This window comes from Chiloscyllium punctatum, chromosome 11 (assembly GCF_047496795.1).
Source record: "Chiloscyllium punctatum isolate Juve2018m chromosome 11, sChiPun1.3, whole genome shotgun sequence".
NCBI lineage: Eukaryota > Metazoa > Chordata > Chondrichthyes > Orectolobiformes > Hemiscylliidae > Chiloscyllium > Chiloscyllium punctatum.
The window spans coordinates 91,240,737-91,312,825 of record NC_092749.1 but is presented as its reverse complement, the minus strand read 5'-3'; positions in this window follow the sequence as shown (position 1 = coordinate 91,312,825).

Genomic DNA, 72,089 nt, shown 5'->3' with positions numbered 1-72,089 from the left:
ACCTCCTCCTACTGCCCCCTTGACCATGACCCCACCTCTCACCACCAAACCATCATCTCCCAGACCATCCATAACCTCATCACCTCAGGGGATCTCCCATCCACCGCCTCCAACCTCATAGTCCCACAACCCCGCACCGCCCGTTTCTACCTCCTGCCCAAAATCCACAAACCTGACTGCCCCGGCCGACCATTGTCTCAGCCTGCTCCTGCCCCACCGAACTCATCTCTGCATTCTTCGACACTGTCCTGTCCCCCTTAGTCCAAGAACTCCCCACCTACATTCGGGACACCACCCACGCCCTCCACCTCCTCCATGATCTTCATCATGGACATCCAGTCCCTATACACCTCCATCCCCCCATCACGAAGGACTCAAAGCCCTCTGCTTCTTTCTCTCCCGCCGACCCAACAAGTACCCTTCCACTGACACCCTCCTTCGATTGACTGAACTGGTCCTCACTCTGAACAACTTCTCCTTCCAATCCTCCCACTTCCTCCAAACCAAAGGAATAGCCATGGGCACCCGCATGGGCTCCAGCTATGCCTGCCTCTTCGTAGGATATGTGGAACAGTCCATCTTCCACAGCTACACTGGCACCACCCCCCACCTTTTCCTCTGCTACATCGATGATTGTATTGGTGCTACCTCATGCTCCCATGAGGAGGTTGAACAGTTCATCCACTTTACTAACACCTTCCACCCTGACCTCAAATTTACCTGGACCGTCTCAGACTCCTCCCTCCCCTTCCTAGACCTCTCCATGTCTATCTCGGGCGACCGACTCAACACAGACATTTACTACAAACTGACCGACTCCCACAGCTACCTAGATTACACCTCCTCCCACCCTGCCCCCTGTAAAAACGCCATCCCATATTCCCAATTCCTCCGCCTCCTCTGCATCTGCTCCCAGGAGGACCAATTCCACTACAGAACAGCCCAAATGGCCTCCTTCTTCAAAGACTGCAATTTCCCCTCCGAAATGGTCGATGACGCTCTCCACTGCATCTCCTCCACTTCCCACAGCTCCGCCCTTGAACCCCGCCCCTCCAATCGCCACCAGGACAGAACCCCACTGGTCCTCACCTACCACTCCAAATACATCGTATCATCCTCTCGTCATTTCCACCACCTCCAGACAGACCCCACCACCAGGGATATATTTCACTCTCCACCCCTATCAGCATTCAGGAGAGACCACTCCCTCCTTGACTCCCTCGTCAGGTCCACCAACCCCACCAACCCAACCACCACTCCCAGCACCTTCCCCTGCAACCGCAAGAAGTGCAAAACTTGCGCCCACACCTCCCCCCTCACCTCCCTCCAAGGCCCCAAGGGATCCTTCCATATCCGTCGCAAATTCACCTGCACCTCCTCACACATCATTTACTGTGTCCGCTGCACCCAATGTGGTCTCCTCTACATTGGGGAGACAGGCCTCCTACTTGCGGAATGTTTCAGGGAACACCTCTGGGACACCCGCACCAACCAACCCAACCGCCCCGTGGCTGAACACTTTAACTCCCCCTCCCACTCCGCCAAGGACATGCAGGTCCTTGGCCTCCTCCATCGCCAGACCCTGGCCACACGACGCCTGGAGGAAGAGAGCCTCATCTTCCACCTAGGAACCCTCCAACCACACCGGGATGAATGTAGATTTCTCCAGCTTCCTCATTTCCCCTTCCCCCACCTTATCTCAGTCCCAGCCCCAGATTAAGCACCTCCCTCTTGACCTGCAATCTTCTTCCTTACCTCTCCGCCCCCACCCCCTCTCCGGCCTATCACCCTCAACCTCACGTCCTTCCACCTATCATATTCCCAGCGCCCCTCCCCCAAATTCCCTCCCCCCTACCTTTTAGCTTAGCCTGCTTGGCACACCGTCCTCATTCCTGAAAAAGGGCTTATGCCCGAAACGTCGATTCTCCTGCTCCTCGGATGCTGCCTGGTCTGCTGTGTTTTTCCAGCACCACATTTTTCAACTCAATTATTATAACACAGACTGGACTGGTTTCCTATACTGTACAGACAAGAGACAATGTAGTATGGAGAAGATATGCTAATCACCTCTTGGCAACTAGAGTGGATGTGTCAGGGACTACATTAATTGAAGATCTATAAATCACTGAGCCAAATGAAGACCTGATATACCTCAGTTTAGTAACTGGAGCATCTTAGGGAGACTGTACCTTAGTTTATAATACCATGACATTGTGTGAATGTCTGAACATTTAATCGTCTCAGGAAAAGACAATGGCAGATAATGTTTCTGGATCAGAGTGGTGCTGGAAAAGCACAGCACGTCAGGCAGCATCCGAGGACCTCCTCTGATACTGCCTGACCTGCTGTGATTTTCCAGCACCACTCTGATCTAAACTCTGGTTTCCAGCATCTGCAGTCCTCACTTTTGCCTAGATAATGTTTCTTGTACACCGAAAACACCAACGAGAAAAATAAACAGACGTCTGCGGTGCACTCAGAGGTACACAGGAATGGACCTCCTCCAGACCTATTGTTGCACACATGATTGTAAACATCATGAATGTTTTCTTTGCAGGAAGGATGGTGTGTTTTTGTGTGTGTGGCGGGCTTTCACATTAAGTGTTCACATATGATGTAATAATGATGTCATTGCCCATTTTGGTACCACAAACAGGTCTCTGTTCTCTCTAATGGAAGGCAGTAGCAGAATATGTCAGGACAGTGGACTCTTCCAGCATTTAGAGAGTTACTGAAAGGGCTCCATTAACAGTGCGACTTTGTACTTAATCAATTTGAAGACATATTATTCACTGCAAGATTATTTCAAATTCAGAGTGCATCCTGTTGTCATCTCACTGCTTCATGCTTTCAGCAAGTGGGAACATCACTCTGAAAAAGGCTCGAGAACACAATGACCTTTTAGGGATTGTCTATAACAAAAGATTAGTGAAGTACATTATGGTCAATAATGCATGTATTCAGTGGTTCATTAACTTTCCCTTGATTGAAGACTGAGATTTATCTTTCTTTAGTTAAGGGGTTACTTTTCCACTTTGACTCAGCAGATATGAACTTTCTGACTTGCAATAAACATGTCGCTGAACTAATTATAGAATTCCAGTACTTACCAAAGGGCTGTAGGACTAACAAATGGTCCTTATTGTCAAAAATCAAAAGTACAATATCTGCAAATGAGTCAGAAACATCCTTTGTTAACCAGCATCTAATGGTTTCAAACAAAAGCACTCTGACAGTTGAAAAGAACGCTAACCATCCATTGAAAAAAGCAATTTAGGATTGCAAACAATGACAGCAGTGTTTTGAAATGTGTTGGCATCTGTTTATTGTGTGTTTGAGCTAACTGGTGCCCAAATCTGGTACTAGCCAGAATTCAAGGTGCAATTGCTGGGCCTTCTTTTGCAGCTTGGAGTCCAATCTGTTATAGAACCAGGCATCAAGACATTAGTCCATATTTTACAATTGCATTTCCTTATTACAAGGCCAAACACATGATTTCATCAAAATCACTTACAGGATTGTTACGCTGTGAGATTAGAAATAGAAGTAAACACCTTAAATAAGACGAGACATACAAACAAACTATTTATTGTTTTTAGAAAGGAAGGAGAGGGAAAAAAGGCTCCACCTGAAAGACCCTGCTCCGTGTGAGATTTTCAAGAGCCCTTCTTCCATTTACATTGTTATTAAACTGGAGAGGGTGCAGAAAAGATTTACTAGGTTGTTGCTGGGAATTGAAGGTTTGACTTATAAGGAGAGGTTGGCTGGGCTGGAACATTTTTCCACTGGACCACAGAAGGTTGAGATGCGACATTATAGAGGTTTATAAAATTGAGGCGTATAGATAAGATCTTTTCCTTCAGATGGGGGATTTTAAGACTAGATTATAAAACCTTATGGTCCAACTAGTCCATGCTGAGCATAGTCGCAAACATAACTGGTCCTCCCCTGCCTGCCCCTGGCTCATATCCCTCCGAACCTTTCCTATTCATGTACTTATCTAAGTGTCTTTTAATCACTGTGACTGTACCCACATTCACCACTCCCTCAGGCAGTTCATTCCACACACGAACGACTCTCTGTGTTAAAAAATTACCTTACTTTTTAAAAAATTTTTCTCCTCTTACCTTAAAAATAATACCCCCTAGTCTTGAAATCCCCCTTTCCAGAGAAACGACAGCTACCAATAATCTTACCTAACCCCTCATGATTTTATAAACCTCTACAAGGTCCCCGCTCAACCTCTTACACTCCAGTTAAAAAGGTCCCAGCCTATCCAGCCTTTATTTATTAATTCCTGGACAATTTTCATCATTTTCCCTGGCAGTCTGCTGTGTCCCTTGCACATGTTCTGCAACCGTGTTGTACTGGTGGACTCTGGGTGGTATCTTTGCGATCTGTGATATTACCAGCGGTTTGCGTTCAGTTCCAATCTTAAATGAAAGGCCTACGATGTTGTCAGGAATTTTCTCACATGCTTAAATTGCCACAATCACTTCCTTCTGTCTTATCACTGATCAGTTTCAGTAAGAATGTATAAAGCAAAACTGGTAAGTCCTCTTGACCCATCACATTCAATCTGGAATAGGACAATTTACCAATCCAGTGGGTGGTGCTACAATAATTACACGCAAGGAACTCTGAAAACATAAACGTTGTCTTAGTTCAGTTAAATGATGTCTGTGTATGCTTGGTCCTGCACTGCAACTGATCTTGTTTCCTTAGAGGTTCATTGACCTGGAGTAAGTGGAAAACTGTTTCCTCACCTGGCTCATGGTGACCATAAATAGATTGAGTTCTGTATTATTCCTGGATGGCAAGAATTCGTATCCTTTGTGGGTGGCTGCTGTGTAGCCTGGACAATGTTATCGTTGGTTTTGAAAATTTACACTTGTCACTAAAATGTCAACCCAGCATCATGTAACATTTTCAAAACTTTCCCTGATTCTGTTATGTTACTTTTTACCGGATCCATGGATCAGAATATCATTGGAATCCTTTCATTTGTTGGACATGGTCCATTCTGCGTGGATGTGATTCCAGTAGGTGGACAGTTGAGACAATAAGGTCTAAACAGTGTTCTCAAGCTTGTTAGAAGTTTGGATTCCTCATCCATGGGAAATTGCCAGGAGCCGGTTTTGGCTGTCTTTGTGTCGTAGGGGGAGGTGATGACCTAGTGGTATTATCACTAGACTATTAATCCAGAGACCCAGGTAATATTCTGAGCACCCAGGTTCAAATCCTTCCACTGCAGAATTTGAATTCAATAAAAATCTGAAATTAGGAGTTTAATGGTGACCGTGTTGATGTTTGGTAAAAACTCATCTGGTTTACTTATATCTTTCCAGATGGAAACTGCCATCCTCACTTGGTCTGGCCTACACGTGACTCCAGACCTACAGCAATGTGGTGGGTACTTAACTGCCCTCTGGGCAATTAGGCAATAAATGTTGGCCTTGCCAGTGACACCCACTTTCTGAGAAGGAACAAAATAAAGCTGCCTGAACTTGACCTTTGACTTTGAGGCTAATTCCAGCTGGGGGCCTTGCAGTTTGACAGCTGAATGCTACACTGCAGCCACATAAATCCATCAGCCAAAGCAATGACTCTTGGCCCAGCATCTAATTTTTAAATCTGTGTGATGTCCATTGACTTCAGTGTTTGCACTCGAATATTCATTTTCATTAGGCAAAAGTGAAGACTGCAGATATTGGAAACTAGAGTCAAGATTAGAGTTCCTGATTCCTGATGAAGGGCTCCTGCCTGAAACGGCAATTTTCCCGCTCCTCGGATGCTGCCTGACCTGCTGTGCTTTTTCAGCGCCACTCTAATCTTGACAATTAATTTTCAATATCTGTGACTTCTCCAAGAAAAGTGAGTTATAGTTCAGGGTTTCCTTTAAGGACAATTGTGCTTTATAAAAGCAGGCTGGTTTTGTTTTGAAGGTATCCACTGTTTTAAAATCTCCATCGTTATAGCAACCATGAGTTTTGGCAGGGTGGGTGTGGGAATGTCTTCCCACCTGTGGACTTCTTTTCTTCCATTAAAAGGACCTTGTAAAAAGACTGTTGTCGCCTTTCGCGTGTGCTTCTCCTGTTGCTGCTATGGTGCATTTTCAATCCTCCACCTTCCCAGGTGAATGGCACCAAAAGACCTACACAGAACCAATCCTTGCTAAGGGATCCTTGTATGGGATCTTTTACATTCTGAATAGGATAAGGCGGAATTCTTTTCTCAGTTGAAGGCTGCTGTCTTCCGAGGTGCTGTCTCTGCCGGACATTGCATGATCACTGATGGTTTTAGTCCTTTGTGCTCCATTTACTGGGTTAGTCATAGAGTCATTGAGTGATAGAATCATACAGCATGGAAACAGGCCTATGGGTCCAACCAGTCCATGCTGAACATAATCCTAAATTAAACTAGTCCCACCTGCTGTGCTCAGCTCATATCACTCCAAACATTTCTTATTCATGTACTTATCTACATATCTTTTCAAAGTTATAAATGCACCCACATCCACCACTTCATCTGCAAGTTCATTCTCCACATAAACCACTCACTGTTTACAAAAAATTGTCCCAATGTCTTTTTTAAAATCTTTCTCCTCTCACCTACTCTTGAAATCCGAGGGAAAAGATACCTAGGATCATTCACCTTCTAGAGGTTTATAAACCTCTATAAGGTCATCCTTCAACCGCCTACATTCCAATGAAAAATATCCCAGCTTATCCAGCCTCTCCTTATAACTCAAATCCTGCTTTCAAACAACATCCTGGCAAATCTTTTCTGAGCCCTCTCCAGCTTAATAATATCCTGCCTGTAACAGGGAGCCCAGACTGGACACAGTACTCTGGAAGCGGTCTCACCAATATCCTGTATAACCACAACATAGCATTCCAAGCTCTATACTCAAAGGTCTGAGCAATGAAGACAAGCATGCTAAATGACTTCTTAACTACCCAATCTAAATGTGATTTAAACTTTAAAGAATTATTTATCTGAACCCCTTGGTGTCTCTGTTCTACAACACTATCCATGGCCCTACTTTTAATTTCCTTTGTTTATAGAATCATAGAGTAAAGATACTACAGAAGAGGCCTCACCAACACCTTATACAATAAAAAAAATGGTTTTACCAAAATACCAATACCTTGCATTTATCCAAATTAAAATCCATTGGCCACTCCTCAACCCATTGACCCAACTGATGAAGATCTTTTTGTAATCTTAGATAATCATCTCCAATGTCCACTGTGTCCCCAGATTTGATATCCCTCAGTCATTGCTGTCTGCTGCTGCTGGGCTTCTCTTTTGGCTTTTTCTTGCCACTTACTGCCCTTTTTCTGGATCTGGTATCCTCTTCCTGCCATGTAGGAATATCATTTGGAGTTTGACACATATGAGGGCTGAACCCAAAGTGAGCATAAACCGTCAACATTCCTAGCTTATAAACTGTGCACAGAGGCATTACACAGCAGGACTTCAGAAAGGCTTTCTTCCATCAGGTTTAACATCATCATGAAATAGCTTCTTGTGTACATGCTGACTAACTATTGTTATAGTATTGCTATTGTTAACCCTTTACTCCACAAAATATGGAGATCAAAACAGGCCACAGGTGCAGCAAGACTTTTTTCTTGCACGCTACATCCTTTGCAATAAAGGCCAAAATGACCTTGGCCTTTTGCTTGCAATACCTGTATGCTAACACAAACAAAACCTGAAAGAACTGCAGATCCTGGAAATCAGAAACAAAAACAGGTCTGCTTCAGCAGGTTTGGTAGCATGTGTAAAGAGAAACCAGAGTTAATGTTTCAGGTCCAGTGGCCCTTTCTCAGAGCAGTTCTGAGAAAACGCTGATTTCTCTCCACACGTGCTGCCAGCTCTGCTGAACCTTACCAGCAATTTCTGTTTTTGTTACTGCCTGCTAACATTCTGTGTTCCATGTAAGAACACAGCCACATCTCTCTGAATATCCATATTTACAATTCTTACATATTTTAAAATTGGAAGCTCTGCTTTTCCTTTCTTATGACCAAAGTAAACAGATTTTCACACCCCACATTAGTAAGAACAGGAAGGGGTAAGAGTTTCTGTAGCAGATAGTGAGAGGCAGAGGTAATAAGGAACACAGTTATAATGTAGGCTTGCTTCTCTGTGTTAAGTTTCAAGGTGCCCTCCTATTTTATCAGTGTATTTTTTCCCTCCTGGATTCGACTATAATGCTCTAATATTTATTCTGTTTCTGAGTCCTTTGGGTGGATTTTACAGCCACCCACTTATACAAATACAAAATGCAGTATGATGAAACTGAGTTACCATTCAAACATCATCACTCCAGTAACCACTATTACAGAGCATGGACACAGAAATCAGAAAATGCATCACTGTTTTTAAATCACAATTAACAAGCAACTGAGTTTGTTTGGAAGTCAACTGGATGGAATCTTTCTTTGTCTACTGGATTTTAGATGGAAAATAAATTGGGAGTGTCTTATGGCAGGGATAATGAAGTGGAACAAGAGAAGGAAGTGAAAAGCCTTTCATCCAATGAAAGTAGCAGAGGCTTCTGTTGGGCATTGGTTGCACCCATGATAATCTTTGAGTTCATTTTGTTTTACTTTTTTGAGCTCTGAAAAAAAGCAATGGAGACAGATTCAGAGAGCAGGAGAACTTCAAAAGTGTAGCTGTGACTATCTTGCTATTGACAGCAGAACTCTGATGCTGTCTGACAGCCCAGTCTAGACTCCTGATTGGATGTGGATTCCACCTTTGTACCCTGAACTGGCTGCCCTCCCTCTAGACTGGCAATAAGCAGCTGATTAACTCAATGAGCTGAGTTGGTAGAGGCAGAATGACTGGATCACTCACTTTCTGTCCTACCTCCCTCACCCGCAGATATGGAAACAGACAACAAAAAAGAATATGTTTGTTTTAAATTTATCTGAGGCCGGGCGTCTGAGTCCATGCTGAGGCTGGAAGTCTGAACCCATGCTGTGATCAGGATTTGAGTCCATACTGAGGCCGGGGGTCTGAGTCCATACTGAGGCTGGGAGTCACAGTCCATACTGAGGTCGGGAGATTGAGTCCATACTGAGGCATGGAGTCTGAGACCATACTGAGGCTGGGGGTCTGAGTCCAGACCGAGGCCGGGAGTCTGAACCCATACTGTGATCGGGATTCGAGTCCACACTGAGGCCGGGAGTCTGAGTCCATACTGTGGCCGGGGGTCTGAGTCCATACTGAGGCCGAGAGTCTGAGTCCATACTGAGGCCCGGAATTTGAATCCATACTGAGGCTGGGTCTTCGGGGCCACACTGAGATCGGGGGTTCGAGTCCATACTGAGGCCGGGAGTCTGAGGCCATACTGTGATCGGGATTCGAATCCATACTGAGGCCGGGAGTCTGAGTCCACTCTGAGGCCAGGAGTCTGAGTCCATACTGAGGCCGGGAGTCTGTGTCCATAATGTGGCCGGGGGTCTGATTCCATACTGAGGCCCGGAATTTGAATCCATACTGAGGCTGGGTCTTCGGGGCTATGCTGATATCGGGGGTTCGAGTCCATACTGAGGCCGGGGGTCTGAGGCCATACTGAGGCCTGAAGTCTGAGTCCACATTGAGGCCGGGAGTCTGAACCCATACTGTGATCGGGATTTGAGGCCTCACTGAGGCCGGGAGTTTGAGTGCATACTGTGACCGGGGGTCTGAGTCCACACTGAGGCCGGGAGTCTGAGTTCATCCTGAGGCCGGGAGTCTGAGTCCATACTGAGGCCGGGAGTCTGTGTCCATACTGTGGCCGGCGGTCTGATTCCATACTGAGGCCTGGAATTTGAGTCCATACTGAGGCTGGGTGTTCGGGGCCATACTGAGATCGGGGGTTCGAGTCCATACTGAGGCCAGGAGTCTGAGGCCATACTGAGGCCTGAAGTCTGAGTCCACATTGAGGCCAGGAGTCTGAACCCATACTGTGATCGGGATTCGAGTCCATACTGAGGCCGGGAGTCTGAGTCCTCACTGAGGCCGGGGGTCTGAGTCCATACTGTGGCCGGGGGTCTGAGTCCATACTGAGGCCAGGAGTCTGAGTCCATACTGAGGCCAGGAGTCTGAGTCCATACTGAGGGCGGGGGTCTGAGTCCATACTGAGGCCGGGATTCTGAGTCCACACTGAGACCAGGAATTTGAGTCCATACTGAGGCCAGGAGTTCGAGTCCATTCTGAGGCCGGGAGTATGAATCCAGACTGAGGCCGGGAGTCTGAACCCAGACTGTGATCGGGATTCGAGTCCATATTGAGGCTGGGAGTCACAGTCCATACTGAGGTCGGGAGTTTGAGTCCATACTGAGGCATGGAGTCTGAGACCATACTGAGGGCGGGGGTCTGAGTCCATACTGAGGGCGGGGGTCTGAGTCCATACTGAGGCCGGGGGTCTGAGTCCATACTGAGGCCAGGAGTCTGAGTCCATACTGAGGGCGGGGGTCTGAGTCCATACTGAGGGCGGGGGTCTGAGTCCACACTGAGACCGGGAATTTGAGTCCATACTGAGGCCAGGAGTTCGAGTCCATTCTGAGGCCGGGAGTATGTGTCCAGACTGAGGCCGGGAGTCTGAACCCATACTGTGATCGGGATTCGAGTCCATATTGAGGCTGGGAGTCACAGTCCATACTGAGGTCGGGGGTTTGAGTCCATACTGAGGCATGGAGTCTGAGACCATACTGAGGGCGGGGGTCTGAGTCCATACTGAGGCCGGGAGTCTGAGTCCACAATGAGACCGGGAGTATGAGTCCAGACTGAGGCCGGGAGTCTGAACCCATACTGTGATCGGGATTCGAGTCCATATTGAGGCCGGGAGTCTGAGTCCATTCTGAGGCCTGAAGTCTGAGTTCATTCTGAGGCCAGGAGGCTGAGTCCACACTGAGGCTGGGAGTCTGAACCCATACTGTGATCGGGATTCGAGTCCACACTGAGGCCGTGAGTCTGAGTCCATACTGAGGCCCGGAATTTGAATCCATACTGAGGCTGGGTCTACGGGGCCATACTGAGATCGGGGGTTCGAGTCCATACTGAGGCCTGAAGTCTGAGTCCACATAGAGGCCGGGAGTCTGAACCCAAACTGTGATCGAGCTTCGAATCCATACTGAGGCCGGGAGTCTGAGTCCACTCTGAGGCCAGGAGTCTGAGTCCATACTGAGGCCGGGAGTCTGTGTCCATACTGTGGCCGGGGGTCTGATTCCATACTGAGGCCTGGAATTTGAGTCCATACTGAGGCTGGGTGTTCGGGGCCATACTGAGATCGGGGTTCTGAGTCCATACTGAGGCCAGGAGTCTGAGGCCATACTGAGGCCTGAAGTCTGAGTCCACATTGAGGCCAGGAGTCTGAACCCATACTGTGATCGGGATTCGAGTCCATACTGAGGCCGGGAGTCTGAGTCCTCACTGAGGCCGGGGGTCTGAGTCCTTACTGTGGCCGGGGGTCTGAGTCCATACTGAGGCCAGGAGTCTGAGTCCATACTGAGGCCAGGAGACTGAGTCCATACTGAGGGCGGGGATCTGAGTCCACACTGAGGCCGGGAGTCTGAGTCCATACTGAGGGCGGGGATCTGAGTCCACACTGAGGCCGGGAGTCTGAGTCCACACTGAGACCGGGAATTTGAGTCCATACTGAGGCCAGGAGTTCGAGTCCATTCTGAGGCCGGGAGTATGAGTCCAGACTGAGGCCGGGAGTCTGAACCCATGCTGTGGCTGGAGGTCTGAGTCCATACTGAGTCCAGGAATTTGAGTCCATACTGAGGCTGGGTGTTCAGGGCCATACTGAGATCGGGAATTTGAGTCCATACTGAGGCCAGGAGTCGAGTCCATTCTGAGACCGGGAGTATGAGTCCAGACTGAGGCCAGGAGTCTGAACCCATACTGTGATCGGGATTCGAGTCCATATTGAGGCCGGGAGTCTGAGTCCATACTGAGGCCGGAAGTCTGAGTTCATTCTGAGGCCAGGAGGCTGAGTCCACACTGAGGCTGGGAGTCTGAGTCCATACTGTGATCGGAATTCGAGTCCATACTGAGGCTGGAAGTCTGAGTCCATACTGAGACCGGGGGTCTGAGTCCATCCTGAGGCTGGGAGTCTGAGTCCATCCTGAGGCCGGGAGTCTGAGTCCATCCTGAGGCCGGAAGTCTGAGTCCATACTGAGGCCGGGAGGCTGAGTCCACACTGAGGCCGGGAGTCTGAACCCATACTGTGATCGGGATTCGAGTCCACACTGAGGCCGGGAGTCTGAGTCCATACTGTGGCCGGGGGTCTGAGTCAATACTGAGGCCGAGAGTCTGAGTCCATACTGAGGCCCGGAATTTGAATCCATACTGAGGCTGGGTCTTCGGGGCCATACTGAGATCGGGGGTTCGAGTCCATACTGAGGCCGGGTGTCTGAGGCCATACTGTGATCGGGATTCGAATCCATACTGAGGCCGGGAGTCTGAGTCCATACTGAGGCCGGGAGTCTGTGTCCATACTGTGGCCGGGGGTCTGATTCCATACTGAGGCCCGGAATTTGAATCCATACTGAGGCTGGGTCTTCGGGGCCATGCTGATATCGGGGGTTCGAGTCCATACTGAGGCCGGGGGTCTGAGGCCATACTGAGGCCTGAAGTCTGAGTCCACATTGAGGCCAGGAGTCGGAACCCATACTGTGATCGGGATTACAGGCCTCACTGAGGCCGGGAGTCTGAGTCCTCACTGAGGCCGGGGGTCTGAGTCCATACTGAGGGCGGGGGTCTGAGTCCATACTGAGGCCTGAAGTCTGAGTCCACACTGAGACCAGGAATTTGAGTCCATACTGAGGCCAGGTGTTCGAGTCCATTCTGAGGCCGGGAGTATGAGTCCAGACTGAGGCCGGGAGTCTGAACCCATACTGTGATCGGGATTCGAGTCCATATTGAGGCTGGGAGTCACAGTACATACTGAGGTCGGGAGTTTGAGTCCATACTGAGGCATGGAGTCTGAGACCATACTGAGGCTGGGGGTCTGAGTCCATACTGAGGGTGGGGGTCTGAGTCCATACTGAGGCCGGGGGTCTGAGTCCATACTGAGGCCGGGAGTCTGAGTCCACACTGAGACCGGGAATTTGAGTGCATACTGAGGCCAGGAGTCGAGTCCATTCTGAGACCGGGAGTATGAGTCCAGACTGAGGCCGGGAGTCTGAACCCACGTTGTGGCTGGAGGTCTGAGTCCATACTGAGTCCAGGAATTTGAGTCCATACTGAGGCTGGGTGTTCAGGGCCATACTGAGATCGGGGGTTCGAGTCCATACTGAGGCCAGGAGTCGAGTCCATTCTGAGACCGGGAGTATGAGTCCAGACTGAGGCCAGGAGTCTGAACCCATACTGTGATCGGGATTCGAGTCCATATTGAGGCCGGGAGTCTGAGTCCATACTGAGGCCGGAAGTCTGAGTTCATTCTGAGGCCAGGAGGCTGAGTCCACACTGAGGCTGGGAGTCTGAGTCCATACTGTGATCGGAATTCGAGTCCATACTGAGGCTGGAAGTCTGAGTCCATACTGAGGCCGGGGGTCTGAGTCCACACTGAGGCTAGGAGGCTGAGTCCACACTGAGGCCGGGAGTCTGAACCCATACTGTGATCGGGATTTGAGTCCACACTGAGGCCGGGAGTCTGAGTCCACACTGTGGCCGGGGGTCTGAGTCCATACTGAGGCCGGGAGTCTGAGTCCATACTGAGGCCCGGAATTTGAATCCATACTGAGGTCGGGTCTTCGGGGCCATACTGAGATCGGGTGTTCGAGTCAATACTGAGGCCGGGAGTCTGAGGCCATACTGAGGCCTGAAGTCTGAGTCCACATAGTGGCCGGGAGTCAGAACCTATAATGTGATCGGGATTCGAATCCATACTGAGGCCGGGAGTCTGAGTCCACTCTGAGGCCAGGAGTCTAAGTCCATACTGAGGCCGGGAATCTGTGTCCATGCTGTGGCTGGAGGTCTGAGTCCATACTGAGTCCAGGAATTTGAGTCCATACTGAGGCTGGGTGTTCAGGGCCATACTGAGATCGGGGGTTCGAGTCCATACTGAGGCCGGGAGTCTGAGTCCATACTGAGGCCAGGAGTCTGAGTCCACACTGAGGCCGGGAGTCTGTGTCCATGCTGTGGCTGGAGGTCTGAGTCCATACTGAGGCTAGGTGTTCAGGGCCATACTGAGATCGGGGGTTCGAGTCCATACTGAGGCCGGCAGTCTGAGTCCATACTGAGGCCGGTACTCTGAGTCCACACTGCGGTCAGGAGTCTGAGTCAACTCTGTGGCCTAGTGTCTGAGTCCACACTGCGGTCGGGAGTCTGAGTCAACTCTGTGGCCTAGTGTCTGAGTCCATACTGAGGCCGGGAGTCTGAGTCCATACTGAGGCCTGAAGTCTGAGTCCACACTGAGACCAGGAATTTGAGTCCATACTGAGGCCAGGTGTTCGAGTCCATTCTGAGGCCGGGAGTCTGAACCCATACTGTGATCGGGATTCGAGTCCATATTGAGGCTGGGAGTCACAGTCCATACTGAGGTCGGGAGTTTGAGTCCATACTGAGGCATGGAGTCTGAGAACATACTGAGGCTGGGGGTCTGAGTCCATACTGAGGGTGGGGGTCTGAGTCCATACTGAGGCCGGGGGTCTGAGTCCATACTGAGACCGGGAGTCTGAGTCCAGACTGAGGCCGGGAGTCTGAACCCATGTTGTGGCTGGAGGTCTGAGTCCATACTGAGTCCAGGAATTTGAGTCCATACTGAGGCTGGGTGTTCAGGGCCATACTGAGATCGGGGGTTCGAGTCCATACTGAGGCCGGGAGTCGAGTCCATTCTGAGACCGGGAGTATGAGTCCAGACTGAGGCCAGGAGTCTGAACCCATACTGTGATCGGGATTCGAGTCCATATTGAGGCCGGGAGTCTGAGTCCATACTGAGGCCGGAAGTCTGAGTTCATTCTGAGGCCAGGAGGCTGAGTCCACACTGAGGCTGGGAGTCTGAGTCCATACTGTGATCGGAATTCGAGTCCATACTGAGGCTGGAAGTCTGAGTCCATACTGAGGCCGGGGGTCTGAGTCCACACTGAGGCTGGGAGTTTGAGTCCATACTGAGACCGGGAGTCTGAGTCCATCCTGAGGCCGGGAGTCTGAGTCCATACTGAGGCCGGAAGTCTGAGTCCATACTGAGGCTGGGAGGCTGAGTCCACACTGAGGCCGGGAGTCTGAACCCATACTGTGATCGGGATTTGAGTCCACACTGAGGCCGGGAGTCTGAGTCCACACTGTGGCCGGGGGTCTGAGTCCATACTGAGGCCGGGAGTCTGAGTCCATACTGAGGCCCGGAATTTGAATCCATACTGAGGTCGGGTCTTCGGGGCCATACTGAGATCGGGTGTTCGAGTCCATACTGAGGCCGGAAGTCTGAGTCCATACTGTGGCCTGGGGTCTGAGTCCATACTGAGGCCCGGAATTTGAATCCATACTGAGGCTGGGTCTTCGGGGCCATACTGAGATCGGGGGTTCGAGTCCATACTGAGGCCGGGAGTCTGAGGCCTGAAGTCTGAGTCCACATAGAGGCCGGGAGTCTGAACCCATACTGTGATCGGGATTTGAGGCCTCACTGAGGCCGGGAGTTTGAGTGCATACTGTGGCCGGGGATCTGAGTCCATACTGAGGCCAGGACTTTGAGTCCATACTGAGGCTGGGCGTTCAGGGCCATACTGAGATCGGGAGTTCGAGTCCATACTGAGGCCGGGAGGCTGAGCCCGCATTGTGGCCGGGTATCTGTGTCCAGACTGAGATCAGGAGTTCGTGTCCATACTGAGGCGGGGCGTCTGAGTCCATATTGAGGCCAGGGGTCTGAGCCCATACTGTGGCCTGGAATCTGAGTCCATACTGAGATCGGGAGTTCGAGTCTATACTGAGGCGGGAGTTCGAGTCCATATTGAGGCCGGGAGTCACAGTCCATACTGAGGTCGGTAGTTTGAGTCCATACTGAGGCCTAGAGTCTGAGACCATACTGAGGCTGGGGGTCTGAGTCCATACTGAGGCTGGGGGTCTGAGTCCATACTGAGGCCTGGAGTCTGAGACCGTACTGAGGCTGGGAGTCTGAGTCCATACTGTGGCCTGAAGTCTGAGTCCACACTGAGGCCGGGAGTCTGAACCCATACTGTGATCGGGATTCGAGTCCATATTGAGGCCGGGAGTCTGTGTCCACACTGAGGCCAGGAGTCTGAGTCCACACTGAGGCCGGGAGTCTGTGTCCATGCTGTGGCTGGAGGTCTGAGTCCATACTGAGTCCAGGAATTTGAGTCCATACTGAGGCTAGGTGTTCAGGGCCATACTGAGATCGGGGGTTCGAGTCCATACTGAGGCCGGCAGTCTGAGTCCATACTGAGGCCGGTACTCTGAGTCCACACTGCGGTCGGGAGTCTGAGTCAACTCTGTGGCCTAGTGTCTGAGTCCACACTGCGGTCGGGAGTCTGAGTCAACTCTGTGGCCTAGTGTCTGAGTCCATACTGAGGCCGGGAGTCTGAGTCCATACTGAGGCCTGAAGTCTGAGTCCACACTGAGGCCGGGAGATCAAGTCCATGCTGAGGCCAGGAGTCTGAGACCATATTGAGGCCTGTAGTCTGACTCCATACTGTGGCCAGGAGTCTGAGTCCACTTTGAGGTCGGGAGTCAAAGTCCAGACTGAGACCTGGAGTCTGAGCCCATACTGAGACCGGGAGTCTGAGTCCATACTGAGGCCGAGAGTCTGAGTAAATACTGAGGCTGGTAGTCTGATTCCATACTGAGGCCGGGGGTCTGAGTCCATACTGAGGCTGGAGTCTGAGTCCACACTGAGGCCGCGAGTCTGAACCCATACTGAGACCGGGTGTCTGATTCCATACTGAGGCCGGGAGTGTGAGTCCATACTGAGGCCTGAAGTCTGAGTCCACACTGAGGCCGGGAATCTGAACCCATACTGTGATCGGGATTCGAGTCCATACTGAGGCCGGGGGTCTGAGTCCATACTGAGGCCGGGAGTCTGAGTCCATCCTGAGGCTGGGAGCCTGAGTCCATACTGTGGCCAGGAGTCTGAGGCCATACTGAGGCCTGAAGTCTGAGTCCACACTGAGGCCGGGAATCTGAACCCATACTGTGATCGGGATTCGAGTCCATACTGAGGCCGGGGGTCTGAGTCCATACTGAGGCCAGGAGTCTGAGTCCATACTGAGGCCGGGAGTCTGTGTCCATACTGTGGCCGGGGGTCTGAGGCCATACTGAGGCCCGGAATTTGAATCCATACTGAGGCTGGGTCTTCGGGGCCATGCTGAGATCGGGGGTTCGAGTCCATACTGAGGCCGGGGGTCTGAGGCCATACTGAGGCCTGAAGTCTGAGTCCACATTGAGGCCGGGAGTCTGAACCCATACTGTGATCGGGATTTGAGGCCTCAGAGGCCGGGAGTTGAGTGCATACTGTGGCAGGGGGTCTGAGTCCACACTGAGGCCGGGAGTCTGAGTTCATCCTGAGGCCGGGAGTCTGAGTCCATACTGAGGCATGGAGTCTGAGTCCACACAGAGACCAGGAATTTGAGTCCATACTGAGGCCAGGAGTTCGAGTCCATTCTGAGGCCGGGAGTATGAGTCCAGACTGAGGCCGGGAGTCTGAACCCGTACTGTGATCGGGATTCGAGTCCATATTGAGGCTGGGAGTCACAGTCCATACTGAGGTCGGGAGTCTGAGTCCATACTGAGGCCGGGAGTCTGAGTCCTCACTGAGGCCGGGAGTCTGAGTCCTCACTGAGGCCGGGGTTCTGAGTCCATACTGTGGCCGGGGGTCTGAGTCCATACTGAGGCCAGGAGTCTGAGTCCAGACTGAGGCCGGGAGTCGAGTCCATTCTGTGATCGGGATTCGAGTCCACACTGAGGCCGGGAGTCTGAGTCCATACTGTGGCCGGGGGTCTGAGTCCATACTGAGGCCAGGAGTCTGAGTCCATAGTGAGGCCGGGAGTCGAGTCCATTCTGAGACCGGGAGTCTGAACCCATACTGTGATCGGGATTCGAGTCCACACTGAGGCCGGGAGTCTGAGTCCATACTGTGGCCGGGGGTCTGAGTCCATACTGAGGCCCGGAATTTGAATCCATACTGAGGCTGGGTCTTCGGGGCCATACTGAGATCGGGGGTTCGAGCCCATACTGAGGTCGGGAGTCTGAGTCCATACTGAGGCCGGAAGTCTGAGTTCATTCTGAGGCCAGGAAGCTGAGTCCACACTGAGGCTGGGAGTCTGAGTCCATACTGTGATCGGAATTCGAGTACATACTGAGGCTGGAATTCTGAGTCCATACTGTGACAGGGAGTCTGAGTCCATCCTGAGGCCGGGAGTCTGAGTCCATACTGAGGCCGGGAGTCTGAGTCCATCCTGAGGCCGGGAGTCTGAGTCCATACTGAGGCCTGGAGTCTGAGTCCATACTGTGGCCGGGGGTCTGATTCCATACTGAGGCCTGGAATTTGAGTCCATACTGAGGCTGGGTGTTCGGGGCCATACTGAGATCGGGGGTCTGAGTCCATACTGAGGCCGGGAGTCTGAGTCCACACTGAGACCGGGAATTTGAGTCCACACTGAGACCGGGAATTTGAGTCCGTACTGAGGCCAGGAGTTCGAGTCCATTCTGATACCGGGAGTATGAGTCCAGACTGAGGCCGGGAGTCTGAACCCATACTGTGATCGGGATTCGAGTCCATATTGAGGCTGGGTGTCACAGTCCATACTGAGGTCGGGGGTTTGAGTCCATACTGAGGCATGGAGTCTGAGACCATACTGAGGGCGGGGGTCTGAGTCCAGACTGAGGCCGGGAGTCTGAACCCATACTGTGATCGGGATTCGGGTCCATACTGAGGCCGGAAGTCTGAGTTCATTCTGAGGCCAGGAGGCTGAGTCCACTCTGAGGCTGGGAATCTGAGTCCATACTGTGATCGGAATTCGAGTCCATACTGAGGCTGGAAGTCTGAGTCCATCCTGAGGCCGGGAGTCTGAGTCCATACTGAGGCCGGAAGTCTGAGTCCATCCTGAGGCCGGGAGTCTGAGTCCATACTGAGGCCGGATGTCTGAGTCCATACTGAGGCCGGGAGGCTGAGTCCACACTGAGGCCGGGAGTCTGAACCCATACTGTGATCGGGATTCGAGTCCACACTGAGGCCTGGAGTCTGAGTCCATACTGTGGCCGGGGGTCTGAGTCCATACTGAGGCCCGGAATTTGAATCCATACTGAGGCTGGGTCTTCGGGGCCATACTGAGATCGGGGGTTCGAGTCCATACTGAGGCCGGGAGTCTGAGGCCATACTGAGGCCTGAAGTCTGAGTCAACATTGAGGCCAGGAGTCTGAACCCATACTGAGGCTGGGTGTTCGGGGCCATACAGAGATCGGGGGTTCGAGTCCATACTGAGGCCAGGATTCTGAGTCCACACTGAGGCCGGGAGTCCGAGTCCATACTGTGGCCAGGGGTTTGAGTAAATACGGAGGTCAGGAATTTGAGTCCATACTGAGGCCTGGAGTCTGAGACCAAACTGAGGCTTGGGGTCAGAGTCCATACTGAGGCCGGGAGTCTGAGTCCACTCTGAGGCCAGGAGTCTGAGTCCATACTGAGGCCGGGAGTCTGTGTCCATACTGTGGCCGGGGGTCTGAGGCCATACTGAGGCCCGGAATTTGAATCCATACTGAGGCTGGGTCTTCGGGGCCATGCTGAGATCGGGGGTTCGAGTCCATACTGAGGCCGGGGGTCTGAGGCCATACTGAGGCCTGAAGTCTGAGTCCACATTGAGGCCGGGAGTCTGAACCCATACTGTGATCGGGATTTGAGGCCTCACTGAGGCCGGGAGTTTGAGTGCATACTGTGGCCGGGGGTCTGAGTCCACACTGAGGCCGGGAGTCTGAGTTCATCCTGAGGCCGGGAGTCTGAGTCCATACTGAGGCATGGAGTCTGACTCCACACTGAGACCAGGAATTTGAGTCCATACTGAGGCCAGGAGTTCGAGTCCATTCTGAGGCCGGGAGTATGAGTCCAGACTGAGGCCGGGAGTCTGAACCCGTACTGTGATCGGGATTCGAGTCCATATTGAGGCTGGGAGTCACAGTCCATACTGAGGTCGGGAGTCTGAGTCCATACTGAGGCCGGGAGTCTGAGTCCTCACTGAGGCCGGGGGTCTGAGTCCATACTGTGGCCGGGGGTCTGAGTCCATACTGAGGCCAGGAGTCTGAGTCCATACTGAGGCCGGGAGTCGAGTCCATTCTGAGACCGGGAGTATGAGTCCAGACTGAGGCCGGGAGTCTGAACCCATACTGTGATCGGGATTCGAGTCCACACTGAGGCCGGGAGTCTGAGTCCATACTGTGGCCGGGGGTCTGAGTCCATACTGAGGCCCGGAATTTGAATCCATACTGAGGCTGGGTCTTCGGGGCCATACTGAGATCGGGGGTTCGAGCCCATACTGAGGTCGGGAGTCTGAGTCCATACTGAGGCCGGAAGTCTGAGTTCATTCTGAGGCCAGGAAGCTGAGTCCACACTGAGGCTGGGAGTCTGAGTCCATACTGTGATCGGAATTCGAGTACATACTGAGGCTGGAAGTCTGAGTCCATACTGTGACCGGGAGTCTGAGTCCATCCTGAGGCCGGGAGTCTGAGTCCATACTGAGGCCGGGAGTCTGAGTCCATCCTGAGGCCGGGAGTCTGAGTCCATACTGAGGCCTGGAGTCTGAGTCCATACTGTGGCCGGGGGTCTGATTCCATACTGAGGCCTGGAATTTGAGTCCATACTGAGGCTGGGTGTTCGGGGCCATACTGAGATCGGGGGTCTGAGTCCATACTGAGGCCGGGAGTCTGAGTCCACACTGAGACCGGGAATTTGAGTCCACACTGAGACCGGGAATTTGAGTCCGTACGGAGGCCAGGAGTTCGAGTCCATTCTGATACCGGGAGTATGAGTCCAGACTGAGGCCGGGAGTCTGAACCCATACTGTGATCGGGATTCGAGTCCATATTGAGGCTGGGTGTCACAGTCCATACTGAGGTCGGGGGTTTGAGTCCATACTGAGGCATGGAGTCTGAGACCATACTGAGGGCGGGGGTCTGAGTCCAGACTGAGGCCGGGAGTCTGAACCCATACTGTGATCGGGATTCGAGTCCATACTGAGGCCGGAAGTCTGAGTTCATTCTGAGGCCAGGAGGCTGAGTCCACACTGAGGCTGGGAATCTGAGTCCATACTGTGATCGGAATTCGAGTCCATACTGAGGCTGGAAGTCTGAGTCCATCCTGAGGCCGGGAGTCTGAGTCCATCCTGAGGCCGGAAGTCTGAGTCCATCCTGAGGCCGGGAGTCTGAGTCCATACTGAGGCCGGATGTCTGAGTCCATACTGAGGCCGGGAGGCTGAGTCCACACTGAGGCCGGGAGTCTGAACCCATACTGTGATCGGGATTCGAGTCCACACTGAGGCCTGGAGTCTGAGTCCATACTGTGGCCGGGGGTCTGAGTCCATACTGAGGCCCGGAATTTGAATCCATACTGAGGCTGGGTATTCGGGGCCATACTGAGATCGGGGGTTCGAGTCCATACTGAGGCTGGGAGTCTGAGGCCATACTGAGGCCTGAAGTCTGAGTCCACATAGAGGCCGGGAGTCTGAACCCATACTGTGATCGGGATTCGAATCCATACTGAGATCGGGGGTTCGAGTCCATACTGAGGCCAGGAGTCTGAGTCCATACTGAGGCCGGGAGTCTGTGTCCATACTGTGGCCGGGGGTCTGAGGCCATACTGAGGCCCGGAATTTGAATCCATACTGAGGCTGGGTCTTCGGGGCCAGACTGAGATCGGTGGTCTGAGTCCATACTGAGGCCAGGAGTCTGAGCCCATGCTGAGGCCTGAAGTCTGAGTCAACATTGAGGCCAGGAGTCTGAACCCATACTGAGGCTGGGTGTTCGGGGCCATACAGAGATCGGGGGTTCGAGTCCATACTGAGGCCAGGATTCTGAGTCCACACTGAGGCCGGGAGTCTGAGTCCATACTGTGGCCAGGGGTTTGAGTAAATACGGAGGTCAGGAATTTGAGTCCATACTGAGGCCTGGAGTCTGAGACCAAACTGAGGCTTGGGGTCAGAGTCCATACTGAGGCCGGGATTCTGAGTCCACTCTGAGGCCAGGAGTCTGAGTCCATACTGAGGCCGGGAGTCTGTGTCCATACTGTGGCCTGGGGTCTGAGGCCATACTGAGGCCCGGAATTTGAATCCATACTGAGGCTGGGTCTTCGGGGCCATGCTGAGATCGGGGGTTCGAGTCCATACTGAGGCCGGGGGTCTGAGGCCATACTGAGGCCTGAAGTCTGAGTCCACATTGAGGCCGGGAGTCTGAACCCATACTGTGATCGGGATTTGAGGCCTCACTGAGGCCGGGAGTTTGAGTGCATACTGTGGCCGGGGGTCTGAGTCCACACTGAGGCCGGGAGTCTGAGTTCATCCTGAGGCCGGGAGTCTGAGTCCATACTGAGGCATGGAGTCTGAGTCCACACTGAGACCAGGAATTTGAGTCCATACTGAGGCCAGGAGTTCGAGTCCATTCTGATACCGGGAGTATGAGTCCACACTGAGACCGGGAATTTGAGTCCACACTGAGACCGGGAATTTGAGTCCACACTGAGACCGGGAATTTGAGTCCATACTGAGGCCAGGAGTTCGAGTCCATTCTGATACCGGGAGTATGAGTCCAGACTGAGGCCGGGAGTCTGAACCCATACTGTGATCGGGATTCGAGTCCATATTGAGGCTGGGTGTCACAGTCCATACTGAGGTCGGGGGTTTGAGTCCATACTGAGGCATGGAGTCTGAGACCATACTGAGGGCGGGGGTCTGAGTCCAGACTGAGGCCGGGAGTCTGAACCCATACTGTGATCGGGATTCGAGTCCATACTGAGGCCGGAAGTCTGAGTTCATTGTGAGTCCAGGAGGCTGAGTCCACACTGAGGCTGGGAATCTGAGTCCATACTGTGATCGGAATTCGAGTCCATACTGAGGCTGGAAGTCTGAGTCCATCCTGAGGCCGGGAGTCTGAGTCCATACTGAGGCCGGAAGTCTGAGTCCATCCTGAGGCCGGGAGTCTGAGTCCATACTGAGGCCGGATGTCTGAGTCCATACTGAGGCCGGGAGGCTGAGTCCACACTGAGGCCGGGAGTCTGAACCCATACTGTGATCGGGATTCGAGTCCACACTGAGGCCGGGAGTCTGAGGCCATACTGAGGCCTGAAGTCTGAGTCCACATAGAGGCCGGGAGTCTGAACCCATACTGTGATCGGGATTCGAATCCATACTGAGATCGGGGGTTCGAGTCCATACTGAGGCCAGGAGTCTGAGTCCATACTGAGGCCGGGAGTCTGTGTCCATACTGTGGCCGGGGGTCTGAGACCATACTGAGGCCCGGAATTTGAATCCATACTGAGGCTGGGTCTTCGGGGCCAGACTGAGATCGGTGGTCTGAGTCCATACTGAGGCCAGGAGTCTGAGCCCATGCTGAGGCCTGAAGTCTGAGTCCACATTGAGGCCAGGAGTCTGAACCCATACTGTGATCGGGATTCGAGTCCATACTGAGGCCAGGAGTCTGAGTCCATACTGAGGCCAGGAGTCTGAGTCCATACTGAGGGCGGGGGTCTGAGTCCATACTGAGGCATGGAGTCTGAGTCCACACTGAGACCAGGAATTTGAGTCCATACTGAGGCCAGGAGTTCGAGTCCATTCTGAGGCCGGGAGTATGAGTCCAGACTGAGGCCGGGAGTCTGAACCCGTACTGTGATCGGGATTCGAGTCCATATTGAGGCTGGGATTCACAGTCCATACTGAGGTCGGGAGTCTGAGTCCATACTGAGGCCGGGAGTCTGAGTCCATACTGAGGCCAGGAGTCTGAGTCCATAGTGAGGCCGGGAGTCGAGTCCATTCTGAGACCGGGAGTCTGAACCCATACTGTGATCGGGATTCGAGTCCACACTGAGGCCGGGAGTCTGAGTCCATACTGTGGCCGGGGGTCTGAGTCCATACTGAGGCCCGGAATTTGAATCCATACTGAGGCTGGGTCTTCGGGGCCATACTGAGATCGGGGGTTCGAGCCCATACTGAGGTCGGGAGTCTGAGTCCATACTGAGGCCGGAAGTCTGAGTTCATTCTGAGGCCAGGAAGCTGAGTCCACACTGAGGCTGGGAGTCTGAGTCCATACTGTGATCGGAATTCGAGTACATACTGAGGCTGGAAGTCTGAGTCCGTACTGTGACCGGGAGTCTGAGTCCATCCTGAGGCCGGGAGTCTGAGTCCATACTGAGGCCGGGAGTCTGAGTCCATCCTGAGGCCGGGAGTCTGAGTCCATACTGAGGCCTGGAGTCTGAGTCCATACTGTGGCCGGGGGTCTGATTCCATACTGAGGCCTGGAATTTGAGTCCATACTGAGGCTGGGTGTTCGGGGCCATACTGAGATCGGGGGTCTGAGTCCATACTGAGGCCGGGAGTCTGAGTCCACACTGAGACCGGGAATTTGAGTCCACACTGAGACCGGGAATTTGAGTCCGTACTGAGGCCAGGAGTTCGAGTCCATTCTGATACCGGGAGGATGAGTCCAGACTGAGGCCGGGAGTCTGAACCCATACTGTGATCGGGATTCGAGTCCATATTGAGGCTGGGTGTCACAGTCCATACTGAGGTCGGGGGTTTGAGTCCATACTGAGGCATGGAGTCTGAGACCATACTGAGGGCGGGGGTCTGAGTCCAGACTGAGGCCGGGAGTCTGAACCCATACTGTGATCGGGATTCGAGTCCATACTGAGGCCGGAAGTCTGAGTTCATTGTGAGTCCAGGAGGCTGAGTCCACACTGAGGCTGGGAATCTGAGTCCATCCTGAGGCCGGGAGTCTGAGTCCATACTGAGGCCGGAAGTCTGAGTCCATCCTGAGGCCGGGAGTCTGAGTCCATACTGAGGCCGGATGTCTGAGTCCATACTGAGGCCGGGAGTCTGAACCCATACTGTGATCGGGATTCGAGTCCACACTGAGGCCTGGAGTCTGAGTCCATTTTGTGGCCGGGGGTCTGAGTCCATACTGAGGCCCGGAATTTGAATCCATACTGAGGCTGGGTCTTCGGGACCATACTGAGATCGGGGGTTCGAGTCCATACTGAGGCCGGGAGTCTGAGGCCATACTGAGGCCTGAAGTCTGAGTCCACATAGAGGCCGGGAGTCTGAACCCATACTGTGATCGGGATTCGAATCCATACTGAGATCGGGGGTTCGAGTCCATACTGAGGCCAGGAGTCTGAGTCCATACTGAGGCCGGGAGTCTGTGTCCATACTGTGGCCGGGGGTCTGAGGCCATACTGAGGCCCGGAATTTGAATCCATACTGAGGCTGGGTCTTCGGGGCCAGACTGAGATCGGTGGTCTGAGTCCATACTGAGGCCAGGAGTCTGAGCCCATGCTGAGGCCTGAAGTCTGAGTCAACATTGAGGCCAGGAGTCTGAACCCATACTGAGGCTGGGTGTTCGGGGCCATACAGAGATCGGGGGTTCGAGTCCATACTGAGGCCAGGATTCTGAGTTCACACTGAGGCCGGGAGTCTGAGTCCATACTGTGGCCAGGGGTTTGAGTAAATACGGAGGTCAGGAATTTGAGTCCATACTGAGGCCTGGAGTCTGAGACCAAACTGAGGCTTGGGGTCAGAGTCCATACTGAGGCCGGGGGTCTGAGTCCATACTGAGGCCGGGAGTCTGAGTCCACACTGAGGTCGGGAGTCTGAGTCCATCCTGAGACCAGGAATCTGAGCCCATACTGAGACCGGGAATCTGAGTCCATACTGAGGCCAGGAATTTGAGTCCATACTGAGGCTGGGTGTTCGGGGCCATACTGAGATCAGGAGTTCAAGTCCATACTGAGGCGGGGTGTTTGAGTCCATACTGAGGCCGGAAGTCTGAGTCCATACTGAGGCCGGTACACTGAGTCCACACTGAGATTGGGAGTTCGAGTTCATACTGAGGTCGGGAGTCTGAGACCATACTGTCATCGCGATTCGAATCCATACTGAGGCCAGGAGTCTGAGTCCATACTGAGGCCTGAAGTCTGAGTCCACATAGAGGCCGGGAGTCTGAACCCATACTGTGATCGGGATTCAAATCCATACTGAGGCCGGGAGTCTGAGTCCACTCTGAGGCCAGGAGTCTGAGTCCATACTGAGGCCGGGAGTCTGTGTCCATACTGTGGCCGGGGGTCTGAGGCCATACTGAGGCCCGGAATTTGAATCCATACTGAGGCTGGGTCTTCGGGGCCATGCTGAGATCGGGGGTTCGAGTCCATACTGAGGCCGGGGGTCTGAGGCCATACTGAGGCCTGAAGTCTGAGTCCACATTGAGGCCAGGAGTCTGAACCCATACTGTGATCGGGATTTGAGGCCTCACTGAGGCCGGGAGTTTGAGTGCATACTGTGGCCGGGGGTCTGAGTCCACACTGAGGCCGGGAGTCTGAGTCCATCCTGAGGCCGGGAGTCTGAGTCCATACTGAGGCCTGGAGTCTGAGTCCATACTGTGGCCGGGGGTCTGATTCCATACTGAGGCCTGGAATTTGAGTCCATACTGAGGCTGGGTGTTCGGGGCCATACTGAGATCGGGGGTCTGAGTCCATACTGAGGCCAGGAGTCTGAGGCCATGCTGAGGCCTGAAGTCTGAGTCCACATTGAGGCCAGGAGTCTGAACCCATACTGTGATCGGGATTCGAGTCCATACTGAGGCCAGGAGTCTGAGTCCATACTGTGGCCAGGGGTCTGAGTCCATACTGAGGCCAGGAGTCTGAGTCCATACTGAGGGCGGGGGTCTGAGTCCATACTGAGGCCGGGAGTCTGAGTCCACACTGAGACCGGGAATTTCAGTCCATACTGAGGCCAGGAGTCGAGTCCATTCTGAGACCGGGAGTATGAGTCCAGACTGAGGCCGGGAGTCTGAACCCATACTGTGATCGGGATTCGAGTCCATACTGAGGCCGGAAGTCTGAGTTCATTCTGAGGCCAGGAGGCTGAGTCCACACTGAGGCTGGGAGTCTGAGTCCATACTGTGATCGGAATTCGAGTCCATACTGAGGCCGGGAGTCTGAGTCCATCCTGAGGCCGGGAGTCTGAGTCCATCCTGAGGCCGGACGTCTGAGTCCATCCTGAGGCCGGGAGTCTGAGTCCATACTGAGGCCGGAAGTCTGAGTCCATACTGAGGCCGGGAGGCTGAGTCCACACTGAGGCCGGGAGACTGAACCCATACTGTGATCGGGATTCGAGTCCACACTGAGGCCTGGAGTCTGAGTCCATACTGTGGCCGGGAGTCTGATTCCATACTGAGGCCCGGAATTTGAATCCATACTGAGGCTGGGTCTTCGGGGCCATACTGAGATCGGGGGTTCGAGTCCATACAGAGGCCGGGAGCCTGAGGCCATACTGAGGCCTGAAGTCTGAGTCCACATAGAGGCCGGGAGTCTGAACCCATACTGTGATCGGGATTCGAATCCATACTGAGGCCGGGAGTCTGAGTCCACTCTGAGGCCAGGAGTCTGAGTCCATACTGAGGCCGGGAGTTTGAGTGCATACTCTGGCCGGGGATCTGAGTCCATACTGTGGCCAGGACTTTGAGTCCATACTGAGGCTGGGTGTTCAGGGCCATACTGAGATCGGAGGTTCGAGTCCATACTGAGGCCGGGAGGCTGAGCCCGCACTGTGGCCGGGTATCTGTGTCCAGAATGAGATCAGGAGTTCGTGTCCATACTGAGGCGGGGCGTCTGAGTCCATATTGAGGCCAGGGGTCTGAGCCCATACTGTGGCCTGGAATCTGTGTCCATACTGAGATCGGGGGTTCGAGTCCATACTGAGGCCGGGAGCCTGAGGCCATGCTGAGGCCTGAAGTCTGAGTCCACATTGAGGCCAGGAGTCTGAACCCATACTGTGATCGGGATTCGAGTCCATACTGAGGCCAGGAGTCTGAGTCCATACTGAGGCCAGGTATCTGAGTCCATACTGAGGCCGGGAGTCTGAGTCCACACTGAGACCAGGAATTTGAGTCCATACTGAGGCCAGGAGTTCGAGTCCATTCTGAGGCCGGGAGTATGAGTCCAGAGTGACGCCAGGTATCTGAGTCCATACTGAGGCCGGGAGTCTGAGTCCACACTGAGACCAGGAATTTGAGTCCATACTGAGGCCAGGAGTTCGAGTCCATTCTGAGGCCGGGAGTATGAGTCCAGAGTGAGGCCGGGAGTCTGAACCCATACTGTGATCGGGATTCGAGTCCATATTGAGGCGGGAGTTCGAGTCCATATTGAGGCCGGGAGTCACAGTCCATACTGAGGTCGGTAGTTTGAGTCCATACTGAGGCCTGGAGTCTGAGACCATACTGAGGCTGGGGGTCTGAGTCCATACTGAGGCTGGGGGTCTGAGTCCATACTGAGGCCTGGAGTCTGAGACCGTACTGAGGCTGGGAGTCTGAGTCCATACTGTGGCCTGAAGTCTGAGTCCACACTGAGGCCGGGAGTCTGAACCCATACTGTGATCAGGATTCGAATCCATACTGAGGCCGGGAGTCTGAGTCCATACTGTGGCCGGGGGTCTGAGTCCACACTGAGGCCGGGAGTCTGAACCCATACTGTGATCGGGATTCGAGTCCACACTGAGGCCAGGAGTCTGAGTGCACACTGAGGGCGGGAGTCTGTGTCCATGCTGTGGCTGGAGGTCTGAGTCCATCCTGAGTCCAGGAATTTGAGTCCATACTGAGGCTAGGTGTTCAGTCCACACTGAGATCGGGAGTCTGAGTCCATACTGACACTGGGAGTCTGTGTCCACACTGAGATCGGGGGTTCGAGTCCATACTGAGGCCGGGAGTCTGAGTCCACACTGCGGTCGGGAGTCTGAGTCAACTCTGTGGCCTAGTGTTTGAGTCCATACTGTGGCCAGGATTCTGAATCCATAGTGAGGCCGAGAGTCTGATTCCATACTGAGGCCGGGAGTCTGAGTCCATACTGAGGCCTGAAGTCTGAGTCCACTCTGAGGTCGGGAGTCAAAGTCCAGACTGAGACCTGGAGTCTGAGCCCATACTGAGACCGGGAGTCTGAGTCCATACTGAGGCCGGGAGTCTGAGTCATACTGTGGCCGGGGGTCTGAGTCCACACTGAGGCCGGGAGTCTGAGTCCATCCTGAGGCCGGGAGTCTGAGTCCATACTGAGGCCTTGAGTCTGAGTCCATACTGTGGCCGGGGGTCTGATTCCATACTGAGGCCTGGAATTTGAGTCCATACTGAGGCTGGGTATTAGGGGCCATACTGAGATCGGGGTTCTGAGTCCATACTGAGGCCAGGAGTCTGAGGCCATGCTGAGGCCTGAAGTCTGAGTCCACATTGAGGCCAGGAGTCTGAACCCATACTGTGATCGGGATTCGAGTCCATACTGAGGCCAGGAGTCTGAGTCCATACTGAGGCCAGGAGTCTGAGTCCATACTGAGACCAGGAATTTGAGTCCATACTGAGGCCAGGAGTTTGAGTCCATTCTGAGGCCGGGGGTATGAGTCCAGACTGAGGCCGGGAGTCTGAACCCATACTGTGATCGGGATTCGAGTCCATATTGAGGCTGGGAGTCACAGTCCATACTGAGGTCGGGAGTTTGAGTCCATACTGAGGCATGGAGTCTGAGACCATACTGAGGCTGGGGGTCTGAGTCCATACTGAGGGCGGGGGTTTGAGTCCATACTGAGGCCAGGAGTCTGAGTCCATACTGAGGCCAGGAGTGTGAGTCCATACTGAGGCCAGGAGTCTGAGTCCATACTGAGGGCGGGGGTCTGAATCCATACTGACGCCGGGAGTCTGAGTTCACACTGAGACCGGGTGTCTGAACCCATACTGTGATCGGGATTCGAGTCCAGACTGAGGCTGGGAGTCACAGTCCATACTGAGGTCGGGAGTTTGAGTCCATACGTAGGCATGGAGTCTGAGACCATACTGAGGTTGGGGGTCTGAGTCCATACTGAGGGCGGGGGTCTGAGTCCATACTGAGGCCGGGGGTCTGAGTCCATACTGAGGCCAAGAGTCTGAGTCCATACTGAGGCCAGGAGTCTGAGTCCATACTGAGGCCAGGAGTTCGAGTCCATTCTGAGGCCGGGAGTATGAGTCCAGACTGAGGCCGGGTGTCTGAACCCATACTGTGATCGGGATTCGAGTCCATATTGAGGCTGGGAGTCACAGTCCATACTGAGGTCGGGGGTTTGAGTCCATACTGAGGCATGGAGTCTGAGAACATACTGAAGGCGGGGGTCTGAGTCCATACTGAGGCCGGGAGTCTGAGTCCACACTGAGACCGGGAATTTCAGTCCATACTGAGGCCAGGAGTCGAGTCCATTCTGAGACCGGGAGTATGAGTCCAGACTGAGGCCGGGAGTCTGAACCCATAATGTGATCGGGATTCGAGTCCATACTGAGGCCGGAAGTCTGAGTTCATTCTGAGGCCAGGAGGCTGAGTCCACACTGAGGCTGGGAGTCTGAGTCCATACTGTGATCGGAATTCGAGTCCATACTGAGGCTGGAAGTCTGAGTCCATCCTGAGGCCGGGAGTCTGAGTCCATCCTGAGGCCGGAAGTCTGAGTCCATCCTGAGGCCGGGAGTCTGAGTCCATACTGAGGCCGGAAGTCTGAGTCCATACTGAGGCCGGGAGGCTGAGTCCACACTGAGGCTGGGAGTCTGAACCCATACTGTGATCGGGATTCGAGTCCACACTGAGGCCTGGAGTCTGAGTCCATACTGTGGCCGGAAGTCTGAGTCCATACTGAGGCCAGGAGTTCGAGTCCATTCTGAGGCCGGGAGTATGAGTCCAGAGTGAGGCCAGGTATCTGAGTCCATACTGAGGCCGGGAGTTTGAGTCCACACTGAGACCAGGAATTTGAGTCCATACTGAGGCCAGGAGTTCGAGTCCATTCTGAGGCCGGGAGTATGAGTCCAGAGTGAGGCCGGGAGTCTGAACCCATACTGTGATCGGGATTCGAGTCCATATTGAGGCGGGAGTTCGAGTCCATATTGAGGCCGGGAGTCACAGTCCATACTGAGGTCGGTAGTTTGAGTCCATACTGAGGCATGGAGTCTGAGACCATACTGAGGCTGGGGGTCTGAGTCCATACTGAGGCTGGGGGTCTGAGTCCATACTGAGGCCTGGAGTCTGAGACCGTACTGAGGCTGGGAGTCTGAGTCCATACTGTGGCCTGAAGTCTGAGTCCACACTGAGGCCGGGAGTCTGAACCCGTACTGTGATCGGGATTCGAATCCATACTGAGGCCGGGAGTCTGAGTCCATACTGTGGCCGGGGGTCTGAGTCCACACTGAGGCCGGGAGTCTGAACCCATACTGTCATCGGGATTCGAGTCCACACTGAGGCCAGGAGTCTGAGTGCACACTGAGGGCGGGAGTCTGTGTCCATGCTGTGGCTGGAGGTCTGAGTCCATCCTGAGTCCAGGAATTTGAGTCCATACTGAGGCTAGGTGTTCAGTCCACACTGAGATCGGGAGTCTGAGTCCATACTGACACTGGGAGTCTGTGTCCATACTGAGATCGGGGGTTCGAGTCCATACTGAGGCCGGAAGTCTGAGTCCATACTGAGGCCGGTACACTGAGTCCACACTGAGATCGGGGGTTCGAGTCCATACTGAGGCCGGGAGTCTGAGTCCACACTGCGGTCGGGAGTCTGAGTCAACTCTGTGGCCTAGTGTCTGAGTCCATACTGTGGCCAGGATTCTGAATCCATACTGAGGCCGAGAGTCTGATTCCATACTGAGGCCGGGAGTCTGAGTCCATACTGAGGCCTGAAGTCTGAGTCCACACTGAGGCCGGGAGATCAAGTCCCTATTGAGGCCGGGAGTCTGAGTCCATACTGAGGTCGGTATTCTGAGTCCACACTGCGGTCGGGAGTCTGAGTCATACTGTGGCTGGGAGTCTGAGTCCATACTTAGGCCGCGAGTCTGAGTTCATTCTGAGGCCAGGAGGCTGAGTCCACACTGAGGCTGGGTGTCTGAGTCCATACTGTGATCGGAATTCGAGTACATACTGAGCCCTGAAGTCTGAGTCCACATAGAGGCCGGGAGTCTGAACCCATACTGTGATCGGGATTCGAATCCATACTGAGGCCGGGAGTCTGAGTCCACTCTGAGGCCAGGAGTCTGAGTCCATACTGAGGCCGGGAGTCTGTGTCCATACTATGGCCGGGGATCTGAGGCCATACTGAGGCCCGGAATTTGAATCCATACTGAGGCTGGGTCTTCGGGGACATGCTGAGATCGGGGGTTCGAGTTCATACGGAGGCCGGGGGTCTGAGGCCATACTGAGGCCTGAAGTCTGAGTCCACATTGAGGCCGGGCGTCTGAACCCATACTATGATCGGGATTTGACGCCTCACTGAGGCCGGGAGTTTGAGTGCATACTGTGGCCGGGAGTCTGAGTCCATCCTGAGGCCGGGAGTCTGAGTCCATACTGAGGCCTGGAGTCTGAGTCCATACTGTGGCCGGGGGTCTGATTCCTAACTGAGGCCTGGAATTTGAGTCCATACTGAGGCTGGGTATTAGGGGCCATACTGAGATCGGGGGTCTGAGTCCATACTGAGGCCAGGAGTCTGAGCCCATGCTGAGGCCTGAAGTCTGAGTCCACATTGAGGCCAGGAGTCTGAACCCATACTGTGATCGGGATTCGAGTCCATACTGAGGCCAGGAGTCTGAGTCCATACTGAGGCCAGGAGTCTGAGTCCATACTGAGGGCGGGGGTCTGAGTCCATACTGAGGCCGGGAGTCTGAGTCCACACTGAGACCAGGAATTTGAGTCCATACTGAGGCCAGGAGTTCGAGTCCATTCTGAGGCCGGGAGTATGAGTCCAGACTGAGGCCGGGAGTCTGAACCCATACTGTGATCGGGATTCGAGTCCATATTTAGGCTGGGAGTCACAGTCCATACTGAGGTCGGGAGTTTGAGTCCATACTGAGGCATGGAGTCTGAGACCATACTGAGGCTGGGGGTCTGAGTCCATACTGAGGGCGGGGGTCTGAGTCCATACTGAGGCCGGGGGTCTGAGTCCATACTGAGGCCAGGAGTCTGAGTCCATACTGAGGCCAGGAGTCTGAGTCCATACTGAGGGCGGGGGTCTGAATCCATACTGAGGCCGGGAGTCTGAGTTCACACTGAGACCGGGTGTCTGAACCCATACTGTGATCGGGATTCGAGTCCAGACTGAGGCTGGGAGTCACAGTCCATACTGAGGTCGGGAGTTTGAGTCCATACTGAGGCATGGAGTCTGAGTCCATACTGAGGCCGGGAGTCTGAGTCCACACTGAGACCAGGAATTTGAGTCCATACTGAGGCCAGGAGTTCGAGTCCATTCTGAGGCCGGGAGTATGAGTCCAGACTGAGGCCGGGTGTCTGAACCCATACTGTGATTGGGATTCGAGTCTATATTGAGGCTGGGAGTCACAGTCCATACTGAGGTCGGGGGTTTGAGTCCATACTGAGGCATGGAGTCTGAGACCATACTGAGGGCGGGGGTCTGAGTCCATACAGAGGCCGGGAGTCTGAGTCCACACTGAGACCGGGAATTTCAGTCCATACTGAGGCCAGGAGTCGAGTCCATTCTGAGACCGGGAGTATGAGTCCAGACTGAGGCCGGGAGTCTGAACCCATACTGTGATCGGGATTCGAGTCCATACTGAGGCCGGAAGTCTGAGTTCATTCTGAGGCCAGGAGGCTGAGTCCACACTGAGGCTGGGAGTCTGAGTCCATACTGTGATCGGAATTCGAGTCCATACTGAGGCTGGAAGTCTGAGTCCATCCTGAGGCCGGGAGTCTGAGTCCATCCTGAGGCCGGAAGTCTGAGTCCATCCTGAGGCCGGGAGTCACAGTCCATACTGAGGTCGGTAGTTTGAGTCCATACTGAGGCCTGGAGTCTGAGACCATACTGAGGCTGGGGGTATGAGTCCATACTGAGGCCTGGAGTTGAGACCGTACTGAGGCTGGGAGTCTGAGTCCATACTGTGGCCTGAAGTCTGAGTCCACACTGAGGCCGGGAGTCTGAACCCATACTGTGATCGGGATTCGAGTCCACACTGAGGCCGGGAGTCTGAGTCCATACTGTGGCCGGGGGTCTGAGTCCACACTGAGGCCAGGGTCTGTGTCCATGCTGTGGCTGGAGGTCTGAGTCCATCCTGAGTCCAGGAATTTGAGTCCATACTGAGGCTAGGTGTTCAGGGCCATACTGAGATCGGGGGTTCGAGTCCATACTGAGGCCGGGAGTCTGAGCCCACACTGCGGTCGGGAGTCTGAGTCAACTCTGTGGCCTAGTGTCTGAGTCCATACTGTGGCCAGGAGTCTGAATCCATACTGAGGCCGGGAGGCTGAGTCCACACTGAGGCCGGGAGTCTGAATCCATACTGTGATCGGGATTCGAGTCCACACTGAGGCCTGGAGTCTGAGTCCATACTGTGGCCTGGGGTCTGAGTCCATACTGAGGCCCGGAATTTGAATCCATACTGAGGCTGGGTCTTCGGGGCCATACTGAGATCGGGGGTTCGAGTCCATACTGAGGCCGGGAGTCTGAGGCCATACTGAGGCCTGAAGTCTGAGTCCACATAGAGGCCGGGAGTCTGAACCCATACTGTGATCGGGATTCGAATCCATACTGAGGCCGGGAGTCTGAGTCCACTCTGAGGCCAGGAGTCTGAGTCCATACTGAGGCCGGGAGTCTGTGTCCATGCTGTGGCTGGAGGTCTGAGTCCATACTGAGTCCAGGAATTTGAGTCCATACTGAGGCTGGGTGTTCAGGGCCATACTGAGATCGGGGGTTCGAGTCCATACTGAGGCCGGGATCTGAGTCCATACTGAGGCCGGGAGTCTGAGTCCATACTGAGGCCGGGTGTCTGAGTCCATACTGAGGCCGGGAGTCTGAGTCCATACAGTGGCCGGGAGTCTGATTTCATACTGAGGCCCGGAATTTGAATCCATACTGAGGCTGGGTCTTCGGGGCCATACTGAGATCAGGGGTTCGAGTCCATACTGTGGCCGGGAGCCTGAGGCCATACTGAGGCCTGAAGTCTGAGTCCACATAGAGGCCGGGAGTCTGAACCCATAATGTGATCGGGATTTGAGGCCTCACTGAGGCCGGGAGTTTGAGTGCATACTGTGGCCGGGGATCTGAGTCCATACTGTGGCCAGGACTTTGAGTCCATACTGAGGCTGGGTGTTCAGGCCCATACTGAGATCGGGAGTTCGAGTCCATACTGAGGCCGGGAGGCTGAGCCCGCACTGTGGCCGGGTATCTGTGTCCAGACTGAGATCAGGAGTTCGTGTCCATACTGAGGCGGGGCGTCTGAGTCCATATTGAGGCCAGGGGTCTGAGCCCATACTGTGGCCTGGAATCTGAGTCCATACTGAGATCGGGAGTTCGAGTCCATACTGAGGCGGGAGTTCGAGTCCATATTGAGGCCGGGAGTCACAGTCCATACTGAGGTCGGGAGTTTGAGTCCATATTGAGGCCTGGAGTCTGAGACCATACTGAGGCTGGGGGTCTGAGTCCATACTGAGGCTGGGGGTCTGAGTCCATACTGAGGCCTGGAGTCTGAGAACGTTCTGAGGCTGGGAGTCTGAGTCCATACTGTGGCCTGAAGTCTGAGTCCACACTGAGGCCGGGAGTCTGAACCCATACTGTGATCGGGATTCGAACCCATACTGAGGCCGGGAGTCTGAGTCCATACTGTGGCCGGGGGTCTGAGTCCACACTGAGGCCGGGAGTCTGAACCCATACTGTGATCGGGATTCGAGTCCACACTGAGGCCAGGAGTCTGAGTGCACACTGAGGGCGGGAGTCTGTGGCCATGCTGTGGCTGGAGGTCTGAGTCCATCCTGAGTCCAGGAATTTGAGTCCATACTGAGGCTAGGTGTTCAGTCCACACTGAGATCGGGAGTCTGAGTCCATACTGACACTGGGAGTCTGTGTCCATACTGAGCTCGGGGGTTCGAGTCCATACTGAGGCCGGAAGTCTGAGTCCATACTGAGGCGGGTACACTGAGTCCACACTGAGATCGGGGGTCTGAGTCCACAATGCGGTCGGGAGTCTGAGTCAACTCTGTGGCCTAGTGTCTGAGTCCATACTGTGGCCAGGATTCTGAATCCATACTGAGGCCGAGAGTCTGATTCCATACTGAGGCCGGGAGCCTGAGTCCATACTGAGGCCTGAAGTCTGAGTCCACTCTGAGGTCGGGAGTCAAAGTCCAGACTGAGACCTGGAGTCTGAGCCCATACTGAGACCGGGAGTCTGAGTCCATACTGAGGCCGGGAGTCTGAGTCATACTGTGGCCGGGAGTCTGAGTCCATACTTAGGCCGAGAGTCTGAGTCAATACTGAGGCTGGTAGTCTGATTCCATACTGAGGCCGGGGGTCTGAGTCCATACTGAGGCTGGAGTCTGAGTCCATACTGACGCCAGGAGTCAGAGTCCATACTGAGACCGGGAGTCTGAGTCCATACTGAGGCCGGGAGTGTGAGTCCATACTGAGGCCTGAAGTCTGAGTCCATACTGAGGCCGGGAGTCTGAGTCCATACTGAGGCCGGGAGTCTGAGTCCACACTGAGGCCGGGGGTCTGAGTCCATACTGAGGCCAGGAGTCTGAGTCCATCCTGAGGCTGGGAGCCTGAGTCCATACTGTGGCCGGGGGTTTGAGTCCATACTGAGATCGGAGGTTCGAGTCCACACTGTGGCCTGGAGTCTGAATCCATACTGAGGCCAGGAGTCAGAGTCCATACTGAGACCGGGAGTCTGAGTCCATACTAAGGCTTGCCGTCTGAGTCCACACTGAGGCCTGGAGTGTGAGTCCATACTGAGGTTGGGAGTCTAAGCCATACTGAGGCTGTGAGTCTGAGTCCACACTGAGATCGGGATTCGAGTCCATACATGAGGCCGGGTGTCTGAGTCCATATTGAGGCCGGGGGTCTGAGTCCACACTGAGGCTGGGAGTCTGAATCCATACTGAGGCCGGGAGTCTGAGTACCTCCTGAGGCCGGGAGTCTGAGTCCATACTGAGGACGGGGGTCTGAGTACACAATGAGGCCAGGACGTTGAGTCCATACTGAGGCTGGGTGTTCAGGGCCATACTGAGATCGGGATTTCGAGTCCATACTGAGGCCGGGAGGCTGAGTCCATACTAAGAACGGTAGTCTGAGTCCACACTGAGGTCGGGAGTCTAAGTCCACACTGTGGCCAGGAATCTGAGTCCATACTGAGATCGGGAGTCTGAGTCCATACTGACACTGGGAGTCTGTGTCCATACTGAGATCAGGAGTTCGAGTCCGTACTGAGACCGAGTGTCTGAATCCATACTGAGGCCGGGAGTCTGATTCCATACTGAGGTCTGGAGTCTGAGTCCATACTGAGGCCTGAAGTCTGAGTCCATCCTGAGACCAGGAATCTGAGCCCATACTGAGACCGGGAATCTGAGTCCATACTGAGGCCAGGAATTTGAGTCCATACTGAGGCTGGGTGTTCGGGGCCATACTGAGATCGGGGGTTCGAGTCCATACTGAGGCCGGACGTCTGAGTCCATACTGAGGCCGGTACACTGAGTCCACACTGAGATCGGGAGTCTGAGTCCATACTGACACTGGGAGTCTGTGTCCATACTGAGATCAGGAGTTCGAGTCCGTACTGAGGCGGGGCGTTCGAGTCCATATTGAGGCTGGGAGTCACAGTCCATACTGAGGTCGGGAGTTTGAGTCCATACTGAGGCCTGGAGTCTGAGACCAAACAGAGGCTTGGGGTCTGAGTCCATACTGAGGCCGGGAGTCTGAGTCCACACTGAGGTCGGGAGTCTGAGTCCATCCTGAGACCAGGAATCTGAGCCCATACTGAGACCGGGAATCTGAGTCCATACTGAGGCCAGGAATTTGAGTCCATACTGAGGCTGGGTGTTCGGGGCCATACTGAGATCGGGGGTTCGAGTCCATACTGAGGCCGGACGTCTGAGTCCATACTGAGGCCGGTACACTGAGTCCACACTGAGATCGGGAGTCTGAGTCCATACTGACACTGGGAGTCTGTGTCCATACTGAGATCAGGAGTTTGAGTCCATACTGAGGCGGGGCGTTTGAGTCCATATTGAGGCCGGGAGTCACAGTCCATACTGCGGTCGGGAGTTTGAGACCATACTAAGGCCTGGAGTCTGAGACCATACTGAGGCTGGGGGTCTGAGTCCATACTGAGGCCGGAGTCTGAGTCCATACTGTGGCCGGGGGTTTGAGTAAATACGGAGGTCAGGAATTTGAGTCCATACTGAGGCGGGGTGTTCGGGGCCATACAGAGATCGGGGGGCGTTCGAGTCCATACTGAGGCCAGGAGTCTGAGGCCATACTGAGGCCGGTAGTCTGAGTCCACACTGTGGCCTGGAGTCTGAATCCATACTGAGGCCAGGAGTCAGAGACCATACTGAGACCGGGAGTCTGAGTCCATACTGATGCCAGGAATTTGAGTCCATACTGAGGCTGGGTGTTCGGGGCCATACTGAGGCCGGAAGTCTGAGTCCATACTGAGGCCGGTAAACTGAGTCCACAATGAGATCGGGGGTTCGAGTCCATACTGCGGCCGGACGTCTGAGTCCATACTGAGGCCGGTAGACTGAGTCCACAGAGATCAGGAGTCTGAGTCCATACTGACACTGGGAGTCTGTGTCCATACTGAGATCAGGAGTTCGAGTCCAAACTGAGATCGGAGGTTCGAGTCCACACTGTGCCTGGAGTCTGAATCCATTCTGAGGCCGGGAGTCAGAGACCATACTGAGGCCGGGACTCTGAGGCGATACTGAGACCGGGAGTCTGAGTCCATACTAAGACCAGACGTCTGAGTCCATACTGAGGCCGGGAGTCTGAGTCCACACTGAGGTCGGGAGTCTGAGTCCATCCTGAGACCAGGAATCTGAGCCCATACTGAGACCGGGAATCTGAGTCCACACTGAGGCCAGGAATTTGAGTCCATACTGAGGCTGGGTGTTCGGGGCCATACTGAGATCGGGGGTTCGAGTCCATACTGAGGCCGCAAGTCTGAGTCCATACTGAGGCCGGTACACTGAGTCCACACTGAGATCGGGAGTCTGAGTCCATACTGACACTGGGAGTCTGTGTCCATACTGAGATCGGGGGTTCGAGTCCACACTGAGATCAGGAGTCTGAGTCCATACTGACACTGGGAGTCTGTGTCCATACTGAGATCAGGAGTTCGAGTCCATACTGAGGCGGGGCGTTTGAGTCTATATTGAGGCCGGGAGTCACAGTCCATACTGAGGTCGGGAGTTTGAGTCCATACTGAGGCCTGGAGTCTGAGACCATACTGAGGCTGGGGGTCTGAGTCCATACTGAGGCCGGGGGTCTGAGTCCATATTGAGGCCGGGAGTCTGAGTCCACACTGAGACCGGGAATTTGAGTCCATACTGAGGCCAGGAGTTTGAGTCCATACTGAGGCCAGGAGTTTGAGTCCATACTGAGGCCGGGAGTCTGAGTCCATCCTGAGGCCGGAGTCTGAGTCCATCCTGAGGCCGGGAGTCTGAGTCCATACTGTGGCCGGAGGTCTGAGTCCATACGGAAGCCAGGAATTTGAGTCCATACTGAGGCTGGGTGTTCAGCGCCATACTGAGATCGGGATTTCGAGTCCATACTGAGGCCAGGAGTCTGAACCCATACTGTGATCGGGATTCGAGTCCATACTGAGGCTGGGAGTCTGAGTCTTCACTGAGGCCGGGGGTCTGAGTCCATACTGTGGCCGGGGGTCTGAGTACATACTGAGGCCAGGAGTCTGAGTCCACACTGAGGCCGGGAGTCTGACTCCATACTGAGGCCGGGAGACTGAGTCCATCCTGAGGCCAGGAGTCTGCGTCCATACTGTAGCCGGGGGTCTGAGTCAATACGGAGGTCAGGAATTTGAGTCCATACTGAGGTGGGGTGTTCGGGGCCATACAGATATCGGGGGGGTTCGAGTCCATACTGAGGCCAGGAGTCTGAGTCCATACTGAGGCTGGTAGTCTGAGTCAACACTGAGGCCGGGAGTCTGAGTCCATACTGTGGCCGGGGGTTTGAGTAAATACGGAGGTCAGGAATTTGAGTCCATACTGAGGCGGGGTGTTCGGGGCCATACAGAGATCGGGGGGGTTCGAGTCCATACTGAGGCCAGGAGTCTGAGGCCATACTGAGGCCGGTAGTCTGAGTCCACACTGAGGCCGGGAGTCTGAGTCCATACTGAGGTTGGGAGTCTAAGCCATACTGAGGCTGGGAGTCTGGGTCCATACTGAGGCCGGGGGTCTGAGTCCATGCTGTGGCCGGGGGTCTGAGTCCATACTGAGGCCAGGAGTCTGAGTCCACACTGAGGCCGGAAGTCTGAGTCCATCCTGAGGCCAGGAGTCTGAGTCCATACTGTGGCCGGGGGTCTGAGTACATACTGTGATCGGGACTCGAGTCCACACTGAGGCCGAGTGTCTGAGTCCACATTGAGACCGGGAGTCTGAGTCCATACTAAGGCCTGCCGTCTGAGTCCACACTGAGGCCGGGTGTCTGAGTCCATACTGAGGTTGGGAGTCTAAGCCATACTGAGGCTGGGAATCTGGGTGCACACTGAGATCGGGATTCGAGTCCATACTGAGGCTGGGTGTCTGAGTCCATATTGAGGCTGGGTGTCTGAGTCCATACTGAGGCCGGGAGTCTGGGTACCTCCTGAGGCCGGGAGTCTGAGTCCATACTGAGCCCGGGGGTCTGAGTACATACTGAGGCCAGGAATTTGAGTCCATACTGAGGCTGGGTGTTCGGGGCCATACTGAGATCGGGATTATGAGTCCATACTGAGGCCGGGAGGCTGAGTCCATACTAAGAACGGTAGTCTGAGTCCACACTGAGGTCGGGAGTCTGAGTCCACACTGTGGCCGGGAATCTAAGTCCATACTGAGATCAGGAGTCTGAGTCCATACTGACACTGGGAGTCTGTGTCCATACTGAGATCAGGAGTTCGAGTCTGTACTGAGACCGAGTGTCTGAATCCATACTGAGGCCGGGAGTCTGATTCCATACTGAGGTCTGGAGTCTGAGTCGATACTGAGGTCTGAAGTTTGAGTCCATACTGAGGCCGGGATAACAAGTCCATGCTGAGGCCAGGAGTCTGAGTCCATATTGAGGCCTGGCGTCTGACTCCATACTGTGGCCAGGAGTCTGGGTCCACACTGAGATCGGGATTCGAGTCCATACATGAGGCTGGGTGTCTGAGTCCATATTGAGGCCGGGAGTCTGAGTCCACACTGAGGCTGGGAGTCTGAGCCCATACTGAGACCGCGAGTCTGAGTCCATACTGAGGCCAGGAATTTGAGTCCATACTGAGGCTAGGTGTTCGGGGCCACACTGAGGCCGGACGTCTGAGTCCATACTGAGGCCGGTACACTGAGTCCACACAGATCAGGAGTCTGAGTCCATACTGACACTGGGAGTCTGTGTCCATACTGAGATCAGGAGTTCGAGTCCATACTGAGATCGGAGGTTCGAGTCCACACTGTGGCCTGGAGTCTGAATCCATACTGAGGCCAGGAGTCAGAGACCATACTGAGGCCGAGTGTCTGAGTACCTCCTGAGGCCGGGACTCTGAGGCGATACTGAGACCGGGAGTCTGAGTCCATACTAAGGCCTGCCGTCTGAGTCCACACTGAGGCCGGGAGTCTGAGTCCATACTGAGGTTGGGGGTCTAAGCCATACTGAGGCTGTGAGTCTGGGTCCACACTGAGATCGGGATTCGAGTCCATACATGAGGCCAGGTGTCTGAGTCCATATTGAGGCCGGGAGTCTGAGTCCACACTGAGGCCGGGAGTCTGAGTCCATACTCAGGCCGGGAGTCTGAGTCCATACTGAGAACAGGAGTTCTAGTCCGTACTGAGACCGAGTGTCTGAATCCATACTGAGGCCGGGAGTCTGATTCCATACTGAGACCTGAAGTCTGAGTCCATACTGAGGCCGGGATATCAAGTCCATGCTGAGGCCAGGGGTCTGAGTCCACACTGAGGTCGGGAGTCTGAGTCCATCCTGAGACCAGGAATCTGAGCCCATACTGACACCGGGAGTCTGAGTCCATACTGAGGCCGGGAATTTGAGTCCATACTGAGGCTGGGTGTTTGGGGCCATACTGAGATCGGGGGTTCGAGTTCATACTGAGGCCAGAGGTCTTAGTCCATACTGAGGCCGGGAGTCTGAGTCCATACTGAGACCGGGGGTCTGAGTCCATACTGAGACCGGGGGTCTGAGTCCACACTGAGGTCGGGAGTCTGAGTCCATCCTGAGACCAGGAATCTGAGCCCATACTGAGGGTGGGTGTTCGGGGCCATACTGTGATCGGGGGTTCGAGTCCATACTGAGGCCGGAAGTCTGAGTACATACTGAGGCCGGTACACTGACTCCACACTGAGATCGGGAGTTCGAGTCCATACTGAGGCCAGACGTCTAAGTCCATACTGAGGCCGGGAGTCTGAGTCCACAATGAGGTCGGGGGTTCGAGTCCACACTGAGGGCGGACGTCTGAGTCCATACTGAGGCCGGTACACTGAGTCCACACAGATCAGGAGTCTGAGTCCATACTGACACTGGGAGTCTGTGTCCATACTGAGATCAGGAGTTCGAGTACATACTGAGGCGGGGCGTTTGAGTCCACACTGAGGCCGAGGTTCAGAGTCCATACTGAGGTCGGGAGTCTAAGCCATACTGAGGCTGGGAGTCTGGGTCCATACTGAGGCCGGAAGTCTGAGTCCATACTGAGGCCGGTACACAGAGTCCACACTGAGATTGGGAGTTCGAGTCCATACTGAGGCCAGACGTCTGAGTCCACACTGAGGTCGAGAGTCTGAGTCCATCCTGAGACCAGGAATCTGAGCCCATACTGAGACCGGGAATCTGAGTCCATACTGAGGCCAGGAATTTGAGTCCATACCGAGGCCAGTACACTGAGTCCACACTGAGATCGGGAGTCTGAACCCATACTGTGATCGGGATTCGAGTCCATACTGAGGCTGGGAGTCTGAGTCCACACTGACACTGAGAGTCTGTGTCCATACTGAGATCAGGAGTTCGAGTCCATACTGAGGCGGGGCGTTTGAGTCCATATTGAGGCCGGGAGTCACAGTCCATACTGAGGTCGGGAGTTTGAGTCCATACTGAGGCCTGGAGTCTGAGATCAAACTGAGGCTTGGGGTCTGAGTCCATACTGAGGCCAGGGGTCTGAGTCCATACTGAGGCCTGGAGTCTGAGACCATACTGAGGCTGGGGGTCTGAGTCCATACTGAGGCCGGGGGTCTGAGTCCATACTGAGACCGGGAATTTGAGTCCATACTGAGACCAGGAATCTGAGTCCATACTTAGGCCAAGAGTCTGAATCAATACTGTGGCCGGGAGTCTGATTCCATACTGAGGCCGGGAGTCTGAGTACATACTGTGGCCGGGAGTCTGATTCCATACTGAGGCTGGGAGTTTGAGTCCATACTGTGACCGGGAGTCTGAGTCCATCCTGAGGCCGGGAGTCTGAGTCCATCCTGAGGCCGGAAGTCTGAGTCCATACTGAGGCCGGAAGGCTGAGTCCACACTGAGGCCGGGAGTCTGAACCCATACTGTGATCGGGATTCGAGTCCACACTGAGGCTGGAAGTCTGAGTCCATACTGTGGCCGGGGTCTGAGTCCATACTGAGGCCCGGAATTTGAATCCATACTGAGGCTGGGTCTTCGGGGCCATACTGAGGTCGGGAGTCTGAGGCCATACTGTGATCGGGATTCGAATCCATACTGAGGCCGGGAGTCTGAGTCCACTCTGAGGCCAGGAGTCTGAGTCCATACTGAGGCCGGGAGTCTGTGTCCATAATGTGGCCGGGGGTCTGATTCCATACTGAGGCCCGGAATTTGAATCCATACTGAGGCTGGGTCTTCGGGGCCATGCTGAGATCGGGGGTTCGAGTCCATACTGAGGCCGGGGGTCTGAGGCCATACTGAGGCCTGAAGTCTGAGTCCACATTGAGGCCGGGAGTCTGAACCCATACTGTGATTGGGATTTGAGGCCTCACTGAGGCCGGGAGTTTGAGTGCATACTGTGGCCGGGGGTCTGAGTCCACACTGAGGCCGGGAGTCTGAGTTCATCCTGAGGCCGGGAGTCTGAGTCCATACTGAGGCATGGAGTCTGAGTCCACACTGAGACCAGGAATTTGAGTCCATACTGAGGCCAGGAGTATGAGTCCAGACTGAGGCCGGGAGTCTGAACCCGTACTGTGATCGGGATTCGAGTCCATATTGAGGCTGGGAGTCACAGTACATACTGAGGTCGGGAGTCTGAGTTCATACTGAGGCCGGGAGTCTGAGTCCTCACTGAGGCCGGGGGTCTGAGTCCATACTGAGGCCAGGGGTCTGAGTCCATACTGAGGCCTGGAGTCTGAGACCATACTGAGGCTGGGGGTCTGAGTCCATACAGAGGCCGGGGGTCTGAGTCCATACTGAGACCGGGAATTTGAGTCCATACTGAGACCAGGAATCTGAGTCCATACTTAGGCCAAGAGTCTGAATCAATACTGTGGCCGGGAGTCTGATTCCATACTGAGGCCGGGAGTCTGAGTCCATACGGAAGCCAGGAATTTGAGTCCATACAGAGGCTGGGTGTTCAGGGCCATACTGAGATCAGGATTTCGAGCCCATACTGAGGCCGTGAGTCTGAACCCATACTGTGATCGGGATTCGAGTCCATACTGAGGCTGGGAGTCTGAGTCCTCACTGAGGCCGGGGGTCTGAGTCCATACTGTGGCCGGGGGTCTGAGTACATACTGAGGCCAGGAGTCTGAGTCCACACTGAGGCCGGGAGTCTGAGTCCATACTGAGGCCGGGAGTCTGAGTCCATACTGAGGCCGGGAGACTGAGTCCATCCTGAGGCCAGAAGTCTGAGTCCACACTGTGGCCGGGGGTCTGAGTCCATACTGTGGCCGGGGGTCTGAGTACATACTATGGCCGGGGTCTGAGTCAATACGGAGGTCAGCAATTTGAGTCCATACTGAGGCTGGGTGTTCGGGGCCATACAGAGATCGGGGGTTCGAGTACATACTGAGGCTGGGTGTTCAGGGCCATACTGAGATCGGGATTTCGAGTCCATACTGAGGCAGGGAGGCTGAGTCCACATTGTGGCCGGGAATCTGAGTCCATACTGACACTGGGAGTCTGTGTCCATACTGAGATCAGGAGTTTGAGTCCATACTTAGGCGGGGCGTCTGAGTCCATATTGAGGCCGGGAGTCACAGTCCATACTGTGGTCGGGAGTTTGAGTCCATACTGAGGCATGGAGTCTGAGTCCATACTGTGGCCGGGGGTCTGAGGCCATACTGAGGCCAGGAGGCTGAGTCCACACTGAGGCCGAGGTTCTGAGTCCATACTGAGGTCGGGACTTTGAGACCATACTGAGGCCTGGAGTCTGAGACCATACTGAGGCTGGGGGCCTGAGTCCATATCGAGGCCAGGTGTCTGAGTCCATACTGAGGCCGGGAGCTTGAGTCCACACTGAGGCTGGGAGTCTGCGTCCATACTGTGGCCTGAAGTCTGAGTCCACACTGAGACCGGGAATTTGAGTCCATACTGAGGCCAGGAGTCTGAGTCCATAATGAGGCCGAAGTTTGAGTCCAGACTGAGGCCGGTCGTCTGAGTCCATACTGAGGCCGGGAGTCTGAACCCATACTGTGATCGGGATTCGAGTCCTTACTGAGGCTGGGAATTTGAGTCCATACTGTGTCCAGGAGTTCGAGTCCATTTTTAGATCGGGTTTTCGAGTCCACGCTGAGGCCGGGAGTCTGAGTCCACACTGATGTCGGGTGTCTGAGTCCATACTGAGATCGGGAGTTTGAGTCCATACTGAGGCCGGGAGTCCGAGTCCATACTGAGGCCTGAAGTCTGAGTCCACACTGAGGCCGGGGGTCTGAGTCCATATTGTGATCGGGATTCGAGTCCATATTTAGGCCGGGAGTTTGAGTCCACACTGAGGCCGGGAGTCTGAGTCCATACTGTGGCCTGAAGTCTGAGTCCACACTGAGGCCGGGGCTCTGAGTCCATACGGTGGCCGGGAGTCTGAGTCCACACTGAGGCCGGGAGTCTGAGTCCATGCTGAGGCTGGGAGTATGAGTCCATACTGAGGCTGGGAGTATGAGTCCATACTGGGGCCTGGAGTCTGAGTCCACACTGAGGCTGGGAGTTTGTGTCCATACTGAGGCCTTGAGTATGAGTCCATACCGAGGCTGGGAGAATGAGTCCATACTGAGGCCTGGAGTCTGAGTCATTACTGAGACCGGGAGTCTGAGTCCACACTGTGGCCTGGAATCTGAGTCCATATTGAGATCGGGAGTCTGAGTCCATACTGACACTGGGAGTCTGTGTACATACTGAGATCGGGAGTTCGAGTCCATATTGAGGCCGGGAGTCACAGTCCATACTGAGGTCGTGATTTTGAGTCCATACTGAGGCATGGAGTCTGAGTCCACACTGAGACCGGGAATTTGAGTCCATACTGAGGCCAGGAGTTCGAGTCCATACTGAGGCCGGGAGTCTGAGTCCATGCTTAGGCCGAGAGTCTGAGTCAATACTGAGGCCGAGAGTCTGAGTCAATACTGAGGCCGGGAGTCTGATTCCATACTGAGGCCGGTCATCTGAGTCCATACTGAGGATGGGAGTCTGAACCCATACTGTGATCGGGATTCGAGTCCATACTGAGGCCGGGAATTTGAGTCCACACTGAGGTCGGTTGTCTGAGTCCATACTGAGATCGGGAGTTCGAGTCCATATTGAGGCCGGGAGTATGAGTCCATACTGGGGCCTGGAGTCTGAGTCCACACTGAGGCCGGGAGTTCGAGTCCATTCTGAGGCCGGGATTCTGAGTCCATACTGGGTCCTGGAGTCTGAGTCCACACTGAGGCCGGGAGTTTGTGTCCATACTGAGATCTGGTTTTCGAGTCCACACTGAGGCCGGGAGTCTGAGTCCATACTGGGGCCTGGTGTCTGAGTCCACACTGAGGCCGGGAGTTCGAGTCCATTCTGAGGCCGGGATTCTGAGTCCATACTGGGGCCTGGAGTCTGAGTCCACACTGAGGCCGGGAGTTTGTGTCCATACTGAGATCGGGAGTCTGAGTCCATACTGAGATCAGGAGTTCGAGTCCATACTGAGGCCAGGAGTTCGAGCCCATATTGAGGCCAGAGGTCTGAGTCCATACTGAGATCAGGAGTCTGAGTCCATTCTGAGGCTGGGAATCTGAGTCCATATTGAGGCCGGGAATATGAGTCCATACCGAGGCCGGGAGAATGAGTCCATACTGAGGCCTGGAGTCTGTGTCAATACTGAGGCCTGGAATCTGAGTCCATATTGAGATCGGGAGTCTGAGTCCATACTGACACTGGGAGTCTGTGTCCATACTGAGATCAGGAGTTCGAGTCCATACTGAGGCGGGGCGTTCGAGTCCATATTGAGGCCGGGAGTCACAGTCCATACTGAGGTTGGGAGTTTGAGTCCATACTGAGGCCGGGAGTCTGACTCCATACTGAGGCCGGGGGTCGGAGTCAATACTGAGGCTGGGAGTCTGAGTCCATACTGAGGCCAGGAGTTTGGGTCCATACTGAGATCGGGTTTTCGAGTCCACACTGAGGCCGGGAGTCTGAGTCCACACTGAGCTCGGGAGTCTGAGTCCATACTGAGATCGGGAGTTCGAGTCCATACTGAGGCCGGGAGTTTGTGTCCATACTGAGGTCGGGAGTCTGAGTCAACACTGAGGCCTAGAGTCTGAGTCCATACTGAGATCAGGAGTTCGAGTCCATACTGAGGCCAGGAGTTCGAGCCAGACTGAGGCCGGAGGTCTGAGTCCATACTGAGATCAGGAATCTGAGTCCATACTGAGATCGGGAGTCTGAGTCCATACTGTGATCGAGATTCGAGTCCATACTGAGCCCGGCAGTCTGAGTCCATACTGAGACTGGGAGTTTGAGTCCTCGCTGAGGCCGGGTAGTCCACGCTGACTTTCACCCTGGACATCACTGATGTTACTAAGGGCAGGAGGTAAAAAAATGAAAAGTGAAAAGAGAGAGGAAAGAAAGAATAGAAATGGACAGAGTGGAAGAGCTCTCGCTCAGGAATCCTACTTCACCGTCATCTTGGAATCTTATGATTCAAAAGCAGCAGCAGAACAAGGACACACTACTTACCTCTGTTTCTCTCTCCATGGATGCTGCCAGTCCTGCTCAGTTTCTCCAGCATCCTCTGTGTTTATTCAAGGAAATATGCTCTTCTCCTGTTTGAGTGTCATTCTAAATAATAAGATTTGAGCTATTCATGTTAGTACAGAGGAGATGCTGTGCTGCTCAAATTCCTGCTCTTGTTCTGTTTGCCAGATTCAGGCAGGAGACTGCATCCACTTTGTAGGCCCAGGAGTTACCACCTCCTCAGTCTTGTGCTGTGAATGATGGACCACTTTCAAAATCCCACTGCTCCATTTCCGCAGTCTCCACATGGTGCCTGGTGACACCAGCCATGTTTAGCTTTAAAAACCATCCTACTCTTGTTCACATGAAAAGTTAAAATGCATTCTCATCTGTCCACTCATATGGCTGCAACATGTCCCAATGCATTATTTGATGAAGTGTTGGAGGTTATTCTGGTGTCCAGGCTAATTTTTTTTATTTCAAAAGTAGATTTTATTCATAAAAATCTCTTTATATATACAACATAGTGGCAAATGTAGTTTGGTTCTGTACAGTAGCATATGAAGGAACAAACAAACAAACATTCGAATTTGGATCTCTGCAACAAACAAATCAAAGGCATTTCCTATTTGCACAACACTATACTTGCATGCATTTGAGACACCAGGGTGTCCGATAACTGATCGGACCACCATTTAACTTGGGCAGAAAGACTTTAGACAGTGGTCTTTCCCCACTGTCCCTCAGCACATAGTCCTGGACCTTGGAATATGCCAACACTCATCGAGCACAACTCCTTGCTATAGAAGACCAGCAAGTTTCAGGCAAATCGAAGAGCATCTTTCACCGATGGTCCTCCAGGCGCAATCAATGTTCATCTTGGTGTGTGTCCTGGGGGACAGACTATAGAGCACGCAGTTCTGTGTCAAGGAGCTAATATTTATCCCTTAACCATCATTACTGAAACAGATTACCTGGTCATTATCACATTCCAATTTGTAGGAACTTGCTGCATGTGAACTGATTCACATTGCTTTGTAATAGTGATTCTACTGCTGTTACGTAAAACACTGCAAAGAAACTCTGAAGACATCTTTGGTGCTATATAAATTCTTTTTAAAGACTTCTTGGACTCTCTGTCTCTCTCTCTCTCTCTCTCTCTGTCTCATCTTCCCACCCTTCCTTACCAACCCAGTTTAGTTCTCAGCTGTCTCTGACTGGAAGTCCACAGTGAATGGTGATTTGGAAGAGGAATGTAATTGCATATTAGTTTATGTCATTTTGCAATTTTTGTGGACAGGCTGTTTCACACTTAATGCGGAAGAAATGGTTGAAATAATTTTCCTCAAAGAGATTGGACTATAATTACATTTGATTACAGACGCAAACACAGACATGAGTGTAAGGACAGAGATAAGGAGTGCACTGTCATCGCTCAATATAATTAAATCAAGTTTAACGAGTTTCTTTATTTAAATTTCTAAGATCATCACAGCTTTGTTTTACATTACTTTGAATCTGATTATGGTTGATCCTGATTACTTGTGTCTTCAACAACCTACTCAAGCTTATTAGAGCTTCTGAATCTACACCCGCTCCTTCACAAGAATCAGCTCACACCCATCTCATCCTTTGCTCCATGCACCAATTTGTTGGAGCTCTTAAACATCTCAACTCAATTGACTCTTACATTTCTCTCTGGCCTCCCACCTCCAACCTCCATTAACATCAACTTATCCCAAGCTCTGCAAAGTTGTGCAAATTAGGTCATTGGCCATGCTAAATTGCCCTGTAGTGACCCGGGAAGTATAGGATTAGCCATGGTAAATGTGGATTTAAAGGATAAGGTGCGGAGCTTGGCTTGGATAGGAAAGGATTAGAGGGATATGGGCCAAGCACAGGCAAATGGGACAAGGTCCGTTTAGGAAACCTGGTCAGCATGGATCAGTTGGGCCAAAGGGTCTGTTTCTATGCTGTAAAGAGAGTCGGTGCAGATTTGATGGGCTGAATGGCTTCTTTCTGCACTGTGGGAGTCTGTGATTCTAACCTATATCTCTTCTGCTACAAGTTATGCTCAGCTACCACTCCTGTGTCCACTAACCTACATGGACGCCAGACCTTGAGCAGCTCCCATTTTAAATTGTTAATTTTCTGATTAAATTCCAACATGATCTCACCCCTCCTTATTTCCATAACAACTACTTCAATGAGATAAATATCTGAAGAGGGGAAATCTGCATGGCTATTTGGATAGAGCCTAATTGTATAGCACTTCCAAAGGATTGGTCCAGATATAATGGGTTAGATACTTTGTTTTATGTCTCAAGATTGTAAGATTCTATAACATCCTGGCCAGTTTGCAGTCACACACTTTGCCAGTGGACCTTTGTGTGTACTTGCAGTTATTGCTACATGTTGGAAAGCTGTATGTTCTATGCATCTGTGATGCTGTTTCTGAGTTAATGAGGTGCTTACTGCTGATAGCATCAAGTTTCATAACATTAGCTCAAAGGGGAGGTAAATAGGAAGTGGTGATTAAATGCTGCCAAGCTCAGGCTTTCAAAAGCTGGAGATTATAGGATAGTGGAAAAGCTGAGGGAGGTGTTTTGAGTATTTGAGAAAGAAATGGTTGGTTAGGACAGATCATATTTTCAGAATAATCCAGCTAACACGCCAACACAGTACTGAGAGAGTCCTGCATTTCGATGTCTTTTGAATGAGCTACGAAACTGAGGTATAGCCTGTTCTCTCATTCAGATATAAAATAGAGAGAGAGAGAGAGAGAGAGGTAGAAAGCTCAAGAGATTTCAGTAACAATAAATTGAGGTAGGATTGGAATTAGGAAATGTTAGGGTAGTAGAAGGAATTAGATTTGCTGATGGAGTGATATTCGGTCTTAAGATCATCTTAGGGTTAAACCCAAAGAATCATCTTAGGGTTGATGGGTGGCATGGTGGCTCAGTGCTAGCACTGCTGCCTCACAGTGCCAGGGACCCCAGTTCGACTCCTGCCTTGGGCAACTGTCAGTGTGGAGTTTGCACATTCTCCCCGTGTCTGCATGGGTTTCCTCCCACAATCTAAAGATGTGTAGGTCAGGTGGATTGGTCATGCTAAATTGTCCATAGTGTTAGGTGCATTAGTCAGGGGTAAATATAGGGCAGGGGAATGGGTCTGGGTGGGTTACTCTTCAGAGGGTCAGTGTGGACTTGTTGGGCTGAAGGACCTGTTTCAATACTGTATGGAATTTAATCTAAAGACAACGTCAAGGTCTCAAATGATCTGTCGTAACTTCAGACCATTGCAGGGAGACAGATAGAGTAATTGTCAGGGAATAGAGTTTGTGGTGAGGACCAAATAGCACTATTATTCTTCCAGTGTCCTGATTAATATTTTTACCTCAAATGAACATCACTCAAACACATTATCTATCTCTTTGCTCTTTGTGGAATCTTGGTGTGCAAATTAGCTGAGTTGTGTAAAACTACACGAATGACCACTTACCTTTCAAATAGCAAAGCATCCAAAGGCACTTACAAGAATATTATAATTGAAAAAGAATTGACACAGAGTTACAGAGAGAGCTATCAGGGTAGAAAACAAAAATCTTGGTCAAGGAACTGATTTTTATGAAAACGGAGAGGTAGAAAGGCCAAGAGATTTAAGAAAGGCCCTCCCCAGTTTAAAGATAGGGCAGCTGAGTGTCCAATGGTGAAGCAGTTAGAATATGGGGTGCCCAGGATTCCAGAATTGAAAGAGTGCAGAGACCTTAAGAGCTTGTAGCCAGAAGAAAGTTGTAGCTGTGTGGAGGGTCTAAGAAACTGTTGAGAGATATTAGAACAAGATTGAGGGTTTACAAATTGACCCATAGCTTTAACCAGGAGCTCGTAAACTTCAATAAGGACAGGAGTGATGAGTGAATGGGACCAATACAAGGTTAGTTAGAACTGGAAAGTTGTCATGCTTAGAAATAAGAAAGGCATGGATAGGATTTCAGTAACTTTGAGTTGAGGGTGGATTGGAGTTCGGAAATGTTAGGGTGGTGGAAGGAATTAGACCTGCTGATGGAGCGATATTCGGTCTTAAGATCAACATAGGGTTAAAAACAACATGAAGGTTTCAAATGATTCTGTCGTATCTTTGGACAGTTGCAGGGTGACAGATAGAATAGTCGTCAGAGGATAGAGTTTGTGGTGAAGACTAAAGACACAGCCTCAACCTTCTTAATATTTCGTGTTTTACAACAGTGGCTTCACTTCAAAAATACTTCATTAGCTGAAGTCATCAAAAATGTTTGACAAATGCAACACCATTTTTCCTTTCTTCTATTCAGAAAGAGATTCACAAGGGTGTTGCCAAGGTTGGAGGGTTTGAGGCTGAATAAGCTGGGACTGTTTCCCCTGGAGTGTTGGAAGCTGTAGGATGACCTTATAGAGGTTTAGAAAACCATGAGAAGCATGGATAGGGTGAATAGTCAAGGTCTTTTCCCCAGGATATGAGAGCCCACAACTACAGGGCATAGGTTTAAGGTGAGAGGGGAAAGATTTAAAAAGGACCAGCGGGGAAACTTTATCACTCAGAGATTGGTGCATGTATGGAACAAGCTGCCAGAGGGTGTAGGGGAGGCAGGTAAAATTACAACATTTAAAAGGCATCTGGATGGGTCATAGACTCATTGAGGTTTACAGCATGGAAACAGGCCCTTCAACCCAATTTGTCTAAGCCACTTAGGGTATATTAATAGGAAGGATTTATAGGGATATGGGCTAACTGCTGGCAAATGAGACTAGATCAGTTTCGGATATCTGGCTGCATGGACATATTGAACCGAAGCTGAAAAATGTGTTGCTGGAAAAGCGCAGCAGGTCAGGCAGCAGCCAAGGAGCAGGAGAATCGATGTTTCGGGCATAAGCCCTGAAGAAGGGTTTATGCCCGAAACGTCGATTCTCCTGCTCCTTGGATGCTGCTTGACCTGCTGCGCTTTTCCAGCAACACAGTTTTCAGCTCTGATCTCCAGCATCTGTGGTCCTCACTTTCTCCTATATTGAACCAAAGGGTTGTTTCTGTGCTGTATAACTCTATGACTGTTTTCAACATAATCAAGAAAATCATTAATACTGATATATTTGGACATGGGAATTTTAGGAAATGGATACCCTTAGCTTGTGGACCCTGAAGCTCCTCTCCTCCTGATACCACAAGGAAAGTACAAAAATAATGCAACTTATTTACTTTGGCCTCAATCTGGCCTTGGCTCCCTCCATTGGCTTCTCCTAGTAGGACAGCTACAGCCACTGATTAAAACAGCAGTCACACCCAACCACAGCACTGAAATCTGATCCACATATTTAAAGAAAGATTGCGTTAATAATTGCTATGACAAACGGGAGGAATACTGAAAGATATCATGGAATATATAGTTACAAACCTTTGTTACAATAAACCCACCTTTATATCTATGGCAGCTTCTATTTACATTTGAATTCCAAATGATACTCAGGGTTTGAGCAGGATTGCCTTTACTGATCAGTCTGTTGTTTCTGTTAAAATTCTAAGGGAATACTTCATGAAAGAAAAACCTGGGTTATGTGCAGTTTTGTGTCATGTGACACTTGCAGGAATGTTTCAGTTAGCAATTAGGAGTGAACAGCAACCAACGACAAACCTGAAACAATAGTCCTTTAATGTTTAGAGTGCAAACACAAGGCTGGTTGATCCAGCTGTGAAGTGTGCAATTGTTGTCAGAAATGATATAACGACAACAGCGTCAGGCAATATTTGCAGACCTGACCCAGGATGTTTAGGACTTGGATTTTCCCCACTGGCTTTGGGAACCTGAGGTAAGGCTGGACTAGTGATCCCGAGCCTACACTTACTGGTAACAGGACTAGCTCAGCAAAGACTTTGGCTAGGTAAAAACAATGACTGCAGATGCTGAAAACCAAATACTGGATTAGTGGTGCTGGAAGAGCACAGCAGTTCAGGCAGCATCCAACGAGCAGCAAAATCGACGTTTCGGGCAAAAGCCCTTCATCAGGAATAAAGGCAGTGAGCCTGAAGTGTGGAGAGATAAGCTAGAGGAGGGTGGGGGTGGGGAGAGAGTAGCATAGAGTACAATGGGTGAGTGGGGGAGGAGATGAAGGCGATAGGTCAAGGAGGAGAGGGTGGAGTGGATAGGTGGAAAAGAAGATAGGCAGGTTCGACAAGTCCGGACAAGTCAAGGAGACAGTTACTGAGCTGGAAGTTTGAAACTAGGATGAGGTGGGGGAAGGGGAAATGAGGAAGCTGTTGAAGTCCACATTGATGCCCTGGGGTTGAAGTGTTCCAAGGCGGAAGATGAGGCGTTCTTCCTCCAGGCGTCTGGTGGTGAGGGAGTGGCGGTGTAGGAGTCCCAGGACCTCCATGTCCTCGGCAGAGTGGGAGGGGGAGTTGAAATGTTGGGCCATGGGGCGGTTTGGTTGATTGGTTCGGGTGTCTCGGAGATGTTCCCTAAAGCGCTCTGCTAGGACTGCCTCCTGGCTTGCTGTCCAATTAAAGGTGGCAGGAACGGGACTGACATTGCGGGTCCAACCACATGATGGCAGCTAAGAGATTTCAACAGCCTCACCATTACAGTGCCACAAGTGCCCTGATGATGGGTGGTCAATGTCTCCTTCCCACCATACCACTGACCTCTCCCACTGCTCAACACTCAAATCCCAACCGGCCACCAGTCCCTCGGACTCAAAACTCAGTATGAAAGAAAATATTACTCCACCTCGTCCTCATGCTCACTCTGACACTGCCAGCCTGACACACAGTTCCTAGCGGTTCCACCAGCTCAGGCAGGGACATCACCATAATAGAGTGTTACACAATCACCAGCATTCTGCCCACTTTCTCTTGCCGGACAAGGTGGTGCACAATGAAAAGGATCAGGGCAGAAGCAGTGAGGGGAAAGGATGCTGTATCTCTGAAGCCAGACAGTAGAAATACAGTCCTAGAGTCATATGCACAGAAACAGACCCTTTGGTCCAACCAATCCATGCTGAACATACTTCCAAACTAAACCCTAATCCCACCTCCCTGTACTTAGTCCATATATCTCCAAACATTTCTTATTCATGTAGTTATCTAAATGTCTTTTAAACGTAATTGTACCCATATCCACACTTCCTCTGAAAATTCATTCCACACATGAACCATCCTCATGTCTTTTTAAAATCTTTCTCCTCTATACCAGGTAAAAACAATGACTGCAGATGCTGGAAAACAGATTCTGGATTAGTGGTGCTGGAAGAGCACAGCAGTTCAAGCAGCATCCAAGGAGATTCGAAATTGATGTTTCGGGCAAAAGCCCTTCATCAGGAAAAAAGGCAGTGAGCCTGAAGCATGGAGAGATAAGCTAGAGGAGGGTGGGGGTGGGGAGAAAGTAGCATAGAGTACAATGGGTGAATGGGGGAGGAGATGAAAGTTATAGGTCAGGGAGGAGAGGGTGGAGTGGATAGATGGAAAAGGAGATAGGCAGGTAGGACAAGTCCAGACAAGTCATGGGGACAGTGCTGAGCTGGAAGTTTAGAACTAGGGTGAGTTGGGGGAAGGGGAAATGAGGAAACTGTTGAAGTCCACATTGATGCCCTGGGGTTGAAGTGTTCCAAGGCGGAAGATGAGGTGTTCTTCCTCCAGGCGTCTGGTGGTGAGGGAGCGGCGGTGAAGGAGGCCCAGGACCTCCATGTCCTCGGCAGAGTGGGAGGGGGAGTTGAAATGTTGGGCCACAGGGCGGTGGGGTTGATTGGTGCAGGTGTCCCGGAGATGTTCCCTAAAGCGCTCTGCTAGGAGGTGCCCAGTCTCCCCAATGTAGAGGAGATTGCATCGGGAGCAACAGATACAATAAATGATATTAGTGGATGTGCAGGTAAAACTTTGATGGATGTGGAAGGCTCCTTTAGGGCCTTAGATAGAGGTGAGGGAGGAGGTGTGGGCGCAGGTTTTACAGTTCCTATGGTGGCAGGGGAAAGTGCCAGGATGGGAGGGTGGGTTGTAGGGGGGGCGTGGACCTAACCAGGTAGTCACGGAGGGAACGGTCTTTGCGAAAGGCAGAAAGGGGTGGGGAGGGAAATATATTCCTGGTGGTGGGGTCTGTTTGGAGGTTGTGGAAATGTCGGCAGATGATTTGGTTTATGCAAAGGTTGGTAGGGTGGAAGGTGAGCACCAGGGGCGTTCTGTCCTTGTTACGGTTGGAGGGGTGGGGTGTGAGGGCGGAGGTGCGGGATGTGGACAAGATGCGTTGGAGGGCATCTTTAACCATGTGGGAAGGGAAATTGTGGTCTCTAAAGAAGGAGGCCATCTGGTGTGTTCTGTGGTGGAACTGGTCCTCCTGGGAGCAGATACAGTGGAGGCAGAGGAATTGGGAATACAGGATGGCATTTTTGCAAGAGGTAGGGTGGGAAGAGGTGTAATCCAGGTAGCTGTGGGAGTCGGTGGGTTTGTAAAAAATGTCATGTCAAGTCGGTCGTCATTGATGGAGATGAAGAGGTCCAGGAAGGAGAGGTAGGTGTCAGAGATGGTCCAGGTAAATTTAAGGTCAGGGTGAAATGTGTTGGTGAAGTTGATGAATTGCTCAACCTCCTCGCGGGAGCACAAGGTGGCACCAATGCAGTCATCAATGTAGCGGAGGAAGAGGTGGGGAGTGGTGCCGGTGTAATTACGGAAGATCAACTGCTCTACATAGCCAACAAAGAGACAGGCATAGCTGGGGCCCATACGTGTGCCCATGGCTACCCCAGTGGACTGGAGGAAGTGGGAGGATTCAAAGGAGAAATTGTTAAGGGTGAGGACCAGTTCGGCCAAACGAATGAGAGTGTCAGTGGAAGGGTACTCTTGGGGACGTCTGGAGAGGGAAAAACGAAGGGCTTGGAGGCCCTGGTCATGGCGGATGGAGGTGTAGAGGGATTGGATATCCATGGTGAAGATGAGGCGTAGGGGGCCGGGGAAACGGAAGTCTTGGAGGAGGTGGAGGGCGTGGGTGGTGTCTCGAATGTATGTGGGGAGTTCCTGGACTAGGGGGGATAGGACAGTGTCGAGGTAGGTAGAGATGAGTTCAGTGGGGCAGGAGCATGCTGAGACAATGGGTCGGCCAGGGTGGTCAGGCTTTGGATCTTGGGAAGGAGGTAGAACCGGGCAGTGTGGGGTTCCCGGACTATGAGGTTGGAAGCTGTGGGTGGGAGATCTCCTGCGGTGATGAGGTTCTGTATGGTCTGGGAGATAATGGTTTGGTGATGGGGGTGGGGTCATGGTCGAGGGGGCAGTAGGAAGAGGTGTCCTCGAGTTGGAGTTTGGCTTCAGCGGTGTAGAGGTCAGTGCGCCAGACTACCACTGCACCCCCTTTATCCGCTGGCTTAATGGTGAGGTTGGGATTGGAGCAGAGGGATTGGAGGGCTGCGCGTTGTGAGGGTGAGAGGTTGGAGTGGGGGGGCGGTAGACAGGTTGAGGCGGTTAATGTCCTGGCGGCAGTTGGAATGAAGAGGTCGAGGGCAGGTAATAGGCCAGCGTGGGGTGTCCAGGTGGATACAGTGTGTTGGAGGTGGGCGAAGAGGTCCTCGGAAGGTGGGCGGGAATCCTGATTGTGAAAGTAAGCTCGGAGGCGGAGGCGACGGAAGAATTGTTCGACGTCACGGCGTGTATTAAATTCATTGATGCGTGGACGGAGGGGGATGAAGGTGAGTCCTTTGCTGAGGACTGATCGTTTGTCCTCAGTGAGGGGGAGGTCTGGGGGAATGGTGAAAACTCGGCAGGGCTGGGAGCTGGGATCTGGTGTGGGTGTGGAGCTGGCCTTTTCCACCTATCCACTCCACCCTCTCCTCCCTGACTTATCACCTTCATCTCCTCCCCCACTCACCCATTGAACTCCATGCTACTCTCTCCCCACCCCCACCCTCCTCTAGCTTATCTCTCCACGCTTCAGGCTCACTGCCTTTATTCCTGATGAAGGGCTTTTGCCCGAAACGTCGATTTCGAAGCTCCTTGGATGCTGCCTGAACTGCTGTGCTCTTCCAGCACCACTAATCCAGAATTTAGAAATATACCCCATAGTGTTGAAATCTCCAACACTAGGGAAAAGAGACCTACCAATTGCCTTATCTATACACATTATGATTTTATAAACCTCTATAAGATCACACCTCAATCTCCTACACTCCAGTGGAAAATGTCCCATCTTGTGTGTACAAGTAGATAGAGTGTGAGAGACTTTTTCCCGGGGTGGAAATGTCTTTCACGAGGGGGCATAATTTTAAAGTAATTGGAGGAAGGTTCAGGGGAGATGTCAGAGGTAGGTTCTTTACACAGAGAGTTGTTGGTACGTGGAATGCACTGGTAGTAGAATCAGATACATTAGGGACATTTAAGCAACTCTTGGATCGGCACATGGATGATAGTAAAATGTAGGGTATAGAGTCATAGAGATGTACAGCATGGAAACAAACCATTCGGTCTAACCTGTCCATGCCGACCAGATATCCCAACCCAATCTAGTCCACCTGCCAGCACCCGGCCCATATCCCTCCAAACCCTTCCTATTCATATAACCATCCAAATGCCTCTTAAATGTTGCAATTATACCAGCCTCCACCACTTCCTCTGGCAGTTCATTCCATACATGTGAAAAAGTTGCCCCTTAGGTCTCTTTTATATCTTTCCCCTCTCACCCTAAACCTATGGCCTCTAGTTCTGGACTCCCCCACCCCAGGGAAAAGACTTTGTCTGTTTACCCTATCCATGCCCCTCATTATTTTTTAAACGTCTATAATGTGGGTTAGTTTGATCTTAGTGTAAGATAAAAGGTCAGCACAACATCGAGGGCCAAAGGGCCTGTACTGTGCTATATTGTTCTATGTTCTATCCAACCTCTCCCAATAACTCAAACCCTCCATTCCCAACAACACCCTGGCCCCTACACATCCCAAAGAAGGGCAGAGCGAGAAAGAGAGAGAGAGAGAGAGAGAGAGAGACAGAGCACAATAGCATACCACTGATGGTCTGACACTAATCGCCAGCAGTTGAGATACTGCCATTACATGTGCCATAGATCCTGTTGTAGATTTGGGATCTGTATGCTGTGGTTACCGGACATGAGTGGACTGCAGCACATCAGGGAAAGTCACTGGAGGGCAAAGTCATAGGAGACTCAGATAAGGCATACAGGAAGTGTTGATGAATCCACATACTGTGATTCTCAGGGCATTCCCTGGCCTGATAGATACCCTCCTGGCACTCTCCAACAGCATAGAATCTAGATTCAAATTTGCAGAGGGCCAAGTGCAGGACCTTCCCTCTTTGCTGCCTCTGCTCCATCTCCCTGCCATGCTGCTGACCAAGATGCATCAGAACTGCAGTTACCACCTTTGTGCAGTCAGGTCACTAAATCCTCTGCCTTTCCTGTGCAGATACAGCAATACCCCCTGCCAAATTCAGGAATTCACCACAGTACCTGCACAAACCCTCCAGTGTACACCCTAACAACTTACAATAACAATAAACTATTCTAAATGATTTTAGCTATAGTTTAGGTGCTTGGCTCTTTAGATAACGCGATTACTGGCGCTCTCTTGCAGCTAAAAGTACATTAGAAATGCAGAAAAATAGTAACAGGAATAGGTCATTTGGCCCATTGATCCTGTTCCATCATTGAATATGATCATGGTTGATCATCCTAGTCAGCACCCTATTCCCTGTTGTGCCTGCATACCCTTTGATCCCTTAGCCTTAAGAACAATATCTATCTCTTTCTTGAAAATATTCAAAGTTTTGGCCTCAACTGCTTTTTGGGGCTGGGAATTCCATTGCCCTACCATTCTTCAGGTGAAGAAATCTTTCCTCAGACCAGTCCGAAATGGCCTGCTCCACATCCTTAGACTATGGCCCCTGGTTCAGAACTCCCCCATTATCGGGAACATCCTCCCTGTATTTACTCTGTATAGTCATGTTAGAATTTTATAGGTTTCTATGAGAACCCCTTCATTCTTCTAAATTCCTGTGACTGTCATCCTAACCAATACATCGGTCCTGCCATCCCAGGGATCAGTCAAATAAAACTTTGCTGCACTCCCTCCATAGCCAGAATATCCATCCTCAGATAGGAAGGTCGGTGATTATGGTAAGTGATGGCCTAGTGGTATTATCGCTAGGCTATTAATTCAGAAACCCAGGTAATATTTTGGGAACCTGGGTTCAAATCCCCCCTGTGGCATATAATGGAATTTGAATTCAATAATAATCTCGAAATAAGAGTATAATGATAACCATGTCAATTGTTAGAAAATCCCAGCTGGTTCACTAACATCCTTTAGGGATGGAAATCCACTGGTCTGGCCTACATGTAACTCTAGACCCACAGCAATGTGATTGACTCTTAACTGCCCTCTGGGTAATTAGCAATGGGCAATAAATGCTGGCCCAGCCAGTGATGCTCACATCCTGTGAATGAATGAATAAAAACAAGATAAGGAGACCAATACTGCACACAATACTCGAGGTGTGGCCTTGCTAAGGCCCTGTAACGTTGCCACAAACATCACTTCCTTCTTTGGGGAGTTACAAGCAGATTTGTTAAATGGTCCTGTCAAAACGTGAAAGTTCGATGTCACATTGGAAATAGGGCTGCGAGATATCATGATAAAAGAATTCAGCTTCTTCCATTATACAGAGAAGTTGCTCACAAGAGCAGTTTCTCAAAGTAGGAAGGTTTTACATCAGAAGTCAAGCGATCTCAATCACAATGCAGACTGTAGTTAGTTTCAGTAGGTGAGGTGAGCAGGTGCTGACTATCTCAGTCACAGTGTAAGTTTCAGTAATGGGTGGGGTGGGAATCAACTATCTGAAAGCACTGCAGGCATCAGGCAGTGGGTGCAGCTTGTCAAATCCTGTGTAAAGCACTTACCAACTGAAATTCTTAGAAAGATCCAATAAGAAGCAGAACTAAGCATATGCTGCTGGAAGAAGATTCCTTATTCTCTTTCCAAACTCCCTATTGAGACATATGTATATGGCAACCTTAAGTAAATAAAATGCAATTTCCAATACATTATATCCATCCCTTTCTTCATAACTGAGAGGCATGGGTGTTTTATTGGTTTGTTCAAAAAAGTGTAAAGAATAAATTTAGACATAGCCTGAACATTCAATTTTTACCAGTTACACTATTACATATGCATAATTTTCTATAGATTTATCAATGCACTCAGTCACATAAAATGAGATGGAAGGTTTATTTTCAAAGAACATAACCACATCTGTATGGTGGATGCTTTCTCCTACTTGTGGGATATTGTCGATATAAAGCGTGTTCGTTATCTGAGATGTCAATGTTGGAATCAGATTCAGTGTTAATGAACGGTTTTTTCAGTGCTTTGAAGAATTACACATTTTATGTGATGATTTGCAAACCAGGCTTAATGGTGATCATTGATCCCTTGGTGCTGGTCACAACAAATGGCTGATGTCATAAAGAGTTGCTTGCTTTTGAATGTGACCACTACATTTCACTGGCACTGTACTCTCTGCCTTTCTTAAGGTACTTCTGAATTTCATTCATTGTCCTGCATTTAATCTCGTTCTTTTCTTCTGTTCTCAATAACATCTATGTATGTATACAGCTTCACATGGTAATTTAGATTAGATTAGATTACTTACAGTGTGGAAACAGGCCCTTCGGCCCAACAAGTCCACACCGCCCCACCGAAGCGCAACCCACCCATACCCCTACATCTACCCCTACCTAACACTATGGGCAATTTAGTATGGCCAATTCACCTGACCTGCACATCTTTGGACTGTGGGAGGAAACCAGAGCACCCGGAGGAAACCCACGCAAACACGGGGAGAACATGCAAACTCCACACAGTCAGTCGCCTGAGGCGGGAATTGAACCCGGGTCTCTGGCGCTGTGAGGCAGCAGTGCTAACCACTGTGCCACCGTGCTGCCCACTAGGAAGATTGCTGAACATAGGATGTGCAAAGATAAGTGTAACTGGAAGCTTTCAAGTATCGACTGAGAAATCATTCTCTAATTGCAAAGAAAGCAATACAATTCTTTTCCTCATGCATCCACATGTAGCACTTTTCTTGAGTCACTCATACATTTCTCAGCTTATCTGTTAGCTCTTGGCCAATAGGGTGTCACTTTTCAATGAATGATTTGGAATAGTCTGTGATTTTATGGAATTCACTTCTACTGAATGGATAATAAAAACAGAAAGTGCTGGTGAAATTCAGTAAATATGGCAGCATCAGTGGTGAGAGAAACAGAGTTGACATTTTGAACTCGATGACTCGTCTTTGGAACTCACTTCTCCCTGTTTGAGGAGCTCCAGGCAAAGCACAAATCTGGCTTAGCTGTGGGATAACAACTCTAGTTGTCAGTGGTAGTAAGTAGAGGCAAAATTTATCTCTCCATTCTGCAGGTACCCTGCCTCTATTCCTGATGAAGGGCTTTTGCCCGAAACGTCGATTTTCCTGCTCCTCGGATGCTGCCTGACCTGCTGTGCTTTTCCAGCACCACCCTAATCTAGACTCTGGTTTCCAGTATCTGCAGTCTTTGTTTTTACCTAGTGGCAGTAAGTAGACATTCACCTATATTCAAGCCTGCAAAATCAAAGCTCATCTCAATTCATTCTCACAATACAATAGCTTTAAGAGGTATATGTTATCCTGTATTTTCTTTTGAGAGTGGTTTTAAGGCAGAGGTAGCAAGCTGTCTATTGAAGTCCATAAAGTAAACAGCTTGTGGGGCCTTGGTTTTTTTTAAAAGTTGGAATAATAGAAGCAGCCTGAATGGGTGGGGTCAAGCTCCCATAGATTTTTAGTTTTCATTTTTCAGTAGCAAGTGCTGGAGTCTTGAAGCTGTTTGGAAGCTGCAATACATCTCTCCCTGCTACTCTCTCTGCTACTCTCTCTCTCTCTCTGAGTTTTCTCTTGATGTTTTTCCTCCTGCTGCTGATGTTACATGTGAGGCAGTCCATTTTACTGAATTTGCCTTTGTCAAGGGTGTTTTTAAGGGATTTTATTATATTGGAACAGTTACTTAGTAGTAGTTAATAATCTATTATTCTAAGTATGTAAGTTAGCTTGCTGAGCTGGAAGGTTTGTTTTCAGGCGTTTTGTCACCATAACTATGTAACACCTCAAAAATTGCAAAGCTATTATTCTGTAAGCTTTCCAATAGAATTAAGTTATTCCAAGTTCTTCTTTCTTTTGTTGTAGTTTATCTAAGTATATAAATAAAATGTGCTTTCCTTCAAATCTCATGGTTTGATTGATCAAATTACATCCAGAATGCCTGCCACTTGCCTTTAAAATGAGAAAACGTTATGGCCTAGGCTATCTTTTTGATATATTTTGAGGGGGTTTGGTCTGGTCCATAACACCATAGCCCTGGAGGTCATTCAAACATCTTGAATACTCACAAAGATGTACAAAGTTAAAAATCACACAACACCAGGTTATAGTCCAACAGGTTTAATTGGAAGCACACTAGTTTTCGGAGCTAGTGTGCTTCCAATTAAACCTGTTGGACTATAACCTGGTGTTGTGTGATTTTTAACTTTGTACACCCCAGTCCAACACCGGCATCTCCAAATCACAAAGATGTAGTCATTGCGGTTGCCTGACATGATATCACCAATTGATTTTCATCTGCATAACGCAGTCATTAACTGGAAACCACTACTTTTCCCTAAGAAATAGTTTGGTTTTGACAACGGCTGCATTGACAACCCATTTCCTCAATAATTGTGGAAAGCAGTTGTTGCGTAACATAAAATCAGGTGATTACTACTGCAAGCATTTCAAACATTGTGAAGATCTTGTAGTTTGTGAAAGATTTTGTTTTATTAATTGACAGGATGTGAGTGTTGCTGGCTAGGCCAGCCTTTATTGCCCATCCCAAATTGCTCAGGGAGCAATTAAGAGTCAACCATTGCTGAGGTCTGGAGTCACATGTAGATCAGACTCGGTAAGGCCAGTGGTTTCCTTCCCTAAAGGATATTAGTGAATTGGTGAACTCTTAATTCCAGATTTTTATTGAATTCAAATTCCACTAACTGCCCTGGCAGTATTTGAACCCAGGTTCCTGGATCATTACCTGGGTCTCTGAATGAATAGTCTAGTGATGATAGACTAGATCATGGATAATAGACTAGGAAATAGAGATAGACGAGACCATTGCCTCCCCTTAACACTCTCTCAATCACATTTTTCCAGTTTTGAGATTCTACAGCTTTCATGCCTAGTTGCTATGTCTCATTATTTTGTTGCCATTTTGATATCAGATAGTTTTAGTGAGTTTAGCATTTCAGTTATGTTTAAGTAGTCCAGATTTTGTACAGCATCCCTTCATTTGGTGTAATCTGTTAGCAGAAAATTATCATTAAAGGTAGACTTGCCTGAATGATACTCAACATGGATATCATAGTCTTGCAGTTTGAGTACACTCTGAAGTTGGCTGATTTGCTATGCAAATTACTGAATAAGCTTATGGTTGACTATGATTGGTTATTATTTTAAGTATCATTCCATATGAACAGAGATGTAAGTGTGAGATACCCTAGGCAATTGAGAGAGCTTTTCTCTCCTGTTGGTCAATAACATTGCTCTGTAGGTGTTAGTGATCTGCTTGCTATCACAATGATTGATGGAAACTGCCACGTCTTTCCACACAATAATTGTACCGAAGCAACTGGGCTTGCACCCATGACCAGCTGGGTAGTATTGCCAGCATGGAAATAGGTATCTGTGCAACTTGCTGAAAACCACTGTTTGAGATGGTACACAGCCTATTCGTGTGGTTTACTCCACTCTTACTTGGTGATCATTGGTGGGGGGCAGACAATGTAGCAAGGTTACAAATGAAGCAACTACAGTATGTGATCAATCCCAGCAGGCTTCAGACTTCCTGTATGTTTGTAGGATCCATTGCGGTTGCAAGGACTACAAGCTTCCGTGAATTAGATGGTATGCCGCCACCACTGATGAGTTCCATTCTGCTTCAACTTAACAAGCACTTGCCTTTGTTCAAGGTGAGAATCCCTTCTCGATGATGTTGTGAGCATGTCTCAATATCATTTTCAGAATGAGCAAAAATGACAATCTCATCACTGATGTTCAGTGGACCTGCAAATCCTTGCAATGCAGATTCAATCATATCGCTCAGCTGTTGAGTTGACTTCAAAATTGAGCTCTTTATTAAAGAGTCCAATGTGGCCAGAGAATACTGTAAAATACCTTGAATCTTCGGCAACTTCCATTTGATAGCATTAAGATCCAGTTTAGTAAAGATTTTAGTGCTATCTATACTCTGTTATTTCATTGATTGTCGATGTTAAGTGTCCTTCTTGTTGCATGATTTGGTTTAATGACTGTATATCAATGCAGATTCTAATTTGACAACTGTATGGGTGAGACCCAAGGGATATGTTCATGCCCAACTTCCATAATAAGGTCAAGGTCAGGTAGGCATTAACATTCCTTCTGTTACAGCTTTCTGACATAGATTCACAAAGTTATTACTGTATAAAAGGAGACCATTCAGCCCATTTTACCTACACCAGCTCTATGATCTTCTGCCTATCTCCTGCCTTTTCCCATAACACTATCAAAATAACAATCCAATGCCTTCTTGAATGCTTCACTTGAACTTGCTCCACCATATGAGATAGCATTCTTTACAGTTCAAGTGCAACATGTACAATATCTACATGGACACAGATATGCAGTGGTTAGCACTGTTGCCTCGCGACACCAGAGACCAAGGTTCAGTTCCAGCCTTGGGTAATTATCTGTGTGGAGTTGCATATTCTCCCTGTGTCTGTGTGGTCTGGTTTCTCCAGTTTCCTCTCACACCAAAAATGTGCAGGTTAGGTGGATTGGCCATTCTACATTGCCCCATAGTGTCCAGAGATGTCCATGCTAGATGGATTAGCCATAGTAAATGCAGAGTCACAGGGATAGGGTAAGAGGCTGGGATTGGGTTGAATGCTCTATGGAGGGTGGTGCAGACTCAAACGATCTCTTTCAATACTGTAGTGATTCTGTGCAGCTTATAACATCTCTGAGTTTGACAGTGAAGCAGCCAGTGTACAATTTGAGAATGCCTGGATGTAGGTTTGCTCGCTGAGCTGCAATGTTCATTTTCAGATGTTTCGTTACCATACTAGGTAGCATCTTCAGTGAGCATCCGGATGAAGCACTGCTAGTGTTTCCTGCTTTCTATTTATATGTTTGGTTTTCCTTGGGTTGGTGATGTCATTTCCTGTAGTGATGTCATTTCCTGTTCTTTTTCTCAGGAGGTGGTAAATGGGATCCAAATCAATGTGTTTGTTGATAGAGTTCGGGTTGTAATGCCATGCTTCTAGGAATTCTCATCCGAGTCTCTGTTTGGCTTGTCCTAGGATGGATGTGTTGTCCCAGTCGAGGTGTTGTCCTTCCTCATCCGTATGTAAGGATACGAGTGAGGGAGGGTCATGTTGTTTTGTGACTAGTTGATGTTCATGTATCCTGGTGGCTACTTTTCTGCCTGTTTGTCCAATGTAGTGTTTGTTACAGTTCTTGCAAGATATTCTGTAAATGACAGTTTAGCTCGTTGTCTACATGGGGTCTTTCAAGTTCATTAGCTGCTGTTTTGAGAATGCCATTGGTACAAGCCACATTTTTGACTGCAGTCAGGTGCAGATTTATTGCATTTGAATGGTGATTCCTTTGGTCATCTGGGATTGCAAAACCTGCCTTTGAAATTTGAAACGCTTCAGCTGTGGGACTACTGATGGTTGCTCCAGAAGCACTTCAATCTGTGGTGGGGTTAGGCATGAACAAGGCCATCTCGATCTGTAACATCATGTCAATGCCTGAGCTAGAATATGAGAGATGATCCTTCTGTAATTTTTTGGTTGGGTGATTATTCTTCTGAAATCAGTGGGTGTTTCTTTTTTCATTTGTTCACAGGATGTGAGTGTAATTGGCTGGGCCAGCATTTAGTGCCCATTCCTTTTCAAGTCCTGTGAAACCTAGGTAACACCTGTTAAAGTTGAATCAATTGCACTATGGAAAATAATTATGTATGTGAGGGAAGCATTCCATCTCTCCAAGTCAGTACATAGGAACAGCTCAAAATCTGCTATTGCAGTAAAACAGGTTCATAGATGACAGATCTGCAATGAATTCCATTTTGTTTTTGGTTTAACCCTCTCTTGGCTTCATCTGGAATAATAACATTGAACAGTACATGAGGACTTCACCATGAAACTATAAGCTAGCTCTTCAGTGTAGTACCAAAAGAGTGCTGTGATGTCAGAGGTGCCACTTTTTCACTTGCAGCAGTGGACTAAAGCACTTTCTGCCCTCTCAAGTGAGGATAAAAGATCCCACGGCATTATTTCAAAGAACAGGGGAGTTAATAATTACCCCTCGATCAATGTCGCAGAAAAGCAATCGTTAAAGCAATTATAACTGTGCACAAGGAAAATTGCAAGGTAATTAGGAAGGATGGCTCAGTAGTTAAAACTGCTGCCTCACAACACCAGGGACCCGGGTTCAATTCCACCCTGTATGGAATTTGTACATTCTCCCAGTGTCTGTGTGGGCTTCCTCCAGATACTCTGGTTTCTACCCACAGTCCAAAGGTGTGTAGGTTAAGGTGGATTGGCCATGCTAAATTGCCCATAACGTCCAGGGATGTGTAGGTTAGATGGGTTAGCCATGGGAAATGCAGGTTTACAGGAATAGGGTGAGGCCGTCTGGGTAGGATGGTCTTCGGAGTGTCGGACAGGCCAAATGGCTGTTTCCATACTGTAGGGATTCTGTGATTTGAGTCGGTAAGGTTTCGTAAAAGGAAAATGCTGTTTGACCAAGTAATTGGAATCCTTTGAAAGAGTGACATACGCTGTGGGTAAAGAGGAGCCTATTGATGTACTGTACTTGGATTTTCAGGAGACAATTGGCAAGATTCCACATAAATTGAGAAAAGCCTGAGCTCATGGTGTAGGGAGTAATTTACTAGGGTTGATAAAAAAATTGGCGGAAAACAGAGAGGTTGACTTGTTCAGCTTGACAGATGTGACAGTGGTCTATGATGGGATACTCAACTTTTAGCAATGACTTAGGTGAGGAGATTAAAGGCATGGTGGATACATCTGTAGATAAAACAAAGTTAGGTTGGAAAGTATGTTGTGTAGATGATATACAATATAGCTAAGTGGTCAAAAATCTGTTAAATGGGGTATAATGTGAGAAAATGTAAAGTTGTTTATTTTTGGCAGGAAGAATAAAAAGGCAGACTCTATGTTAAATGGAGAACAATTTCAGAATTCTGAGATGCAACCCCAGCTTGTTGTTCTAGTGCATGAGTCACCAAAGATTAGTATGTAGGTACATCATGAAATCAAGAAGGCTCATGGGATGCTAACCTACATTACTAGAGGAATTTAACATAAAAGTTACACTTCAGTGGGCATCAGTGAGACCACATCTTGAGTACTTTGTACAGTTTTGGTCACCTTTATAAGAAAGGATGAGAAAACATTGGACGTAGATCAGGGGTGGTTTATTACCTTGATATCTGGAGTGAGCTGATGCTTTTAGAAGGAAAAATTGAAAGGTGAGGTTTGTTTCCACTGAAGTTCAGAAGGACGAGGGGTCATTTGATTGAAGTCTCTAACCATGTTTAATGGTCTTGACAAGGTGGATAGAGAAAGGATGTTTACACCTGTGGGTGAGTCAAGAACTCGGGGCACTGTTTTAAAATCAGGCTTTGCTCTTTCAGGATGGACTCGAGGGAATTGTTTTTCTCTGAGACTTGAACACCTTTGGAACTCTGTGCCCCAGAAGGTTGTGGACGTGGAGTCGTTGTGTGACAAGGGAGTGAAAGGCTATCAGCAATAGAAAGAAATGTGGAATGTGGATTATAAACAATTCAATCCTGATCTGACTGAATGGGGGATCAGTCTTGAAGGGCTGAATTACCTACTTAGAGTCATCGCATCATAGAGATCTACAGCACGGAAAGAGGCCCTTCAGTCCATCAAGTCGGCACCAGTCAAAAACAATTATGTAACTATTCTAATCACATTCTCCAGCACTTGGCCCATTACCTTGTATGCCTTGGCATCGCATGAGCTCATCTAAATACCTCTTAAATGTTATAAGGCTTTCTACCACTCTAACAGGCAGTGAATTCCAGGTTCCCACCACTTTCTGGGTGAAAAAGGCTTTCCACACTTCTCCTCCAAACCTTCTGCCCCTTCCCTTAAATCTATGTCCCTGGTCATTGATCACACATCAAAGGGAATAGTCTTTTCCTGTCTACCCTGTCTACGCCCTCATGATATTCTACATCGCAATCATGTCCCTCACAATCTCCTCTGCACTGAGAAAAACAACCCCAAACTGTCCAATCCCTCTTCATAACTCTCCAGCTCCAGTTCCTAATTCAGATATTTATTTGTAAAAATTATTTAGTTATTTATTACATTGCTGTTGATGGGAGCTTGCGAAGTACAATTAGCTATCCTCCATTACAACACTGACTATATTTTAAAAGCACTCAATTCATGTAGACTGCTTTTCTAATTTACATAAATGCGAGGTGCTGCATTTTGGAAAGGTAAATCAGGGCAGGACTTATAAACTTAATGGTATGGTCCTAGGGAATGTTGCTGAACAAAGACACCTTGGAGTACAGGTTCATAGTTCCTTGAAAGTGGAGTCACAGGTAGATAGGATAGGATAGTGAAGAACACGTTAGATATGCTTTCCTTTATTTGTCAGAGCATAGAGTATAAGAGTTGGGAGGTCATGTTTAGGTTGTACAGGACATTGGTTAGGCCACTTGTGGAATATTGTATGCAATTCTGGTCTCTCTCCTACAGGAAGGATGTTGTGAAACTTGAAAGTGTTCAGAAAAGATTTACAAGGGCGTTGGAGGGTTTGAGCTATCGGGAGAAGCTAAATAGACTGAGGCTGTTTTCCATGGAGCAAGGGAGGCTGAGGTCTGACATTATAGAGATTTATAAAATCATGAGGGGCATGGATAGGGTTAACACACAAGGTCTTTTCCCTGGGGTTGGGGAGTCCAGAACTAGAGGGCATGGTTTAGGGTGGGAGTGGAAAGGGATCTAAGGGACAACTTTTTCACACAGAGGGTAGTGCATGTATGGAATGAGCTGCCAGAGGAAGTGGTGCAGGGTGGTACAATTACAACTTTTAAAAGGCATCTAGATGGGTATCTGGTAAGCATGGACAAGTTGGACTGAAGGGTCTGTTTCCATGCTGTACAACTCTATGACTCTCTGGTTTGTCGTCAAGTCATGAAATACACTAGATAAATGGATGTCTTCAATATACTTTCAAACTGTTTAGGCTAAGCTACCTATACCATAATTCAAGAGGATTGAAGGGAATCCAGGACTACATGCTGAGGGATAAACTAAAGCTTGAGGCAGCTGCCATGAAGGTGAAGTGGGGAAAGACGACCATCTAAGGTCTCTCTGGCAAAGTACAATGGGGGAAATCCCTTTAGTTATTGGACCTTCCCAGTCCTTCATACATATGTAAATAGTATCTCGTATAAGTAAGAAATATCTTTGCGTTTGTTGCAACTATCTGTTTGTTTCTCCACATGCAAAGAACTAAACTGCTCTAGTGATTATATATGGATATAAAGATTTGTTTAGGAGTAAAGTATATTTTTGAAATTTAAAAAAAAATGTCAGAAATTGAATGATGAAGGGCAGGGCTCAGTCTCTGAGCAACAAGTGAAGTTGGAATTCATGACTCAGAACAAAAACAGACATAGGCAAGTTCTGAAGTCTGATAATGAGGTAGTTTAACTGTCAGTAAAACTCACCAACCGCAGTCACGCACGCAATAGTTTTTTTATTGCGACAGGGAGTGCCAGTGTTAAAATATTCCTAAAGTTTGTGCTTTGCTAATGTAGTGAATATAATGAGATCAGCCAGTGGACATCATAGAAAACGAGGCTCCTGATTGGGGCTGTTCACCTGGTCCTGGCTGACAGCTATAAACAGGAGTGTCAGACGTTATGTTCGCTCTGAGGGCTGGCTCTGAGGAAGCCAGACCAGTGTCAAGTACTATACATGTGTAAATAAAGAGTGACTTGGTGACGGGAAGCTGGCCTCTGTGGAGTGATTTCAGCTAGGTGAGGCTGGATGCTGCATGATTCACAACTGATTACTAACTTGTATAACAATGTTGTGGTGTACATTTTTATCCAACTGTTCCTGGAGCAAGCACAAAGTTCTGAAATGCAGTCTCTGGGCAAGTTGTCACTTTGTTGTCAATGTGACTGTAAACGCAGATCTCCCCTCATTGTTCCTCAGCTTTTCCTTCAATATATTCAACATCACAACATTTAAAAGGCATTAATGGGAAAGCTTTAGAGGGATATGGGCAAAGTGCTGGCAAAGGAAACTAGGTTAATTTAGGATATCTGGTCACCATGGATGAGTTGATCCAAAGAGTCTGTTTCCATGTGTACATCTCTATGACTCAAAAATATATTTTATCATTCATCATTCTGATTTTATTTCTCATAACTAAAACTTTATATTGGGTGGAATCTTTTTAAAATATGAACAATGTGGCCCATAGGAAATTGGGTGAGGTGTCCAGTGAGGTCCTTCTCAATGTCAAAACAAAACAGTCCCATTTTCTAACCAAGTGTTTGAACAGGATGAGATTCTCACTAATATGGGCTGAGAGGAGTCCTACCATGGATTATCACTCATTACCAACCTCATTGTTATTTCATTCCATCTCA